General features: G+C 45.6%; 1 protein-coding gene across 1 annotated transcript; it reads left to right on the top strand.

Moving 5' to 3' along the window:
* Positions 1-212: 212 nt before the first annotated feature.
* On the top strand, positions 213-37439 carry LOC311247160 (uncharacterized protein). Its single transcript, XM_084337488.1, has 13 exons — positions 213-378; positions 1914-2104; positions 5744-5908; positions 9255-9393; positions 9576-10602; positions 10980-11124; positions 18885-19028; positions 22652-22710; positions 24517-24704; positions 30094-30488; positions 32420-32516; positions 34148-34328; positions 35843-37439. Exons 1-13 carry the CDS (start codon positions 229-231, stop codon positions 35977-35979), a joined length of 3018 nt encoding a protein of 1005 aa, XP_084193614.1. The 5' UTR covers positions 213-228; the 3' UTR covers positions 35980-37439.
* Positions 37440-60948: the final 23509 nt, after the last annotated feature.

Below are 60948 nucleotides of genomic sequence, written 5' to 3'. Positions count from 1 at the left end.
TCATGGATATCTTGAGAACTCCATGTGAAAACTCTGTGAATATCTGTTACTTATGATCATGAATAACTGCATACTTGCCAGCTGCATGACTTAGTAGAATGCACCTCGGTTTCACTAGTGATGGATGGACTGTATGGTAAATGACGTCATGTTTCCTTGTAGTAGGTTATATAAGGTTGGTGTTTATAAGGGGGCACAGTGCACTCGTACATGTTGCTTCAGAGGATCATGTCTCCTGTCACACTGTCGCTGCTGCTGCTGCTGCTGCTGCTGCTGGTTTCAAGTGTGGCTGGCTGGTCCAGCAGAAACACATACAGGTACTATGGTGGATCCACAACCTTTACCCCTAAAGGCATGAGTTCAGACGGGACATACGAGGTGAGTTTAAGTTTCCATATATAGCTTAAAAAAACGTTAAGCTCATTTTGTTTTGTCTTGTTTTTCTCCCATTGTAGAGATTTGGCACCTCTTTTCAGACAGTTGAACACTGTCATAAGCTTTGAATGAAATACCATGAAATAATAGTTTATTATTGAGAATATATTATTATTATATTTTGATTGGATAAGCTATACTCCAGTATATCAGTATAAATAGGGTATTTATTGGATTTGCTAAATCTTCTGGTATACATAATACAAGATCACCATATAATATACATAATTCAAGATCACCATATAATATACATAATTCAAGATCACCATATAATATACATAATTCAAGATCACCATATAATATAAACACACCCTGCCCTTCCCTGACCCTATGGTCTCTCCTACTCATCCTCCCAGTCCCACTCCCGAGTCCCACCCCAGCAAGCTACAACTGTCCACAGCTGACAGTTATATATATATATATATATATATATATATATATATATATATATATATATATATATATATATATATATATATATATATATATATATATATATTTATTCAAATGATTAATCCTGCACTGCACTGTCTTGGTCCTGTGTCTGTTGTTTTGAGCCACAGACCTTCAAAGACATGGAGCTGGTTTTCTTAACGATGCTAGCAGAACTACTTCACTACTTCAAGAATTGCATTCCAAGTTTAATTTAGAAGCGGAGGTCCATCTACTGGCTCACCTCACCAATGGTTCCATAAATCTGGGAGATTATGCCCTTTTTATCTACGTTATGTCAAGAGATGGCAAAGTATCAACTGGGGTAGTTGGAGGCTTATTGGGAAAGGACTTATTGTTTCTTAACAGGATTCCTCACTTGTAAATATTGAAAGAAGAGGGCACGTTCATTTTAGGCAATCATGGTTAAAGCCATGTGACCTTCCACACAATCACACACACACACACACACACACACACACACACACACACACACACACACACACACACACACACACACACACACACACACACACACACACACACACACACACACACACAGACACGCACACACACACACACACACACACACACACACACACACACACACACACACACACACACACACACACACACACACACACACACACACACAAGGATATACATTCTAAAATATGTATATACAAAGCCCATTCATTGATAATATAGGCCACACACACACACACACACACACACACACACACACACACACACACACACACACACACACACACACACACACACACACACACACACACACACACACACACACACACACACACACACACACACACACACACACACACACACACACACACACACACACACACAGTTGTCATTTCACATGTCATTTGCTCTCAATTACAGGTTGAGTCAATTACCGTGACCGGAAGTGACTTTAGCAAATTCTTCATAAAATTATTATTTGAGAAAAAAATGCATTTTCCTCAAAACAAATCCTAAAATCGGAATACTACATTTTTGTTTTTACGCCGACTTCTTTACAGGTGGAGCTTCGCAGCAAGCGGACACAGTTTTTCTGTCTCACGGAGGGCTTCACTTGTTCCAGTGGAGACTGCGGGACCCAGATCAGCCACACCCGTGTGACTATTTCTGCTAATTCCTATCAACGCATGTGGTGCCATCAGGAGCAGGTCATGAAGAGAAGCCTGAGCAGTAACCTACCCTTCGAGATGAGGTGAGGAAATAGAATAGAATAGATAGAATATAAGTACTTTTAGGTAGATTAAAAATCACAAATAAGAATACAAATACAGTCAAGGATATACATTCTAAAATATGTATGACCATTCATTGATAATATAGGCCACATTTGATTTATGTTATAACGTGAGCCAGCTCTATTTTGTACCTGTACTATTTTAAATGTTAATAAAATCTTGACTACTTTTATCTTGCAGTTCAAGTTCAAGTTTTGTTTTATTTGCCACATATAAGGTATACATGCACATTATAGTGAACTGCTTGGTTCTGTATGAGCCTCCTGAAATTGTACTATTAGGTGTATTGCAATGGCCCGTGGGTGAAGTAGTTCTGCTAGCATCGTTAAGAAAACCAGCTCCATGTCTTTGAAGGTCTGTGGCGTTTCGGGAGGCGCTCTGAACTGCAGGAACATTGGGATCCAAGTCAAAGTGGACCTCCCCCTGGACAGCTGTTCCTTAGTGAGGCCTCCAGGCTGTGCATGTTCCACTTTCAGCACGTCCTCTGGAATTGTGAACTGCATGAGACCTAAACGTTCACAAGTGGAGCCTGACAGTAGAGGGTGCTGGCTAGTCTTCACAATTTCAAATGAGAGTTTGTACATTTGGCCTCTCACTGTGCCTCTCATGTATTAAACTAAAAGTGAATAGTTGACTCTGTAATTTTGTAACAGTAGCTAACGTTAGCTCACGGAGGTCCTAGACTAGACCTGTGTTTACATGGGTGCGGGAGGGGCTGGAGGAGGAGGAGGAGGAGGAGCAGACGCCGCAGTTCCGTGTGTCTGAGACAGAACTCAGCAAGTGAGATCTCCGCTAAGAATTGGATCATGTTTTTTCGATCGGTTTTGACGATCTGCGAAAAGAAAGCATTATCACCGATCACCGATCGCATATTTATACTGATTATCGGCCGATAACGATCGGTGGCCGATCGATCGGGGCATCCCTAATGAAAACTTCAATAAACAACATTTTGGAAAAAAAAACATTGATGAGAAACTGCTTCAAGAATCATTGTGAAATTGTGGGCGGCTGGGTGGCTTGTCAACGCAAGAGACACCGGGTTCGACTCCGGCTGTCTGCGTTGCCTCCGGCTTGGGCCGGCCGTCATACTAACTCAATTGGCAGAGTCAGCGGGTGGAAGTCGATGGGTGGTAATCTGGACGTTGTGGACAGCGACTCCAACAGGTTGGTCTGGAATGCCTGCACAGCAGAGACAGGAAATGGCGGGGGTAGTGTGAGCCTCCCACACGTTACACCTCGCCAATGAGAGTCCACGCTGGCAGGTGAAAAGATGTGACAGGCTGCCTCCTCGTGTATCGGAGGGGACACGTTATGCACGGCTTCTATCCTCCCTACAACCGGCCAGTGGGGGGAATATGCGAGCAACGTTCAAGACAGGGGAGGGGAGAATTGGCACAGTGGAATTGGGATGGGAGAAAAATAGAAAAAGAAGTTAAGAAGGTTTCAAAATCGTTGGGCATTATAAAAAGGGTTAAAAACCATTTAAAAAAGACCACATTACTACAGTTTAATTTATCCTCACATCTCTTACTGCAATATAATTTGGGCCAACACTTACCCTTCTTAATTACAAGCAATTCACAGATCTCAGAAATCCATTGTAAGAATTGCAACCAACTCTTCTTATTTAGCCCCAACCAAACCATTATTTAAACAACTGCAACTACTCACAATTGATGAGGTCAACAAGTTATTATGTATAAAGTAATTGGTTTTCCTTAATCTTTACCTATTTTCTTTCAAAGTTATTTTGAGTATAAAAAATCGAACAGAAACATGTTCCACTTTAAATACATTTAAAAGCAAGCTTAAAAAATAACTACAGATCCTGTAGTCTTTAGTATCCTTGTGTAGGCTATATGTGAATAGTCTTTTTTTAAATGTTCTTCTATTTTTTCAACATTGTAATTGGTAATTGTTGTATAAGGTTTTATTTGAGATGTTCCGATACAATTTTTTCCTTCCCGATCCGATTCCGACCCAGTGATGTGTTGCTCATGGGACGAGATTGCACTCCGTGCAGCCAAAGATTTCAGGAATGCGCTGCACTCGCCAACTCGCTATAAGTACCCACCTGGGCTACTTTGCATATCAATAACGCCGGTCGTCAGGTGTGTTAAATACGTTCTCAGATACATTCACACCTAACTTGTGAATGATATGTGTTACATTCCATTCGTAGAGGCAATTAGGCACGGTCTTTAGTCTGTGCTCAAGCGAGGGGACATTTATGCGCATGCGCGGGAGCGCGCGTGCATGTGGCGTCATTAGCGTGTGCGTGCAATCAGAGTTGATGTCAGGAACGCACCGCTGCCGATACCTAAGCTTTGGGTATCGGCCGATACCAATACTGATCCGATACCAGTGCATACATTTAAATTATTGCTGGATTATGAATAGCCCCAACTTTAGCCAAGGTAACGTTACAGCTAAAACGAGCTTTTCAGCTAGCTATTCAGCGAATGCTAATCACACCAGCAAGCGAACACATCAGAGCTCCCCGTCACACCACTGTCGGGACGATGGCATTTAAAGGGGAACTATCTTATAAATGGCCTTTTTGAGTGTTTAGCATTGTTTCCTAGCTATGTGAACTTATATTAATATGATCTATGTCTCAAAATTCTCATATTGGCGCATTCTTCCAATTCTCCTCTCACAATATTCACCCTCACTGAACTGAGTCATTTGAAAATGTGCCCTATATGTGATGTCATAAAGACACTGCTGCATGTTAATGTTCAGCCGGGGCCGTATAGCGCAGTGGTTTAGGAGCCCAGGCTCAAAACAGCTCGAGATCTTGAGGTAGAAAAATGCTGTTTTTGAGGACTTGATTAGAAATACAAAACAATGAATAAAAAAAAAATATATATTACAGAGGTGTTCCATAGACTCACAGGAATTGTGTAAAAGTGCCCAAATAGTGAAAGAAATAGTAAAATAGTTCCCCTTTAAGAAAGTATCTGCTGTTAAAAAGACAAACAGCATTGACACTTTAATTCACGGTCGATTACAAACACGTTTGTTTTATAATGCTCGCTCTCAGCAGGAGGATACTGCACGTGTTGTTGATAAATTATGTCATATGGTATCGGAGCATAGATTTGACGCATACTCGCTGATACCGATACCAGCATTTTAGGCTGTATCGGAGGCATTTCCGATACTGGTATCGGTATCGGAACAACTCTAGTTTTATTGTATGTATCTGTGTGTATGAGAGAGGGATATGCGCATGTGTGATTGCGCATAATGTGTGGGGGGAGGAGGGGATTTTCTGTGTAGCTATTCTTTAAGAGGGGGGGTCGCGTATAAGCCCTTGGGCTTTATGACCTTTCCTGCACATTTTAACTGTTTACTTCTTTTTATTCCAGAATGTATGTTTGTAAATGCAAATAACAATAATAAACAATAAATAAACTAAATAATACCGAGGATGGAACATAAGAGGAGAGAAACCTGAGATGATGAGAAATACTAATGAGAAATACAACTAATAAAGAAACTTGAACTTGAGATGATGAGAAATATGATAAATTCAAATGCTCTTTCGAATGACCAGATTTTGTGATACAAATAATTTTGTTGAATAGAAATCGCAGATTCCACAATACCTACAATGGCCGAGGATACTGGATTGGAAACATCTATGGTTCATATTCTCCTTGGGGAACAACAACATATGTGGACCTGGGAACCCGATCTGATACTGGTGAATCCAACAGATCGCCCATCATGACTACTGCTCCTATGATCCGGTAATTATACATTTTTTGTTTTGTTAGTGACCATTTGTTTTGGACTATTTTGGTGGCCTGACAGTGAACCAGGTTCACTAAGATTTTATGCAAAATTTTGTTTTTGGGGGCCCTATTTTGTGAAACTATGGTGGGGGGATTCCAAACCCTTTAAGGTGGGCATGCATTTAACATTTAAATGCATCAATCTGGTGCACTTTAAAAGGAAAAGAGGCTAGATCCGTGAAAAAAACGTATATATTTTTCTCACAAATTCAAATCAAACATCTCAAGTTGACCCCAGCAATGACAGAATATGATACTAAATAGGAAACACTGGGGCTCCCCTACATCAAGAAACTCCTGAAAACGTACAGGATTTACCGAATCTGCACTATAACTCCAAATTATATCTCCAAAATGCACATAAATGACAGATACTGCATTTTCCTTAAATTTCGGAATTTAAATGGAACTATTTAAGATAAAGTTAAAGTTAAATAAAGTTTGAAAATGCAACTACAGTAAGCTACTTATGTATTTCATTCAAGAAACGCCCACTTGCGGTCATAAGCAGTAGCCTATTGGTTAAATGTTTTAAGCTGATGATTTGTTACAGCCCTACAGGATATACAGTATACAGTGTATTGAGTGAATAAAACATTTACATTTTTTTTATAATATATTAAAAATATATATGATATGATATGATATGATATGATATTAGCATTTATAATGCGCCCCCCAGCCAATCGGTCCGGAGCGCAGCCCGGGGGAAAAAAAGAATACGAATAAATGGACAGGACAAAGAAACATGAAACCAGGCAGATGGACAGACAGAGAACATAAGAACACCTCAGACACACAACACAACAGCAAAGTAACTAGTGATCATCCAGAGCGAAAAGGTGGGTTTTAAGCAAGGCCTTGAATGTCTGTACGGTGTTGGCAGACTTGATCTTGAGGGGGAGCTTATTCCACAGTGTCGGCGCCATCACTGCAAAGGCCCGGAAACCCTTTGTCACAAGTTTGGCCCGCGGGACCCTCAGACACAGTTGGTCATTTGATCTGAGGGACCTGGAGCTGATGTGTTGGACCAAGAGTTCCTCAATGTAGGCCGGAGCGAGACCATTGAGGGCTTTGTATGTGAAAAGCAGAATTTTTTTTTATTGATTATCTTCCTCACTGGGAGCCAGTGGAGAGAGTCAAGGACTGGGGAGATGTGGTCCCTCATTCTGGTGCCTGAGACCAGCCTGGCAGCAGCATTTTGAATGCGCTGGAGGGGGAGGATGGTTTTGTCTGGGAGACCAGAGTAGAGGGAATTGCAGTAGTCCAGTCGTGAGAAAATGAGCATGGTGATGACTTTATGAAGGTCGCTGGGGGAGAGGAAGGACTTGATTTTTGAGATGATGCACATGTAACTGGTCTAAAGGCCACCCTCTGTGTCGTCGTCGTGTAGTGGAAGTGAAGACTCAGTTGTGGCAATTCAGTGTTTTATTTCCCCTGTTGAAACATCCCACAGGTACATGTCAACACTTGGCCAGCAGATGGCGTCAATAACTTGCATAATGCCCTGTCAGCATTCCAGATAGTCTCTTTGAATGATACATTGAAATATCACAATAATAATAAAATACACAATGAAATAATACAAATTAAATAATAAGACATCTCCAATTACCTGTTGAAACATCCCACAGGTACATGTCAACACTTGGCCAGCAGATGGCGTCAATAACTTGCATAATGCTACAGTGGGGGAGAAATGTCACGCTGTGAGAAACGAGGCCTAACACACATTGCTCAGACCATAACCACAAACTCAGTAAGCATGTGTCGTACAATAGTTCGCCAACACAGCTAAACCACATTACAAAAAGTGCAAAATTGTCCACATTAACACAGTTACCACTATATACAACTCCGGTTCATTGCCCGGCAACTTATTTACAATAGTGCGTTCTTTTAGACCTGATATATTTACAGACACTGAAAGCACGTCTTACCCCTGTCAGCATTCCAGATAGTCTGGCGCGAGAGGGGAAGTGCAAGGGGAAAAACGTCACTTCTGCAGGAAGTGACGACGGCTTCAAAATAAAAGACTATTAGAGTAAAAATAATAATAAACAATTAAAATAAAACGTTAGGGAGGGATCTTTGTGGAATACAACATTAGTATATTTTATATACCTGCTACACACAGTTGGAAGAAACAGGACTGTACTACTGATCTTACTTGTTTATGGAAATTGAGATCTGAGTCAAATAAGACCCCAAGGTTTCTCACATTGGGTTTCACCCAGGAGCAGAGGCTTCCCATGTTTCTGGAGCTCTGAGTGACTGAGGTGGGGGTGCCAAACAGAATGATCTCCCCCTTGCTCTCATTTAACTGCAGGTGGTTTTGTGACATCCACTCCTTTATATTGCCTAGGCAGGTCTTCAGGCGGTCTAGGCCGGTGGAGTCAGCTGTTGAGTCAGCATTATGGCATTTTAGGGGGCCCCCTGGTGACTTCGGGGGCCCTATGCAACCGCATTGTCCGCATATGGGAAGAAACGGGCCTGCGCACCAGTGTAACTACATACAAACATAACAATGCCTTACTGGCACAATCTTGTTGTAACTAAGAGATTAGCTGAAAACAGTGTTTTCGTGCCTTGATTTCTAGACATTACATACAACTTTATCTTGAGCATTTCCTGGTTGTTAAACAAGGTAGTTAAATACTTCACCTACAAACACAATACTGTGCTTTCAGGACAGTATTGTGTTTGTAGGTGAAGTATTTAACTACAATATTGATGTCATTTTCTAGTACTACTATTTTCTTTTTACATTTTATAAAACAGGCAGAGCTAAAACATGGGCTAGGTTTTTGTCAAGAACAAGAACAGACTGGCTGCTGGCAGCACAGGGTTCATTGAGTAGGACACCATGGCTCAATGATTAGCCTTCTGATAACCGGTGGTCATTTAGAAGTTTTAAAAAATACTTCCAGATAATAATTATTGCAGCTAATTGTTTTCACAGCTAATCCTAGTCTGAGACTACAAATCTGTAAGAGAGAGTAAGGCTGTTATTAGATTGGATGCCTTTTTTTTGCACTCAAACACGAGATGCGGCGGTGTACAAAGATAATTTAAAGTGCACGCAATGCGCGATACCACTGATTACCGTTGCTCCCTCAGCTAATGTTACATACTGTAAGTTACAAACATTACTACTCACAGGCACAGCCCTCCAGGTGTGGCTGTTCATATCTCGGTCATGGTAAGATCTGGTCGAAACTGCCAAAATGAGCTTCTCCTTCATTGGTTTGTTTTGCTGTCGATTCCTTTCTACTTGATTCAAATGTTTCCCACTTCACAGAGTAACACGGAACTGCCCAAGGAACTTCAATTTGACAGTTTTCGACCCTGATGGTGATCAGGTTAGATGCAGATTTGGATCCAAATATGGAAAGGAGTGCGGATTGTGCAGACAAACTAATGGTTTCTCTTTAGATAAGGTAAGATTTTGGGGTAGGTTTCCCAAATTCTCAAAGGTATTTAATTGTTTAAATTTTTTTATCACTAGTTGATGAAATTGGCACTGAAGTGCACTGGTAAGCACGCCCTTGTTAAAATGTATTGGTCTATATGATCTCCCTCGAAATCTGCCCAAATGGTGTCCTTCTGTTCTTTCGTTCAGAATTCCTGTTCCTTATCGTATTCCCACTCTCTTCATTATGGATACCATCCGTTTGAGCTGGTGGTGGAGGACTTCCCCAAAAAATACATCACTCTGTCCTACTCTGACGGGTCCTACACCGCAAAGGGTCCTCCTCTCGGGAAAGCAAGGCGCAAGCGCGCTGCCCCCATTCTGCCCCCGTTCTGGATTACTACAACTGCTACTACTGATGGAATCACTGCTATTATAACAACAGCACGCCCTACTACTACAACTGCTGTCCCTACTACACCTGCACAGCCTACTACACTTGCTAGGCTACCTACTACTACAACTGAAGCCCATACTACTACAACTGAAACCCCTACTACTACAACTGAAGCCCCTACTACTACTACAACTGAAGCCCCTACTACTACTACAACTGAAGCCCCTACTACTACTACTACTACTACTACTACAACTGAAGCCCCTACTACTACTACAACTGAAGCCCCTACTACTACTACAACTGAAGCCCCTACTACTACTACAACTGAAGCCCCTACTACTACTACAACTGAAGCCCCTACTACTACTACAACTGAAGCCCCTACTACTACTACAACTGAAGCCCCTACTACTACTACTACTACTACTACAACTGAAGCCCCTACTACTACAACTGAAGCCCCTACTACTACAACTGAAGCCCCTACTACTACAACTGAAGCCCCTACTACTACAACTGAAGCCCCTACTACAACTGAAGCCCCTACTACTACAACTGAAGCCCCTACTACAACTGAAGCCCCTACTACTACAACTGAAGCCCCTACTACAACTGAAGCCCCTACTACTACAACTGAAGCCCCTACTACTACAACTGAAGCCCCTACTACAACTGAAGCCCCTACTACTACAACTGAAGCAACCACTACTACAACTGAAGCCCGTACTACTACAACTGAAGTCCCTACTACTACAACTGAAGTCCCTATTACTACCGCCTTTTACCGTCCATCAATTGCTGCTTTAAGCAAGCTTCCTCTGCAGTTCACCATCTACGGTAAATTATTTACCCCTATTTACATTTCGGTAATGTTGTACAGAATGTCATTATTTGCCATTTGAGTATTGGAACGATATCCAAATTTGGTTTTGTAACATTTCTCACAAAGGCTGACCAAAAAGACTGAAAAGTAGTGACCATCGCTAAGATCCATGAGTTGATGTCATTCATGATTAAGTGCTACGCGGTTACTTTCTGCTTTTTCACATATTTTTTAAATGACTGAAAAGGTTCAGCATAGCAGCCTCGCCTTTTACCTGAAAATTCCAAATTCAAATACATTATATTATGAATACGCGTTTGAATTATTTGGTACAGCCCTACATTTCAGCATTCAGATATTTTTTATTCTCACGTGCTCTCTTGACCTTCAGTTGATTCGCACCACGCCCCATCATGTGTGGATGGCGACTACTTCCCTATCTTCCTGTCTCCGACGCCACTCAACGGAGTACATCTGCCTGCATACAACAATCGCACGCTCGAGATTAAAGTGAGAGGCAACGCACTATACGCCACGTAAGGACATTTTTACATTGAATTGTTTTCAAAGTCTACAATAGATTATTTTGTAGATTAGATTAGATTAGATTAAAATGTATTGCCATTATACAGCACAAGTACAGTACAATAAAAATACATTTGACAATCAACCAGAGTGAAAAGTGCAACAGCAATCTACAATGTGCGTGCAGGTGATTAAACTGGGTACAAAATGTACAAATTAGTACTACTGAGTGTAGTGCTGATCAGAGGTATGTACAGAGTTGTAGTATAATATGTAGAGTGATACAGGTATAAGGACAGTATGGTAGTAGTCATACTGACCAGCAGCGTAACTAGTAAGAGTAGCATATGTACAGATATAGAGCTAGTAAAGGACTATGTTCAGGTAAATACAGACAGATGAGGATAGGTATATATGTGGTGGGAATACATATATATCATATATATAGGTATATACAGCATTATAATACATGCTATCATACAGAGCTAAGGGTTATGTGCAGGTGTACAAGCAAGTATATAAATGGGTTATATTATGCAGGTATATTTAGACAAATATGGGTATATGTGGTAATATAAAGATATAAATTATATACTGTAGGAGAGTACTGGCCCCTGTAAATTCGAAACTGGCCCCTGTAAATGTCCTAACCCAACCCCCTCCAATGTACAGTAAATGTCCTAACCCAAAATACACAAGACCCTCTTCTTGGAACCAAGTAAGGTTTCGTCAATATTCCAATGTACAGTTTTGCTTGTACAGTTGTACAGTTTCCCCCCCCACCCCTCCTACCCAACATCCCGTCCCCCCACTCCACCACCTCCAATGTACACCCCTCACCCCCCCCCCACTCCACCTACCCAACCTCCTCCAATGTACAGTTTCTACGTCAAATGTATATACTCTCTTTTGTAGACTCTTTTTGTATCACAAACAGTACTGTATTTGTAAATCTGGTATGTCATAAATGTATAGATGTAGCAGTACTGTGTCTATCTGTATGTTGTGTATGTCATATATGTTATGATGAATTGAAAATGGGGGACCCTGATGTAAACAAGACGAAAGTCTTTCTCTGGTCTGCATCCCCTTAAAGGCCCACTTGCATGTTGTATTTTTGTTCAATAAACAATGTGACTAGGCCAACGGTTACTTTCATGAAGAGGGCGGAAAAAAGAAATTGACCCAGTTTTAGCGTTTTTATCAAACATTTTGTCAGCCCAACCACAACCACCACGCACGTGGATATTTTAATCCATGGTTCATAACGTGCACGTGTCATCTTAATGATGACGTCACACCAGGTATCAGGGCAGCGAGGGGTGCTGAGAATCACAGGCAGGTAGTGGCAGGAAGCAGAGCCTTCTTGTTACTAGTACTAGGCTAGCCGAGGAGCTAGTATCTGTTTCACCTAACACTATTGCTCCGTGATCATAGCCATTTATCTCTAAAGCTAACCACTATTTGTAAAAGCCACAACCACGTTACCATATTTGTAAATACTCATGTAAATCATTGTGTCGGTGTACATATTGTGTATATAACGTTAGTAGCTAAGTTAGCTAGCTAGCATTCCCGAAACTCCTAACATGCCCTGATTTAAAATGGTTCTCTCCTCTTTGTATACCTTTGTCCTCACAAACAAAGTATTCTGCCAGGGAACTTATGGACACGACAGTAGTAAGTTAGTAGTTATAAGGTGTTTGAGCTTGTAACGTTAACGATAAGTTCTGTTAATAGTGGTGACGCTCGGCGTCACTCATGCACTGTCCCCGCACGTGCACGCGCACTGAATAAAATACCACAATGTACCTTTATATCCCAATATTTGTCTGACCACACCCCTATCAGCTTCCCATATAAGCAGGGGTGGGGCCACCCCCTCGCCTCCTTCCCAAGCTTTCACCACAAGGCGAGATCAAGGGCTGCAGCGGCGTCGTTCTGTATCATAGTGGCTCCGCTCGCCGTCACTCATGCACAAGGGAGGCCGAGCGAGAGCCATAGGCCGACAAATATACCCCGCTGAGGCCCCCCACAACCATCAGATCAGGGAGGACCGAGCCCCCACGACCCCCCCTAATGGAGGGCACCCCCCCTATTGGAGGTCCCCGGGAGGGCGACGGACCCGACCGTGCGAAGAGGCACTCAAGCAACTCAACGCACAGGGTGAGCAGACCGTGGCCTGACCCCACGACTACACACACGCACAACCCGCATGCCACCCGGGAACGAACGGAGGGAACAACCTCGTTACTGCCCCCAGAATCACGGGGTCAAGGGCAAACCCAACCCCGTGGCAAGGCCGTAGCAGCGGAGCGCGAAGGAAGACCCAGACCCACTGAAGGGACTGGATCCCCTGGAAAACGGGGGCCCGGAGAGGTCAATGACGCCAGGCATCAAGACCCCACCAGGCGGTCACTTAGTGACACCGCCCCCCACATCGCCAGCATATTCGGATAAGGCCCCTCTTCTCCAAGAGCGGGCCCTTTCCCCCCAATAGCACACCGCCTGGCACACTGACCCTGCAGAACAGGCAGTCAGCATGGCCGTAAGCACACAAAAAAGGTTAACCAACGGAAGCAGGCAGCGCACCGGGGAAAACCAGGCAACAGGCTGTAACCTGAGCCTGGAGCACTGCGGACGAGACAGGCGCCAAAGGAGTCAGCTGAAAACAGCCGCCCCGGCGGAAGGGGCGTATGCTGGCGTTGTTGCATGACCAAGCCTCCATTTAAAAAAAAACCACCCAGAGGGGTTGAGGCAGAGAAGGCTGACACGATTGGCAGACGTCATGAACGTGCAGGGGCACCCTCAACCGGGTAACCCGGGAGTTGACACTGCTCCAACACACCAGGGAATCAACCACCTTGGTGTTACCCAATGCGGTGGTTGTTCCTATAACCCCTCAAGAAAAGACACCAAAACACACCTGCGGGTATACACCGGCTATACCGCAGTACAAGTGTTTCAGTTTTCAAAAAAGGGTTATTCCAGGCCTACGGGTCGACGAACATCACTTCGGACCGGGCCTGGCGGCACGGGAAGTACACAGGATTACCAGAGGAGGTCCAAGACCACCCCAACAGGCCCCTCTTCGCCACGCGTGAGAGAGGAGCAAAAAGAATGGAGAACCAGCCCTAAGCACACCGCACTTGGTATTCCCAGGCGGTCTCCCAACCAAGTACTAACCAGGACCGAATCTGCGTAACGGCCGAGATCCGACGAGATCGGGCGTGTACAGGTTGGCATGGCCGTAAGCCATTACAATAGTGCAGAGTACAATATGTACCCAACAAGGGTCTCCATAGCGCCTAACCCTGTGACACCCAGACCGACCTGGCATTTTAGCCCCCGAAAAAAGCACAAGTCCCTCAGGGTACCAGAACAGCAGATCTGCATCCCTGGCGGACAACGGGTTAACTGACCTGGACCAGCGTGACCAGACCAGTCCCGTGTCCTAACCACGCCGACATGCCCATTCCAGAAGAGGGGGCAGACATGCGTGTCGATCTAAAACATGAAAAGAGGGCGCCACCCAGACGGTCCCCATTCAGACCGTGCTCAGTGGCCCACCCCAAGGGCGTGAGACCCCTCTACATATGTTCTGATCTATTCCGTTAACATCCCCCAGATATGAACGAGAATTCATCGAGACAACCTAGTAAACTGGCGCTCGGAAGAGACAAAACTCCATCCCAGTTGCCCTACAAAAATGCTGTTTCAACAAGCAACCAAGGCGCACGTAGCCCCTGTGTGATCCTGTAACAGAAACACACCGAGCCAGCACTATGTATGCGTCGAGACCCAAACACATCAATGGATAGTCTATCAAGACACCAAACATTGTTCCTCCAAGTCGCCTGGGAGAACGACACGGAGCCGTCGTGCTTCACGTACCTTCCTCTTTTTATTCAAAAAAGAAAGAACACAGACTGACATGAATCCCTCGCGACGCAGGCTGAGGTTAAAAATTGTGTACATTTAGGGGTGCTCCAGTAGCACACCATGTTACCGCGCTCGCGCGGGACTCCGTGCTGCGTCACGGATCTGGTTGACTCCGAGTTCGATTCCCGGACCCGCCGTCATTTGCCGAATGTCTCCCCCTGCTCTCTCTCCCGTTTCACCCTGCAACTGTCGGTCATGCTTGACCAGGAAAGCGATAAACGCTAAAAAATAAAGTTTAAAAAAAAAAAAAAAAAAAAATTGTGTACATTTTTACATCCCACCACCCTCCCATAGGGAGGAGACGGAATCCCCAGAGAGACTTCCCACGCGAGCTGTATAGATTGAAAAGAATATATTGCCATATTGAGCTACGTAATATTGGGGTTAGGGCTCTCCGAGGAGGAGGCACTGAACCAATACACACTCAATACTCAAAGTGAATCGAATACACACACAATAGAGCAGAACTCCTTTTTGAAGTTCTACTCACCTTGACAATCTCAGGAGGAGGCTCAGAACTCTGAGGAGGCTCCCTCACAGGGAAGGAGAGTCCTAACTCACAGAAGGCCCGAGTAGGAGTTTCGTGAGGAGGAGCCCTGACCACTCCCTGAAACAGATCCATCATATGGACCTGAACAGCACACGGAAGCCTTACCAACAGAGACGCGCACAGTGACGTACTCTGTGGCGGGGGAATTTCTGCGGTGCACACGCCCAATATTCCAGGGCGTGGGACCAGGAAACTCCCTCCACCTCCCCCTCACCCTGTAACGTGCCGAACAGCAACGTGACAGGAACCTTGAAGGACAGGTGGGTTTACCCCTGACCAACAGAAAATAGGGGGAGGAAAGGTTACCAGTTCACCCCTTTACGACCCCACACCCATGATACGATGTAATGACAAAAAGAGTATGACGCAGTCATAGTCAGCCCCATGTAGCGTCTAACAGCTTCACACAGCGCATGTGCCAACCTGCTATCTGATTTTTACTAAGGAAAAAACACAGAATAGAGAGGGCCCTCTCAAGAGCCCCGGTACCAGACTTACACATGTGCTTCTGTGGCCAGCCCAAACCAGTCGTAGGTCACACGACACACACAACCCATTATCACCTACAAAAAATGGCAAAAACACTCTACAGAGGAACGCCGTTTTTCATAATGAGAGAATACACAATTCTCGATTAGTATCGGCCACAGGCCTTGCTAAGCACACACGAAAAAGTGACCAAACAATCTTTTCTGTAGGAAAATAAAGTTTCTCAAGCGGTTAGCACAACCCCAACAACTAAGCTAAGGGTTACATCGTATCCCTACCACACAGTGACACAATATAGTGTAACAACATGTCTGAGAGGAGGATGAAGAAGTCCCCAGGGAACCGGGGGGAAACACAACCCTCCTACTTTACCCTTAATACGGCCAGTTAAACAGGTAAACCTGTTAATATGTGAACACACTGTTCATTGTCATTACAGGCTGAGAAAATAATCATTATTTACTCATATGTCACTAAGCATAGCTTTATAGGTTAGTTTAACCCCCTTAGTTGTGAGTACACGGTACATGAACACACAATGTGTCTCAACACAACAAACCAGATCATTTTCACATCTGTAACAATAACCCGATTTGCATGGAGACCAGTGACAAGACAATTCACACATAACTCGCGTTGTATCCTAAATGTAGTGCAGCAACACTCGTTTTGGAAAACATCGTTATTTACAAAACATTTAGAAGGGAAAGCAAGAAGAAGTGTTCAAGGTCTGGTCAGGACCTTGCCTACCGGGAGCGCAGATCAAGCGAATTGCAGTCTCTAACATGGCACCGAAGTAAACACAGCCTCCTGTGTTTGACGACACGGGCAGCTCGCTGCTCCAACCCGCCGCTACGGTGCTCCTTGTTGACGCAGTCCTCGCCGGCCTGGCTCAGGGCAGGTTCGACGAACATCCTCTGTCAAAGATGACGTCGTAGTCAAGAGTGTTTAAAACATGTTATAGTCACAGAACATTCAACAGTGTAGCATTAAGCTAACGGCCGCTCTCGGCCGATAGCAGCAAGCTAACGTTACCTAGCCTAGTGACACAACAGGCTTGGTAAACACAGCGAGCTAGCGCCGCAGCCAACAGCTGACTGGCTAACACAGTAGGCCACAACTAGCACGCAAGCTAAGCAGCTACCACCTGAACTCGTACACAACGATACAACAAGTCACACTCAGACAGGCCGCCGTTCTGAAACCCTCCTCACCTTTTAAGAGAGAAGAGAAACGAGATGTTAACACAGTTTTACAACGGTGCTTTTACCAACATCCGGCCTAAGGACCCTAATCTGGGGCCGGTTTTTGCAAACATTGTCAGCTAGCCCCCATAGCACTAACAGACAAGTGGAGCTCGCAAGCAAAACATTACTCACCAACCTGGAACCCACCGCTTCTCACAACAGCGGCGCGTCCTACAGTCCAGCTGTGTCGCTGGAAGGTTTTACCGCAACCAGCCACAGCAAGGAGGACTGCAGTTGAGAGGCATGTAGCGGCATAAACTCCCAATACGAAACCCGACGGAGGTGTAGAATGATCATCATCTTCCAGACACTCCAGTACGAAGACAATATCGCCGTATTTTCTCGAATATAGTGAGAGAGAAAATAAAGATATGATGTCAACGTATCTCTTGTTTTCCAACTCTTCTCCTACTATCACATCACGTCAAGTGGGGATCTACCGAGGCACTTCCTTGTGGTGAAAGCGAGAAAGGAGGCGAGGGGGTGGCCCCACCCCTGCTTATATGGGAAGCTGATAGGGGTGTGGTCAGACAAATATTGGGATATAAAGGTACATTGTGGTCTTTTATTCAGTGCGCGTGCACGTGCGGGGACAGTGCATGAGTGACGCCGAGCGGAGCCACTATGATACAGAACGTTAGTTAGCTATCGTGGTAGCCCGTTTCGTGACCGAGTGCATCACAGTCATGAAAGGGGCTACTATCGTATCAACATGCCGTGACGTGTAGCTTGCTAGCCGGCATGATGTGTGCAGTGCTTTGCCCCACAGGTCTGAGAAGAGGACCTGCACATTTTACTCGTTCCCCAAACTCTTTTACATGCCCCGATTTAAAATGGTTCACGACAGTAGACATAATGCTAACGTTAGCGGGGTAACGTTAATGTTAGCCAGAGCCATATAGCCAGCTTGGTACTATGACCCGGACGGGCATAAGGCATAAGGCGACAGCCTAACAGACCAATAGCGCTGCTGTACTGAACATACATACATACGGTACATGTAGTTCTTTTTTTACAACATTAAAAACCTTAATTCAACCAAAAATGCAGTTGTAGCTGGTCCATCAAAGTCTCTCCGACGATTAAACCCATTTGCGTCTTGTAAGGCGTCCATTTGGATCAAGGAAATGGCTTTCTGCACCCGTAAAACTCCATTGTAGTGGATCAGAAGTAGGGGAAAGTTAACCTGCAGTGACGTCATGGCACTGATAGCGTCTGATAAGCTTTTTCATTGGCTCCATACATGTTATTCGTGCGTGGACCTTTTTAACCCTTTCTGAGTGGAATTTCCGGCGTCAAATGGAAAAAAATAAATAATGAAATTAGATACCAATGGTAAACTACCCATAATTGAAGAGTAGGGTTTAACCTGCAAGTGGGCCTTTAACGATTGTGTGTATTGAGCTGTACTGTATTGTACCCATTCTGCAATCTGTTAATAAAGTTTTAAATTAATCAATCAATCAATCAATAATTTTCTCAAAGTATTGTTCGAATTGGTGTTGCTGTTTTTGTTATTTACTTACTACTGTCTCTCTTGTAGTATCCGTGACCTTATTATCAGTGGGCCACAAGGAATCATCAAACAGAGAATGTCCACAGATGCATTTGTCCTCAAATGGACGCCAACTGACAATGAACTGAATGACCACTTCCCCATTTGTTTTGTTTTGGAGGCAAAAGACAGGTGAGTTTTGTAACCATATGACCGTAACGTATAATATAACTGATATGGCATACAGACCCTCATCTGCACCTTTGATTACACAGCTTACTTGCTCATATGCTTATATCCATTAATTAAGTTAATTATATTGTTCATATTGTTAATTATACTGCTTATTTTTATCTTTACTATAATTGTATTGCCTATATTTATGTCCTCTACTATTACCATGCCCATTTACCCCCTCCCCCACGCTGCTATGACGCCTGTATTTCCGCCAAGGGGATCAATAAAGGAATACCTTATCTTGTCTCATCTTATCTTATCTTACCTGGAGTGCTATATCCATCCAGATAGTTTCGGTGTGATCTGCACAGTTCTGGAGATATCTGTCGTAGAGATGTCTGCCGTCACTCCAATACAATGGAGCTGAATGACACTTGGCTTGTGGCACGCAATGCACCATGCTCACGATAATACACTGGCCTTGTCGTGAGCAGTTTCATGCCCATTGGGAATGTGTGCCTATTCGGGAAGCCTGAATACTTTTACCAACGGATTTCCAGTTCCGCGTTCGCGTTCTGCGCTCTGATTGGCCACTGACGTTTCTGGTCGCGCCAATCGTGTGGGGCGGGGCTAGGGGGTGGCTACTTGGGCTCAAGCCCCGAATGTTTTCTGAAAAGCCTCGAATCTATTTAATTTTTTTTTTCTTTTTTTTTATTAATCATTGTTACATGAAAATATGTTTGCACCAGATTTAGCAGAAGCTAATTTCCATCTGTAGTCTATCCAGCTGCTAACTGTATTTGAGTGAGTTAAGTCTTGGTGTTATGGTAGACTCAGACCTAAGCTTTAAATCACAATCAACAAATTGACAAAAACATAATTCTTCCACCTTAGAAAGATAGCTAAAGTACGGCCATTTATAAATCAAAAGGACGCTAAAAACCAGATCCATGCCTTTATCTCAAGCCGACTCGACTACTGTAATGCACTCCTTACCGGCCTCCCGAAAAAATACGATGATAACTATTTTATTGCAATGCACTATTGCATTATTTTATTCTATTTTACTAACTATTTTATTGCACTGCACTATTTTACTTTGTATCAGTGATAATCAAACCGTAAACAAAGACGCATATTAACACTTTCAGCGTTTCAGCCTTTCTCACCCACCCACCCCCTCCTAATGTACAGTCCCCTCCCCATCATATGTATATACTCTGTCAGGATCTAGGGGTAACAGTACTGTATATTTGAATACCGTTTATGTCACAAATGTATCAGTACTAAATACCTATATGTCCCTATGCCATAAATGTCATGTATGTTGTGTATGTCATAAATGTCTATATGAATTGAAAATGGGGGACCCTGATGGAAACAAGACAAACGTCTTTCTCAGGTCTGCATCCCCTTAACAATTGTATGTATTGAGCCGTACTGTATTGTACCCATTCTGCAATCTGTTAAATAAAGTTTTCATTCATTCATTCAACATGGGGATACGTGGCCGTGTTTGCAGGCCTAAAGCTATATTATATATTATAGCTATGGATCTAATAATGTAGTTGATTGTCATTGAGTTTCTTCCGGTCAAGATACAAAAAACAGATCATTTTTCCATCCATACATTTCCGTTTTATACCGTCGTGAATATGAGTGTAGTTTCAGGGTGGTCTGGTGTCATTTCCAAAATGACAGACACCAAGCCACATCGTTTCAAATGGAGTGCAATAGCGGCCGCAAGGTGTTAGGCGGCGGTATTGGACTTTTGAGATCTCAGACCCATCCCCAGTGATAACACAGGCTGCCGGCATGTCTTTATGAATGGAAATATCGAATAAAAGAAACAACGATGCGGTCCTGGCGCTCAACGTTCGGCGAGTTAACCCTAGATCTTAGATCCTAATATGAAAAACGATGTGATTTAATGTTCTATGTCTTACCTTGACTTTGTCTATTTTACTGCTATCTATTTTATGCTTTATGTCTGCACTTTATGCATTGCTCTTGATCTGCCAATGTTGTGCTCATTTTATGCCTGTCTTTTTGTACTGCTGTGAAGCACTTTGAGCTGCAATTCTTGTATGAAAGGTGCTATACAAACACAGTGTATTATTATTATTATTATTATTATGATTATGATTATGATTATTATTATTATTATTATTATTATTATTATTATTATTATTATTATTATTATTATTATTATTATTATTATTATTATTATTATTATTATTATTATTATTATTATTATATAGTTTGCTTCATTAATTAAAGGGTGTGAATTTAAGTGTTCTCTAGTGCATTTTGTCCGCTTTAAAGTGGTGGTATAAGTTAAAGGTTGTGGTGTCGAAGTAAAAAAAATCCGTGCACGCTAATGCGGGCACCTATCTGGGCTAACCCCCGGATCTCCTACAATCCTAAATCCGCCCCTGCGTGTGATGCCTTTTTCTTTCACCGGTTGAGCTTAGGCACTCTTTCGAAGTTGGTTAAGGTTAGAGTTTGTCTTAGAGCAGGGCGATAGAACACCAGCCCTGATTCCATACTCTAACCTTAACAAACTTCGAAAGAGTCGCCTAAGCTTAACCAGTGATAATCTAGGTGTTAGGTAGTTTGCTGCTGTTCGAGGCGGAAATAGGCGCGTCACGCGATTGGGCACACATGTCACATGACCAGAAACGTCAGTGGCCAATCAGATCGCACCAGAAACGTCAGTGGCCAATCAGATCGCAGAACGAGAACAAGGAACTGGAAATCCGTTGGTAAAATAATAGACACATTTGGGAACTGGCCGAATGATTGGCCCCCGGAAGTGCCCGTCTGGAGGGCGTGTCCGTGTGTTAAGCGTAGATGTTTGGACCTGACCGATTGATTGTGCCCTGGAAGGTGCTGCTTGCAGCGTTGCGTTCAGCGCGTACCGGTCTGGAGTGCGTGACGATACACCCACGAGTCAATCAGGTGAACGGTTAGATATATGAAGTATGAAGAAGGAGTGAAGGAGCTTTATTATTATGGCTATTAAAACTCATGGTGCTGCTACAGCGCCACCTATTGGCCAGATGGCACCAACGTTGTCAGGGTCACTCAAAAATCATATCTATGTACTGTATGTCCATCAAATGTGGTTCAGGAGATATGATTTACATTTTTTTATATATATAAGCCATGCCCAGCATTTGAGGTCCCAGCTAGCAAAACTAAGGAATATCATCTGATCAATGGCCAGAGATGGCCTGTACCAAATTTGGTAGGAGGAGTAGCAAAAAAACAAAAACACGGACAAAAATGTGAAATGGCGGAAAATCTATCTAGACGCCGCAGTGGAGCCGATAATAATCAATTATGCACATGATCAGGTCTCGATGGTTGATGCTAATTTATTAGTAAAGCATTAGAAATAAAATTACAATGGAGATCAATGAGCTATGGCAGAGGGGTCTGTTGTCAGGGCCGTGGGAGGGGTGTAAAGACAAAGGAGGGGAGAGGGGGTGCTCTCCCTTAGGTCCTCAGCAATACATGCATGAAGTCGACCGGATGAGCGGTTACACGAGATATGTGTGTGCCAGGGACACACAGACACACACACACACAGACACACAGACACACTGAATACCTGCTCTGATGTGTTGTTTCAGATACAGCAGGATCTATCACTCAGAGATGCGATGTGTGATTGCTGACGTTGGACATTACGGTTAGTCCGTTGATTACACTTGTGTAACTCCTCTTTTTTTATGGACAGAATACAAGAATCATACACACACACACACACACACACACACACACACACAAACAAAATTATCAACAAACAATCAGACAAAGCAGGAAAACAAAAGTACAAGACAACCACAGGTTGGAAGGAAATGGTCAGGACGTAGAGCGGTTGTCTGGTAATCGCTCCCGATGAGCAGGTTGGCACCTTGCATGGTTGCCTGCGCCATCTTGTGTGTGAATGTGTGAGTGAATGGGTGAATGTGAGGAACAAAAATGTAAGTAAGTAAAGCGCTTTGGATAAAAGCTGCTATATAAATGCACCATTTACCATTAATTTACCATTTACCATTTATTTACCATTCGGTAGCACTTTATAATAACACTCAGTTATAAGACCTTTATAAGGTATTTGTAGATAATTAACTAATCATGAACAAATCATTTATATACATTCGTAAATTATTATTAAATCATTTATAACTATATTTGTATAACATTTACAAATTAGTTCTACATTATTTATAACTCATTATCAACATTGTTTGTACTTGATTTGTTCATCATTAAATAATGTTGTTTAATGTGTAGTAACACATTTGTAGATGCTTTGAAAAATGGATATGAAAAAACGACTATACTGTACCTCCATTTATTTGTTCATGTTCAACAAATTATTTGTTAAGACATTCATAAATCATTTGCAGATGCTATTGTGTGCCCTAATCTGAAGTGAAGCCTATTCATCATTAACAAATGTCTAATACCGTTAATTATTTGTTAACTTTTTCATCACCTGTTACAAATGTTGTAGACAGCTTTCGGATACACCCTTCTTTGTGACATCAAACAGTGACAGAATTAGGACTATAGAATGCAATTTTATTAACATATAAAATACATGTGCATGACATATAGTGTAACGTGGGGGCACTAGGACCCAGGAGTACCTTGGCCAGGGATTGAAAGAGTATGTAGACGGAAGTCTCACGCGAGTGAGACTTGACTTCGATGTGTGTTGCCGTCTGTTGAATGGAAGCATGATACATTAGCAGAGCCAAGTTATTCATGCTGCCCCACGCTTTTTATTAAGGTATGAGCAGGCTAAACACCTTTTTTGTTGGTAAATCTATTCCATAATTTCCGAACTACAACTCTTGTTGTGTAGACGTACTTGATGTGGTGGCCGCTCACGTTACATTTTAATTATGTGTTTGTTCCTAATGTGTGCTCAGTATATTGCGATATGTGATGATGACACGACACACAAGGGTAATAATTATTTGTATTTTCAGGCTGTATAGGCGCCGATACAGCCTGAAAATACAAATAATTATTACCCTCGTGCAATATACTATATATATGAACAAATAAATGGAGGTACAGTATAGTTGTTTTTTCATATCCATTTTTCAAAGCATCTACAAATGTGTTACTACACATTAAACAACATTATTTAATGATGAACAAATCAAGTACAAACAATGTTGATAATGAGTTATAAATAATGTAGAACTAATTTGTAAATGTTATACAAATATAGTTATAATTGATTTAATAATAATAATTTATGAATGTATATAAATGATTTGTTCATGGTTAGTTCATTATCTACAAATACCTTATAAAGGTCTTATAACTATGAGTGTTATTATAAAGTGTTACCTACCATGCATTTACCATTTATTTTCCATTTACCATTTATTTACCATTTATTTATCATTTATCATTTATTTACCATTTACCATGTATTTACCATTTACAAATAATATGATCTCTTCCTGCTTAGACACCGTTGTTCACTGCAATGAGACCACGATTATAGTGGAAGTGGAGAAGTCCGATCTCATCAGACGGAATGAGGCCAACTTGCACCTGAAAGGCTTCAGCGAAGCTAACTGCAACCTGTCAACCTACTCCAACAGCACCCACCTGGTCGCTATCATGTCACTGAACACCTGTGGGACCACACTAGAGGTACAGTTTGTAACAGTCACAGATGTGCCTATTATAGTTTTGTGTTATAATTTAGTTGCAGTGCCATGTTTTGGTCACTAAGTGGCGCTCCATTGTTTGTACCTGATGTAGCAACAGGTTTAATTTGATTTAACTTGAGCCAGTGACTCACTTCACTTCCTGTCCACCTGCCGTCCGGCACAGCATTAACCTTTTCACTACCACGCTACAGACGGTTAACCGTCTGTAGCGTGGTAGTGAAAGGGTTAACATTATGTAGTGTGGTAGTGAAAGGGTTAACCTTCTGTATTGTCACAGTGAAAGGGTTAACCATTTGGTAGTGTGGTAGTGAAAGGGTTAACTTGTCTAGTAACGTTCTCCAGTTCAAGTTCATGTTTTGTTTTATTTGTCACATATAATGTACTGGTACATTACAGTGAAATGCTTGGTTCTGTATGAGCCTCCTCCTGAGATTGATTGTGCATACTGTAATTTTTTTTTTTAAATGAATGATGTGGCTGTGAAATCTATTTGTTGTATCTACATGTATGACCTCATAGGCATCATATGGTCATAGGCTTAAAACCACTTATGCATCGGGCAAAAATGGGGCTATTTTATCATTTGTTTTGACAATTGCATACCCAAAGTAATTTGCGATTTATTATACTACTTTATACTTGCATGCTACATGCATGAGTCTGGTCTCTTTTGAAAGGTAACATTCAGAAGTTTCTTACACAATAAAATAAAATCATTTTGAGTGCTAATGAAATAGAGTTACAGAGGTTTGAACACACAGAAGTAAACATTTTGTGTACTTACATTTCTGTTTACTTGTTGCCAGATGCCTGTTTTTAAGTTCCAACTGAGAGGTAGGAGCTGGAAAACATAACCGTTCCATAGCCTGAAGTCTTATAGTCATACAGGTTCAATGTTTATAAAATTCAAAGGTTTTTGTAATGTGTGTAACTCAATAATTCAGTGTGATTATCCAAAATGGCCGTCTGCTCCCTTTCATTCAGAGGCTCTCGTCAAAACAATGGACTTCTTCATCTTCTTGTGTCACCTTCCCCCACTCTCAGCGCTCGTCTGGGATCGCTTTCAGAGCAGACGTTCCTTGGCTACAAAGGCGGTCAATCATTTACACCGTTGGGGGTCATTGGTCCACTCAGGACAGGGGTAAACCGGACGCGGTCACTCTTCAAATGACGCTCGTTGGATGGTTCGTCTTGTAATTCGAGACTAGAAGCACGCAATAGGTTGAGTGTGGTGACGATCGAAAGGCGGCAAATTCAACTTTACAACAATGTATTGGTTGATCGGCAAAAACGCAGCCCGGAGCCGACAGATGACGACAAAGTGCTGCGACGTGCCCACAAGTGCGTGGCAGCCCACCATCGGGCCGTACGATGCTTAACTCATTCTGCGCCATCGCTTAATCCGTAAGAGGGCGATAGAATGCCACCGCTTTAATCATTGGGGGGACTGCGAGATTTGCGAGTGCTTAAAATATATCTTAAATTATAGCTATGGGTCTAATACACCCGTCAATTATCAGTGAGTTGCTTCCAGTCAACACGTACAAAACGGATTTCCGTTTTATACCGTTTTGAATATGAGTATAGTTTTGGTGATTCTTAGTAATTCCAGGAAAAGACGCGATAATAGCCCTTTAGTGGAATACACTAAACACGTTGTCATTTTTCGCCTGATTATCGAATCTTCCTGAAATCAATGCTAGTTCATCATTATTATCCTTCCTCATGCAAGAATGAAAAGAGCCCTGGACCGCGGGGCTCCCCCGCCACCTAACGGCACACAGCCACACACACACACAGAGACAGCTTCGATCGGGGTAGAAAGACATATCAGATCAACGCAAGCTTTTATATATAGTGTTCTTACCTGGTATCTGATGTAATGCAAAAGAAATAATCCAATTATCTGATCGCCATTCCAAATACTGCTCGTGGAGGTCCGTCCCACATTACCGAGCGTTACACACGAACGGGCGGGCGGGGTTACTGTTCCATACTATCGTTGCAAAGGCCTACCTCGCCTGAGCACCTAAACCCTGCCTGCACGGCTCGGATCGTCCCAGAAAAGAAACGACACAATTTATAATGGAGTGCAATACCAGCTGGAAGGCTGTAGGCGGCGGTATTTGCCCTTTTGCAAGCTCAGACCCATTCCCAATGATAACATCATGCTGGATGGATGAAAATGAATGGATATAGCTAATATATATAGCTATATATATAGCTAAGAAATAACGATTGAAACCTGACTATACTCGTGATTGGCGCTCAAGCGATGGCGAGTTAACCTGAATATACTCGTGATTGGCACTGAATGAGTTAATAGGTTCTAACCTTATGTTTTTAATAATAAATGGGTGTGTCCTGAATCCCAAAAGCGACAATGTCTGATTAGCTACTTGCTAAGCTAAGCTATCCTGGTGCCGTTATTTCATGCTGACAAGCTAACGTCACACAGCCAGACACCTTCCATGTTCAGGTTACAGAGGACACTAAACTGGAGCACCTGTAGTGTATGCTGTTTATATTTCCGTCCTGGGCCTCTTCTTGCTTCGTTGCCTGGCATTTTTGACAACCAGCTCGACAGAACTGAAGGTGTCGTATGATGTTCAGCATTCATGCTATGGCTGAGGTGTCTCGACTCCCGGAGTCAGCATTGCCTGTGGCTTCGGCCGATCGTCATACTAACTGTTATGGTTTGTAACCGACCCCAATCGCACAACACAAGACAGGTATGAGAGTAAGCCAAAACAGGGCATTTATTTCTTACATAACAAAAAGCGGCACAGTCCCTTTAAGGGAGAACAAAAAAACACTAGAGTCAAGGAAAATATGAAAAATGCGGCACTGTGCCTTTAAGAGGCGAACAGGCTAAGGGACTAAGGCTAAGGGCCAGGGCTAAGGACCAGGGCTAAGTGTCAGGGCCAGGACCAGGGGCACTGGAGAGGGGGACAGGGACAGAGGCCCGGAGAAGCGGGCTGGAGACAGGGACAGAGAACAGGGTTAAGGCCTTGGACAGGGCGAGGGCCAGAGCTGCTTACAGGGATGAGGACAGGGTTCCGACGGCGGAGGCCTGGCACGGGGACAGGGGCCCGACGGCGGAGGCCTGGCACGGGAACAGGGGCCCGACGGCGGGGGCCTGGCACGGGAACAGGGGCCCGACAGCGGGGCCTGGCACGGAGATCCTCCTCCTCCTCTTCGGATGCTGCAGACGGGCAGCGCAGAACAAAGGGGGTCCCAGGGGACCGGGATGGGAACACGCCGTCCTCCCGTGGAATACTAGGGAGCGACGACGAGCCTGGGTCCAAGGGGAACGGGATGGGCACACGCCGTCCTCCCGTGGAATACTAGGGAGCGACGACGAGCCTCACCCCCAGGAACGAGGATCACGAAGAGACGCCTTCCTCCCGTGGAATCGGGAGCGATGACGGGCCGGCTTGACGTCTGGAGTGGGAACACTGGAAAACCTCCCGTAGAGAATTAGAGAGCGAAGACGGTGTCCCACTCCAGGCAAACGGCGACAGGTTGTGATGGCTGGCACGTCGTCTCACGCCGGAGACGTGGCAGGTGATGGTAACGTACAGGATGGTAACGTACAGAACTCCATGAACACAAACACAGATACAGAGTCCAGAACACAGAGTCCAGAACACAGAGTCCAGAACACAGAACGACCCCACCAGGACTGGAGGGGAGTCTGCAACCTATGTACTCTCCCGAGGTGATTGCAAACTCCCAACAGGTGCGTGAAGGTAGAGGATCAAGGATGTCCAAGGGTGGGGGCTGGTGAAGAGTAGAGGAGAGTAAATCATCGCAAGGGTGGGGGCTGTTGAGGAGAGTAGACAGGGAAAACACAGGAAAAAGGTCCAGGGACAGGCGAATCCTCACACTAACTCGTTTGGCTGAGTTAGCGGGAGGGAAGTCGTGGGTGGTAATCTGGCGTTGTGGACAGCAGCTCAGGTCTGGGCGCATGCTCAGCGAAAGGCAGGAAGTGGTGAAGGCAGCGTGACCTCCAACGCGTTACACTTCACCAATGAGAGTCCTCGCTGCCAGGTGAAAAGAGAGCCGCTGGCTGTCTCTGCATGTGTCGGAGGAAGCATGTGGTAGACTTCAGGGTTCCCTTTTACCGACCAGTAGGGGGAACATGTGCACAACAACCAGGTAGGGGAGGGGGGGAATTGGCATAACGACTAAATTGGGATGGGGAGAAAAGCATAGAAAATCAGGCAAAAAAAATTAAGAAAAAGAAATAAAGTCCAGGGTTTGATTCCTGCTTGGGGACCAGGTTGCCGCATTGCCAGTTACCCAGATGGGGTATCTACCGGGCCTTTTTTTTTCATTTTTTTTTTCACTTTTTCTCCTTATTTTCTATTTTTCTCCCATCCCAATTTCGGGTTTCCAATTCTCCCCTCCCCTGTCTTGAACGTTGCTCGACTATGCCCCCCACTGGTCGGTTGTAGGGAGGATAGAAGCCTTGCATCACGTGTCCCCTCCGGTACACGAGGAGGCAGCCTGTCACATATTTTCACCTGCCAGCACGGACTCTCAGTGGCGAGGTGTAACGTGTGGGAGACTCACACTACCCCCGCTACTTCCTGTCTCTGCTGTGCAGGCGTCCCCCAACCGACCTGTAGGAGTCGCTGTCCACAACGTCCAAATCCCCACCCATCGACTTCCACCCGCTGGCTCTGCCAGTATGACGGCCGGCCCAAGCCGGAGGCAATGCTGACACCCGGATTCGAGACCGGAGTCTCTTGCATTGGTGATGAGCGCAATCTCTGCTGCGCCACCCAGCCGCACTTCTACCGGGCCTTTCTGTGTGGAGTTTGCATGTTCTCCCCCCGTGCTCGCAAGCGTTTCCCCTCCCGATAAGATAAACCCAATGGAAAAACATGCAGAACAGATCGCTAACGCTGTCGCATCCCTGACGAAGATGGACAGGAGCACTTGGATTGGTCCCCGGGCGCGGCCCCACGCTGCAACCCATGTCTGCTCCCGGTTGCCCTTGGGGGGGAAGGACGACGGGATGGGTCAAACGTAGAGAGGAACATTTCATCGACGACCCAAACATTTCAAAAATTGCATGTGTGTGTATCTGTGTGTGCCGCCCATCGCATGTGTGTGTCACTGAAAGGTTAACCTTCTATATTGTGGTAGTGAAAGCTTAACCTTCTTTAGTGTGGTAGTGAAAGGTTAACCTTCTGGAGTGTGGTAGTGAAAGCTTAACCTTCTGTAGTGTGGTAGTGAAAGTGTTAACCCTTTGTACGGTGGTAGTGAAAGGGTTAAAGAGTAGATAATAGATGTGCCCTTATGCCAATAGAAGCATTGTACAGACATCGGGTTAAATTTTTATTTTCTTCCATTTCCAGGAGGATGCCAATAACCTAATTTTCAAGAACGAGATCACGTCTGCCGACACAAGCAAATTAATCTCCAGGCAACATGCCGTTGAGATTGCATTCTCGTGCGTCTATCCCAAACGAGCCAATCTGACCCTGGGATTCATACACAAGAACCCGTACGCGTTCACGGAGAGAGGCTTCGGTGCTTTCAGCTTTCAGTTTGAGTTCTTTGAAAGTCAGCGATTCAGGGAGCGGAAGGACCCCGACACGTACCCAGTGGACGTGTACCTCAAACAGATGATCTTCATGGAGATGGAGGCAACCACCTCCATTCCCAACACCGAGTTGTTTGTGGACTCTTGCCGGGCGACCCCCTATGACAACCAAAACTCTCGTATCACCTACACCATCATCGAAAATGGGTAAGAGAATGATCTGTGATGAAATATTTTAACTCAACGTGTCATTCATGTCAATTCAATAATGTACCTGATACATTGATTACTGACTTTCCCTCTGGATTAATAAAGTACTTCTATTCTATTCTATTCCACCGTGTCCTTTGATCGCCGGGCTTAAATTCATAATTTACCATCCCTCGCCAGCCCTATTTAACATGGAGAAGTTCCCCTTCTTTGCAGGGCTATAACTTTTTAAATTGTATTGCTAAATTGACATTACTATGGCCCATTCAACGTCCTATATCTATTGTTCAGGGTGTAGCAACGTTATACTTTTTCATTCACATATTCATACTAAAATACGGTCTAAAGTATAAGTATGTTTTTATCGTTTTCTGCAGCTTTCTCCAGAACTTGATTTATAGCCCCAAATGCATTATATTGATGATCAAATACAGTTTGATAGGAATCTGTGCGAGATAAAAAATGTCAACTGGACGTGCTTCTAGGAGTTACTAAGTATGATCTGATGTTGACCGGATGGGCGGGGGGTCGTTTATAATTCCGTGGGCAACGTTATATCATTCATCTAGTGTGGGTGATATGATCATTAGAGCAGTTAGTAAAGAACACGTTGAAAAATAGCGCTGGATCTTACCGTATCTTCCTCGCGCCGTTGGACGATGAGCGTGGAACTGAAATATTCCTATTATGGGATGTAGAAATACCCGATCCATTTCCAGGTTGTATAATAGTATATACGTCCAAATCATGTTGTTTATAGAGTTATTTGCAACCGATCGACATCCAGTGTGTCAAGATGGAGTCCTGCTAACGATAGCGAGTGACCGGACGAAATATGGGTGAGCACCACTTCATCCGCATCACTTCCTGTTTGGGCGATCGGCCGATCGGCCACCAGATGGCGCTCTTGAACCGTTGGAGAGTTGAGAGGGGCTCACCAGTACATATAATGTCTCCGGGGGAGAAACATGATTTCGATCACAGATTTTTGAAATATTGATATCAAAGACGCTCTCCAGCGTCTTCGGCAGAATAAGCATGGCGGGGAAAGACGCTGCACAGCGTCTTCGGCGATTAAAGTGTTAATAATGGTAAATGGGCTATATCCAACTTTGCAACTTATGCCTCACATTCACCAATTCACTCACATTCACACAACGGCATGGGGAAACCATGCAACCAGTGCCGACCTGCTCATCGGGAGCAGTTAGGGGCGAGCCAGAATCTTAACCTGACACATCAGACCCCTGGAGCTCTGGTGGATTATGATTTATGAATGATTCCGTAGTCAGATCTTAGGCTGATCAAAATAGATTTAATAGTAAAAACAATTATTACAAAGTACAAGTGCGTTAAATGAGCTTTGGAGTGCTCTCCTCATGGCCAGCTAGGAAACACTGAGAGGAGTGCTCTCATCGTGGCCAGCTAGGAGACACTGAGAGGAGTTCTCTCATCATGGCCAGCTAGGAGACACTGAGAGGAGTGCTCTCATCGTGGCCAGCTAGGAAACACTGAGAGGAGTGCTCTCATCGTGGCCAGCTAGGAGACACTGAGAGGAGTTCTCTCATCGTGGCCAGCTAGGAGACACTGAGAGGAGTGCTCTCATCGTGGCCAGCTAGGAGACACTGAGAGGAGTTCTCTCATCATGACCAGCTAGGAGACACTGAGAGGAGTGCTCTCATCGTGGCCAGCTAGGAGACACTGAGAGGAGTGCTCTCATCGTGGCCAGCTAGGAGACACTGAGAGGAGTGCTCTCATCATGACCAGCTAGGAGACACTGAGGAAGGGAAGGAGACTATGAGCTTAAGTATAGAGAGGGGTGGGGGCTGTAGCCCTTAGCCTCTCACCTAGGTGTGAACTAAACTATTGTTTGGGGCAACCAAAGGGGATTCAACTTTTTAATTATTACTATTTCATTATTATTACAGGTGTGTAATGGACGACACAGTGCAAATCTACCCAAGCTCCAAGTTACAATTCAGGTTTGGAATGGAAGCTTTTGAATTCATCGGCGCCCATGAGAAGGTAAAGTGAAATGTAGAAGCATTTTGTTCAGCAATGTGTAAATAAATACATGTGTAAATAGTAATACACGTGTAAATATATTCTTGTGGTGTGATTACAATGACAGAACATTACCAAAGAGGTCTATAATATATTGTCCGTTAGGGGAGTGTCACAAAAATGGAGATAAAATAAACAGAAGGTATCACTAACCATTTATTTCTTTTGAATTAGAACCTAGCAAACGTAATTGTGCGTTTGCATAAACAACAGCGTTGGTATGGATGGTGGCGTATCTGTCGGTTGCAAGAGTTCATCCTCTCCAAACCTTTCTGTCCGTTAATAAGGATACAAATCTGGTGACTCATCGTCAGCCCTGTCCGACAAACGGATACTCTAATAATAATTACATTTACATTTAGTCATTTAGCTGACACTTTTATCCAAAGCGACTTTCAAGGTCAGCAGGAAGGGTACAACTCTGGGAGCTAAGGGTAAGTAACATTGATCATTGTCGAACTTGAGTGCTACAGTCTACAACGGAAGATTGGCTGTGGTGGGAAGTTTGTTAGGACCGATGGTGGAACAAAGTTCCCACCACAGTCAGGAGGACAGCTGAAACCCACCACAGTCAGGAGGACAGCTGAAACCATCACAGTCAGGACAGCTGAAACCACCACAGTCAGGACAGCTGAAACCATCACAGTCAGGAGGACAGCTGAAACCATCACAGTCAGGAGGACAGCTGAAACCCACCACAGTCAGGAGGACAGCTGAAACCACCACAGTCAGGACAGCTGAAACCATCACAGTCAGGAGGACAGCTGAAACCACCACAGTCAGGAGGACAGCTGAAACCCACCCAATCTTCTGTCATCGACTGTTGCACTCAAGTTCGACGTCGACTAAAAACACACTTCTTTAACCAATACCTGAAGTGAAAAAAATTTATAAAAAATAAAGGAAATACTAACCTTGTAACCTTGTACTAGTATACCTACCTTGCCTATTTTACTACATACTATGCTAATATACACTCAAGCCTGTAGCACTCAAGTTCGACACTGTTTGACGAACCATGTTACTTAGCTGCCAGAGTTGTACAGTACCCTTCATGCTGTTGTAATAATAATAATAATAATAATAATAATAATAATAATAATAATAATTAATAATAATAATAATAATAATAATAATAATAATAATAATAATAATAATAATAATAATAATAATAATAGTAATAATAATAATAATAATAAATAATAAATAATAATTAATAATAATAATAATAGTAATAATAATAATAATAATAATAATAAATAATAAATAATAATTAATAATAAAAATAAAAATAATAATAATAATAATAATAATAATAATAATAATAATAATAATAATAATAATAATAATAATAATAATAATAATAATGATAATAATAATAATGATAATAATAATAATGATAATAATAATAATAATAATAATAATAATAATAATAATAATAATAATAATAATAATAATAATAATAATAATAATAATAATAATAATAATAATAATAATAATAAAAAGCAAACATAGACTGACGGGGTCCTTACAGTGTGACAAGCTCCAAATGATCCAGGGAGGGAGTGACCGTGAGGCCCGTGTGTCTGTAGGTTTACATCATTTGCGGCGTCATCCTGTGTGAGATCGGCGTCCCCGGAACCAGGTGCTCTCAAGGATGCATGAAGTCCGACACAGGGCTCCAGCGCCGCAAGAGAGAAGCCACCATCGAGACAGCCAGGCACTCCATTTCCCAAGGACCTCTGCACCTGACAAGAGCCTCTGACAGCCCAGGTACAATATACTATATATAGACATTACACTCAACAAACAGTTTAACAATTGACTTTCGACACTTTAAATGCTTTTAACACTACACTATATTTATCGATTTATTACAAAAAGATTTGCACTACATCCATACCTAATTTGAGAATTTAACATTTTGTACCTCATTGTTAGCATTTTGTACTTCATTTTGTACTTTAGGTTGTACTTTAGTTTGTATATAGGCTATTGTATATTTTGTATAATGTTTGGACTTTATCCTTTAAAAAATTTTTACTGTATGAAGCACATTCTCAGGGGGCTCATACAGAACCAAGCATTTCACTGTAATGTACATGCACTTTATACGTGACAAATAAAACAAAACTTGTACTTGAACATTAGGGCTGTTAAAATTGGCCTAAAATGACATTAGACTATTCCTTCTTAAAAAAAGAAAAAGCACATGGGTTTGAACCATTATTGTGCATTATGTAAACAAAATAAATTACCTTTGAGATAAACATACCCCCCCTCCTGCCCCCTCTCTGTGCGTGAGGAGAAATTGGTGCTAGATTGAGAAGGGGCTGTCTCTCGGATCGAGATCAAATGGATGAACGTTTTACTGTATATAGAACATTCATACACAGCAACGCCCCTCAGAGCAAGGTGTGATGAACATGAAACGATATGTGTTCCTTGGCATGAAACAAGAAATAGTAATCAAACCATTGCGTGACGCTTCTGTCTCCATTAATTTATTACCCTGAGGGATGATTTACAATAAAGTAAACTAAAAATGTAATTTATTAATTAGAATATTGAATATTTGTTGACAGTCCTAATAGGCATATACATCTCCTTCACTGAAATGTCTTGCTATTTGAAATTCCCTAAGTCTGAGTCCTTTGAAGCCTTCTTCACTGGAGAGGGAATTGCCTTTGTGTGTGTTGAAGAAGATTCATTAAGATATGGTTTGTAGAAATAGTGAGAAAGTAACCTGAGAGTTACGTTTTTCTGTCTCTACCAAGCCAGAATAAGATTAAGGAGGGGAACCTAACCTACACAATGTGTGCAGACACACATAGACACATAACTTATGTCCAGAATCATAATACACACCACACATGGTTTCCCTCTCCTAGAGGTTAACATTTAGTTTCGTTTAGGAGTGACCTTTACCCTCACACACTAAACTGCATGTGCCAGACACACACACAATGTGCAAAGTAGAGTGCACGGCAATACACACCAAAAGCATTCTTAAAAGTTTCTAAGGCGAGGATCGACAATGTAGATTCTCATCTTGTGAGGCTCCCTGGTACCAGTCTGAAGAGAGCTGTAAAGTATGTTGTACCATTGTATTAGTGATATTGCAATCCTTTTCGGTAAAACTTGGAAAAAGCAACATTTTGTTTGTCTTCATCTTCATTGAACTCGACCCATCAGAACCAGTGTTTTTTTAATCAAAGTGAAGTGGTAAATTCCTCCAAAGTGTGTGAGAGATCTTTTTGGTTTTTCATGTTTTGCTTCTTTTCTAGTCTCTCGCCTGAGCCTGAATCTGGGCCTGAACGTCATCTTCATCGTCGGCTGCCTCCTGGTGTCCGGAGCGGTGATCTACCGGTTCAGAGGCTCCAGAGTCAAATACCAACCCCTGGCAACCTCTGACTTCAACTGAGGACACAAGGCCGTCCCGGCACACTCACCAGGAACAATCAGGAGTGACATGATGATGATAATAATATGATGACACTGTCTATTTTTACTGAAATGTTTTTGGTATATAGAGGGTCTTTGTGTACTCGTCTGAATCTTTACTAAGCTAAGGGTGAATTGAATCAAAGTTTGAGAGAAGATTTTATTATTTAGGGCATGTATTATTATGTCAGAATGAGATTTTGTATTGGGAAGGTAGGCTTGTCATATTTACATAATGTACATGTAATCTTATATTGAAAGGTGACAATACCAATTTTGTACAATGGTTTGTACAATTTGTGCCCAAATGCAATTTTTTTTTCAAGTTTCAAGTTTCAAGTTCCTTTAATAGTTGTCATACAGAAGTACAGCATACTTTTATACAAAATGCTTCTTACTGTTAAGCTCCAGAGACTCGGGTCAATCATCTATTCATTAGCAGCGACTATGATTAGGGTGGACATTAAAGTATGTACACATGCCCTGCACTTAAAGGAACACGCCAACTTTTTGGGAAATTAGTTTATTATACTACCCTGGAGTTAGACAAGCAGATTACATACGCTTTTCTTCTCTGTGCCAGTGTAGCCTAGTTCCCAACAGTCACGAAATACACTCCAAAACGTTCCTGTAGGCTAAACATGTTGTGACCTGTGTATTTACCAGAAAAAATATATATATATATTGACATTTTCAGATATTATACTTTTTTTTTTTTTTTTTTATATATTTTTTTTATTATTGCAAAACAAAAATGATTAAAAGTCAGTACTCAACACATAATGCATAATGAAACTAACAGTCAAGGTGGTTAAAATTACATGCAAGTACAGAAACAAGACAAAAAAAAAGTCTATAATAATATTTTAACCGTATACAGTGTATATCCAGCGAAATTAACAATTATACAAATGCTTATATAGGACATACCCCTAATACCTATTTTCTAAAACCCTACACACATATGCTCCAGCTCGAACCCCCCCCTCCCGGACCCCTCCTTGGATAGTACCTCCATTATCCCTCACTCCTAACCAGACACTACCATTATAAGCTAGCTTTTATTCTCTCCACCACTTCTACCCACATTGACATTTTGGATTCGTTGAGACCCAGAATTCTTGCTGTAGATATTTCTTGATATATCACATCGAGATATTATACTCTTATATATATATACTAAAAAAATGTTGCCTGTTAAAGTTAGAGGTTCTATGTAGGATTGTTAGTAACTGTCTAACTGCATATATAACTGTTTCCACTAGAGGGCGCTCTAGGCGGAGCCACTCATGATACCACCAGGTGGCGAGTATAAATAGAGATGTCTCCTCCCCCTCTACCTCTTTCTCCACCAGCCTCTCAGTGAGAGGAGAACTCATGTGCTGCTGCTCATACCATGTGAATGAATAAACCACGCCGTTTAAAGGCTAAAGATAGAAACCATGCCTCTTGACCACATTATTGTCACCCCATAGCCAGATTCTGTCAACACGAACCACTGCTGCCTCGGCGCAATGATTTCATCACCTCAAAATCACTGTGCATTTTATTTCATGTGCTTCCATGTTGTTTCTGTGACATCTTGGCATATCCACTGGATAAACACATACCCCTGCTCTTCTTGGGTTTCTATATTTAGACCGTTGCAATTCAGCCTCACAGGAAAAGAAGTCTGTACAGCTTGATGGCTACCATCACTCTGCCTCTATACTGCACGTCAGGGGCGGATTTAGGATTGTAGGAGATCCGGGGCTTAGCCCAGATAGGTGGCCGCGTTAGCGGGCACGGATTTTTTTTACTTCGACACCACAACCCAGGCACGCGGGAACTATAAAACGGCAGGGGGTGCTGGGGGGTCGCCAGATTAAAAAAAAAAAAAAAAAAAAAAAAAAATTGTGGTCAGGCCACTGAACTTAGAAGCAGGCCAGGCCAGTGTTTCTATTTGCACCAGCGCAATAGTTAGATAACCTAGGTGGGGAACAACCAGGAGATCACTGCAACTCACACAAGTTGGAGAACTATCTCTCTCTATCTCTCTCTTGCTCTCACACACACACACAAAGGGAGCCGCATGTGATTGGTGGAGGCGGGATCCTTACGAAAAACTGCTAATCATTGACACATGCTAGCCTGTAATAATCCCCCCCAGAAAAATGTACTTTGCATTTGATATATTGCAAATATATGCCATCACACACACTGGCATTTAAAGGGTTAGAATTATAAAATGAATATGTGGTGTTATGATCAGGGCTGAAGTTGAATAAAATATTGTATTTATCAATTACAAAAAACTGAAAATCCATAAAAATCTGTGTTGTTGCTAATCATACATATGCTAGCCTGTTTTTTAACAATAAGTTGTGATGCCATCACAAACACTGGCATTTAAAGGGTACAAATAAAAAAAATGCCTGCACCAGAATGCAGGAAATTAAGTTTTTGTAACAAAAAAATTCCTGGTGGGGGACCCCCAGACCCCCTGCTTAAAAAGTGGCCTGACTGGGGCTATATTTCCTGGCCTGAATGATTTCCCCAGTCTGGCCCTGGTTAAAAGCCTCCAATGCTTATTAGTGTGTGTGCGTTTGAACGTTTGCATGTTTCAACCATACATTTCCATTTAAAATAATTTTTTTTACCTCCTATAATAGTGGGGGTCGCGGCTTTCTGACACCGTTTTTTTTGGGTCGCGGCCTGAAAAATTTGGGAACCCCTGGTCTAGCCTGTACCCCCCAGACATGTTGCTGGCCCCGTCAAAACAGTATCCTATCAGCCTCTCCATGGGCAGGTCGAGGCGTAAAAGTATTTTATACACAAAAACAGCGTCTCGGCTGTTGTGTCTGGGCCGGGCATTGTAAAAACCCCAAAAGAAGTTCTGAGCTTCCAAGTTGTCATCGGCTAACTGTATATTACACGAGAATTGTTCTTTTCCAGTGAGTGACATCAGTGGTTCCGTCAGCGCTCAAGCCAAAGATTGGGCTTTTGGATGCTTTGCCTCTAATTTGTCGCTGAATATCATGGGCAAGCAGCTGTAAGATTTCGTTTTGGATGTTGTTGGACATCCAGTTGTCTCTCTTTTGGAGCCAATTCTTCAACTCGGGATCAGACTCGGTGCGCACTCTTTCCATCATGAGCTGCCATAACACCCCATCCCTATTTGCATCACCCCTCAGTGGAAGCCCCTGGCGCCCGAGGGGGGGTATAGGGGAACAGACTCAGTTAACTCTTCAATACCTGATGCTGAGGCTGAACCTGTCGTCTCTGTCTCTCTCTGACGTTTATCAGATTTAGTGGGACTGTCACTGGGACCGGCGGGACGTTTCGAAAATAAATCTGATATTTTTCTTTTCTGCGAGTGAGACATTCTGTGCTAGCAAAGTCTGACTACTAGCTCAAATCGACTGACTGCGCAAGCACTGTATCACAGTAGCTCAGTGGTTCGTGGCGCATGGGAAGGGCGGGAGACGGGAGGTGAATAAAATTTGTTGTTTCACCTGTCATTCAATCAGTCTGTGACAGTCTGTCATCACTTGGAAAAACCTGATGGATCCATGAGGCTAGGATAAGCCTTGTGGACCCAACTTTTTAGATGAAGGAACGGGTACATACGCACACAATACACGACCACTGATGGATCCGTAAGGCTTGGATAAGTCTTATGGACCCAACTCTTTAGATGAGGGAACGGGTACATACGCACACAATACGCGGCCACTGATGGATCCATGGGGCTTGGATAAGTCCTGTGGACCCAACTCTGGCCACTGACCACATGAGGGAACGGGTACATACGCACACAATACGCGGCCACTGATGGATCCATGGGGCTTGGATAAGTCCTATGGACCCAACTCTGACCACTAATACCACTGACCACTAATAAAAACGTAACTACACTAGCGTTATAAGAGCTAACATTGCTACCTACCGTACAAGTGCATTGGTTTAGTGCATTTCCTACTTCCGGTTGCTACTGAGCGGACATGTTTGTGCGGACCTGTTCTCCCAAACTGGTAAGCAAATGACTGTTTTCATGTTTTCATTTTTACGTTATTTTCATTTTTACGTTATTATTATTATTATTATTATTATTATTATTATTATTATTATTATTATTATTATTATTATTATTATTATTATTATTATTATTATTATTATTATTATTATTATTATTATTATTATTATTATTATTATTATTTTTATTTGTATTTTTTTTAAACATTGATCTTAACTGATCACTGTGATTTTATTGCTTTTATCGTTATATATGCATATGTTTGTGTACAGCACTTTGAGCTACATGACATGTATGAAAGGTGCTTTATAAATACTTACTTACTTACTTACTTACTTACTTACTTACTTACTTACTTACTTACTTACTTACTTACTTACTTACTTACTTACTTACTTACTTACTCAAAAATCTACTCGGTTTTACACGTATGATTGTGTACATACAGTAGTGTAATGAATGAATGAAAACTTTATTTAACAGATTGGAGAATGGCTACAATACAGTACGGCTCAATACACACAATATTAAAATGGTGACGTGCTTTGAGCAGGATAAACTTATAATATACAGTGTTACAGTTATACAGTTACAGTATATACAAATATATAAATACTGCCATCATATTAGGATCTAAGATCTAGGGTTAACTCGCCGAACGTTGAGCGCCAGGACCGCATCGTTGTTTCTTTTATTCGATATTTCCATTCATAAAGACATGCCGGCAGCCTGTGTTATCACTGGGGATGGGTCTGAGATCTCAAAAGTCCAATACCGCCGCCTAACACCTTGCGGCCGCTATTGCACTCCATTTGAAACGATGTGGCTTGGTGTCTGTCATTTTGGAAATGACACCAGACCACCCTGAAACTACACTCATATTCACGACGGTATAAAACGGAAATGTATGTATGGAAAAATGATCTGTTTTTTGCATCTTGACCGGAAGAAACTCAATGACAATCAACTATATTATTAGATCCATAGCTATAATATATAATGTAGCTTTAGGCCTGCAAACACAGCCACGTATCCCCATGTTAAAAGGCTGAAACGCTGAAAGTGTTAATATGCGTCTTTGTTTACGGTTTGATTATCACTGATACAAAGTAAAATAGGGCAGTGCAATAAAATAGTTAGTAAAATAGAATAAAATAATGCAATAGTGCATTGCAATAAAATAGTTATCGTATTTTTTCGGGAGGCCGGTAAGGAGTGCATTACAGTAGTCGAGTCGGCTTGAGATAAAGGCATGGATCTGGTTTTTAGCGTCCTTTTGATTTATAAATGGCCGTACTTTAGCTATGTTTCTAAGGTGGAAGAATTATGTTTTTGTCAATTTGTTGATTGTGATTTAAAGCTTAGGTCTGAGTCTACCATAACACCAAGACTTAACTCACTCAAATACAGTTAGCAGCTGGATAGACTACAGATGGAAATTAGCTTCTGCTAAATCTGGTGCAAACATATTTTCATGTAACAATGATTAATTGTAAAAAAAAAAAAAAAAAAATATAATACCTTTTTTTTTTTTTTGGGAAAATAGATTCAGGGCTTTTCAGAAAACATTCGGGGCTTGAGCCCAAGTAGCCACCCCCTAGCCCCGCCCCTGCTGCACGTCATTGTATACCCCGCATTTCATTGTATACTTGTATGCCGTGACATATAAAACTCTTGACTTGAAGTGTCCTGTGAACCTAGTGCCACCTAGTGGGCATACCCTGTAACAACAGTGTAAACAGGGATTTTGAGGTGATGAAATCACTGCGCCCAGTATATCTGCCTAGAAAATTTAAATGTAAATTATTTTTTCCACGATACAGTCAACATATTCTTAAATAATAGCGCTGCCCGAGGCGGGGCATGATACAGTCAACATATAGCAAAAGAGAGAGCGAGAGAGAGCTCCCGTTCTACAGTCAATATACAGTGTACAGAGAGAGAGAGAGAGAGAGAGAGAGAGAGAGACACATTGGAAAGAAATTGAAATGCTATTTGGCCCTAAACAGAGAGTACACAGTGGCAGAATACCTGAGCACTGTGACTGAAGATCCTTGACTATACAGACTCAGCGAGCACAGCCTAGCCATCGAGAAAGGCCGCCATAGGCAGACTGTGTGTGTTAGAAAGAGAGAGAGAGAGAGAGAGAGAGAGAGAGAGAACATGTGTGTTTGTCATGTGTGTGTGTGTTAGAGAGAGAGCATGTATGAGAGATCCAAAAGGACAAAGATCAACACTTAAATCCAAGAGAGAGAGAGAGAGAGAGAGAGAGACACACATTGGAAAGAAATTGAAATGCTATTTGGCCCTAAACAGAGAGTACACAGTGGCAGAATACCTGAGCACTGTGACTGAAGATCCTTGACTATACAGACTCAGCGAGCACAGCCTAGCCATCGAGAAAGGCCGCCATAGGCAGACTGTGTGTGTTAGAAAGAGAGAGAGAGAGAGAGAGCATGTGTGTTAGAGAGAGAGCATGTATGAGAGAGAGAGAGAGAGAGAGAGAGAGAGCATGTGTGTGTGTTAGAGAGAGAGCATGTATGAGAGATCCAAAAGGACAAAGATCAACACTTAAATCCAAAGAGAAGAGGGTCTATACCAGAGAAACCAAAGCAGCAAGGAGCCAATGGCCGACATCAGCTAAATAGGCTAGCCAGGTACTGTGACACCAGGCCACACACAGCTTTGGCCAACGGCCCAACGCTACCCAAGCTACACAAACGACCAAGACATTCACACACAGCACATGTTGTATCTCCAAATGTTGTGAAGTAGCATATGTTTTGCCTGGAAAAAAACATCGTTATTAACAAAACATTCGGGAGGGGAAGGAAGGAAGAGTGGGGTAATGTCATGACATTTTCATTAATCTTACCTGCACCAAGGAACGCAGGGCGCAAGGCCGTAACACAGGTCTCCACGTTGACGAAAGGCCTCTCGCTGTCGGGACAAAAATAAGCTGCTGCCAGAGCCTTGTCATGGTGCAGGCCCGACTACATCTTCTGTCAAAGATGATGTCGTAGTCAGAGTGCCAGAACCCCCTGCTATTCTCACGGCTAATGTCAATGGTCGTAGCACAAGCTAACAGCTAACTCAAGGCTAACTGATAGCATCAAACGAACGTTCCCAGCCGAGCGCAGCCGGCAGTTAACGTCGAAGCTAAACAGCTAACTGGCTAACAGTTAGCTCAACCAGGCTATCGCTAACCATTAGCTAACGCAGAAGCAAGCTATGCGGCTACATACAGCCAGGTGCTGACACCAGGCACACACCGTTAGCTACTAGTAGTACTATTAGCTAGTCGGCCAGTTTGGCTCCAGAGAGAGAGAGAGAGAGATAGGTCCACGGCGGGAATATAATAATAGGTTGACTCACCATAACGCAGTATCAACAATGCCAATGGTAAAGTTGGAAGGAGACTTTCTTGGCCCACGGTGTAATTTCTTCTGATCCATGCTGCTTTTGAAAAGACATCCACTGGCTCCTCTGAATAGCGCTGAATTAGATCATCCCTCTACCTCGTGTGTCTTCTTCTTCTTCTTCTATTTGGTGTATTACGGCGGACGGGAGAAGAGCCCGGAAACACTATCCTAAAATCTGTAGAGCAGCAAAGCCGCAGAAACCGGAAAACTGCAGTCTGCAGAGCCGCAGAGGCAGGAACAAGTCAGACACATTCTACAAACGTGTCTAATGTGAAATATATAAGCATATAAGCAAAACTAGATTTTAGGTCTGTGATGAAAAAGGGCCTCGCGGGAAGGGGGGCCTCGCAAAAAAAAAATATATATTTTGCGAGGCCCCCCTTCCCGCGAGGCCCTGTGCGACCGCACTGCTCGCACACCCCCTGAGGCGGCCCTGTATATATATATTATTCTCACCTGTCTGTACTTACGGTAACCTGCACATTGTCCTTTACTATATCTATAGTGTACATCTCCTACTCTTACTAGTTCCGCTGCTGGCCAGTATGACTACTACTGTAACTGAGGGGTACAATTCCCTGACTGTATTAATCAAGTACTGATATCATTGAATCACTACCGACTTGTACATTGCTGGCCAACACCGTACAAAGGTATTCTAGATGACGACACTCGCACAATAACAGGTTTTCCACTCAAAATACTCGTTTACAATATTTATTACATAAAAAGGGATATTAGGTTACATCACTTGGTCACTTTAGATGCGCTTATAAGGCAAATAGAATGTGCAGGTAAATCAATAATGGATATTAAGGATTATCTAGGGATCTTCTGGGAAAGGGTGTACTACCGGTTGTAAGCCAGCAGAGGGGGCCAAAGCTCTATGCAAGTCAATGGTTCACGGGGGCAATATCACCCCTGGAGCAGTGGGGATAGGCAACCTGGTCCCAGGATGCGCGCCGTGTAGGTGAGAGCCGTCGAGCCTCTGTTACGACAGAGACAGGCTTGAGTGATGGTCTCACGGGCAGGTGTAAATCCCACAGTAGCAGTGGGGTAGGCGGTTCTCTGTTCCAGCAGCTTGGTCAAAGCAATGAAGAAGAATAATCCTTGCCCGGAGAGTGGCACTGCCGGTGGGGTGTAAGTCCTCCGTGGTGCTGCTGCTCCGGTGTAGATATCCTCTCCGGTGCGGTAGTGCACGGCTGAACTTGACGTTACTGTACTATTAGCACACGGCAATAAGTGCTCTATTATAGACACACAATTACCCACTTCACGTGGTCTTTGACTCGTAATGAAGGTTTACTAATATATAGAGAACGATACGACAAACAGACGTATTTAGGATAACACGATTCTATCTTGGGCGATACGAGCCCTGCTATACCTCACGTTACGTAGTGGGTAAGGCTTTACTTGGTAACTGAACCAGACTGAACTGAAGGCGAACTGAAGAGGAACTGCCAGGCGGAACTGCAAGGGGGGTTCTGTATTCTTGCGCCATATTTATATCCACGGTGGACAAATAGTGCCTATCTCGTTTCTGTCGCCTCTCGGTCTCATAGCCATGGGCGAAAGCGGGCATGCTTGGGCAAGTCCCTGGCGGTAGCTTTCAAGTCAGCTCGAGTGGGTAAGGCTTTACTCGGTAGCTGGCGCCAGGGGATCGCTTCCAATAAGGGAATGAATATTATGGTCTGTCCTGCTAGACTAAAGGGATATTCCGTGCATATTGTACAAGGAATATACAGGGGATATCAAACGATATACAGATATTATACATGGGATCTCAGGCAATAAATATATATATTCGGTTTAATCTGACCCTTTGTAACAGCCGCCCCCTAATTAGTCCCACCTAATTAGCTAAGCAGGGGCAGATTAACCGCACTGTCCACTACTCAATGTCTGTGAGGGGTCGGTCAGTTCACAAAGTCAGGGGTCATGGTCGTCATTAGGCAAGTCGGGGAGCCTTGGCGACTCTATCAGCCTCGCCACGGGTCGGTTGTAGATCCGCCCTTGGCCGAGCACTTCTGCCACTCTGACCTTTCCGTCGGTGCCAGTGGTCACTTTGCTTACGCGGCCGGCCGGCCACGCAGCTCGGGGTGGTGACTGGTCTATGGTCATGACGGCTGGACGGGATGAAGGGGGGCTTAGGAGGAAGCGGGCCTGAGACTGCTTTGATCTGGGCTTGGCTGTGCTTTCTCCTCCTCCGTCTGTTTCTCTTGTTCGCTCTGTACCCCGTGTGAGGAGGGGCCGGTCCCGGCCGCCCCGTCAAGGAGTCGCTTGGGGTGCTGGGTTCGAGGTCAGCTACGTCTGAAGCGCAGCTGAGGGGGGTGGAGTTCCGAACTCCCTCTGGTACCCACGGTTCTCTCACGGGCCTTTCGCTTAATGTCAGTAGCCTCTGCTGTATGGGGGAGAGGCCGGTGTCTTCTTCTGTCTCTCTGGAGTGGAGGCAACTAGTGGCTGCTGTTCGGTTGAGAGATTTAGCGAGGGGGCCTTGCAATGTCCATCCTAGGCGGGTCTCGACTGCTGCAGGACAACCTCTGGGTCCTGTATGGACCCGGTCTATCGGGACTATGAGTTCTGCATGGTCGGAGCCTATCAACAGGGTCGGGGTAGCGCCGTCCATGAGCGGGATAGGTAATTGGCGCAGGTGCACATATTTATCCATCAACTTGGTGACAGGGTAGGTGTACTGCGAGAGTCCTATTTCTTGGCTGGTGAAAGCATTTGTGATCTTGTACCGTCGCTCTGGCTGCCCGCTTGCTGCGATAGTGAAGGAGACATTCTCGCCCTTTATCGTCTTTAAATCTCTCCTTATTGTCCGAATCGTCATTTGGTTCTCGCTCCCCCGCAGTCCCAGCTGGGCCGCAGCGGACGCGAGCAGAAGGGTCTTCTCTGACCCGTCATCAAGGACGGCGTAAGTGTCCATGACTTTGTCCCCGTGGCTCAGGAGCACTCTGACCACTTTGAGGAGCACTCGGGGGGTCTCGCTGTGCTGGTCAATGTGGAGCACTCCTGCTGGTTGGTTGTCTTGGACCTTCTGGTGGGCTCCGCACCGTGCTGCGCGGTAAACGGCGCCCGCCTGGGCCGCCTGGCGCCACTGGTTCACTTGGACGGGGTTCAGTGTCTTATATTCGGCGCACTGTGCCAGCCAGTGTCCGCCGTCGCAGTAGGTACAGTAGGGAGCGGTCTGGTGGAACTTTGGTTCTGGTGCCACCGCCTCGGCGTGGTACATGACCGCGGCGGGCCCACTCTGTTGTCCTGGGTGACGCTTGTTGATGTCGTGCAGGACCTCCAGGTGGGTGCCACCGCACCTGCTGCACTTTTTCTTCAGGTGGCACTCAGCTGCTAGGTGGCTGCGCGCGCAGCGGAAGCAGCGGCGGTGGTCCTTGACCCACTGGCTCACATCATCCGTGGTCAGCTTCTTGAAATCTTCGCACTGATGGAGCCGATGTTCTCCCGCACAGTACTGGCACTCAATCTTCCACTGGTCCTCTTTCGTCGAGGGGGTGTTGTGGTTGGAGTGCTGCGGTACTGACTCTGATTGGTGCATGACAGTCACCGATCTTCTTCCATCATTTATTCTCCTGGGTCCTTCTCTGGAGCCAGGGGTGCTCCGTCCGAATGTATCTAGCCGTAAGCTGCTGACTTCCCTCGCCAGGAAGTCGGCTAGATCGAGGAGGTTCGGTTCAGGGCCATTAGGGTCTCGGTGGTCTCTCTGCCGCCTAAAGCGCTCCTGTCGGGCGGGTGGCAGCTTCTCCAAGATCCTCTCTACATTTGAGTTGGCGTATAGTTCATGCCTACCCTTTTCCCTCTGCGCTCCCAGCATCCCTACCAGGGACTGCACTCTGATGGACAGGTCGTCCAGTGCTCGATTGTCTGTGGCTGGGGGTAGGCGGTCAATATGCCTTATCTCTTCTATCACGTAATCCCATATACGTCCATATCTCTGGTCCAGCGCTGCAAGGGCCGCTGTGTATGGTGTCGAAGAGGAGGCGTAGGCCAGCGCTATATTGTGCGCTCGCGGTACTTTCAGGTGCTTCAGTAATATTGCATACTTGTGGCGTTCATCAGCGACATCCACCATCATTGTCTCTAGGCACATCCGGAGCTCCGTGTACTGTGCTCGATTCTCATAGACGAAGTCTGGGATTGACGGCGTGGCGATGTATGACGCCGTGGGTGACTGATACATCGGCGAGCGTTGGGGGAGAGGCCTCCTAGGCGAGTCTCCTCTGGCGTGTCGTCTTGGGCTGGTACTTGGTGGGTACCGAAGGTCGGGTACCCAGGTGCTGTTCCTCGGGGCTGGCGGTGCGTCAAACTCACCCGTGAGTTGAGTCGGGGGTTTGTAGCGCAGGGCCTCGGGGCTGACTTCTGGGCTGTACTGGACCTCCTGGTCCTGAGTACGTCACTGCGGGTCGGGGCTGTACTGGGCCTCCTGGGCCAGAGCACGTTGCTGCTGGTCGGCTTGACACTCCTCTTCCTCCTCATCTCCCTCTGCTAGGACCTGGAGTCGTCTGTTCAGTCTCTCGGCGTGGTCCGGTTCCGTTACCCGGTTGCTGGGTCTCGTATGGACCGGCTGGGGAGGGGGTTCGGAGACGTGGACAGGATCCTCCTGTAGGCGGGGTCCCGGGTCGCTTCGTCGGGTAGGGGAATGTGTCCTAGACCCATGTCTGGACGACCTCTGAGAGCTCCGTGCGGAGTGAGGGGGTGTCGCCATGGCAACCAGTTTGTCCATCAGCTCCGCCTGCAGCCGGTCGCGCTCTTCCTCGCGCCGGGCATGGGCTGCGTCGCGCGCTGCTTCGCGCTGGGCATTGGCGATGTCGCGCTGCGCGTTGGCACTGGCCTGGGCAGCGTCGCGCTGTGCGTTGGCGACGTCGCGCTGGGCATTGGCGCTGACATGGGCGGCGTGGAGCTGTGCATTTGCGGCGTCGGCGCGGCTTCTCTCGACGTCGCGCTGGGCATTGGCGCTGGCATGGGCGGCGTCGGCGCGGCTTCTCTCGATGTTCTCTTCTGTCTGGAGGCGTCTGGTCTCCAGTCTTATTCGGTCGTCCTCGCTCCTTTGTTGCGCCTGGAAGCGCTCTCGCTCGCCTGCATAATGTTCGCGCTCGCACGTCTGTTGCGCTTGAAGTCGATCGCGTTCGGTGGAGGCTGCCAGGGTGGCGATGAGTGCTTGCGCCAGCATCTTGTCCGCCTCGCTGGGGGAAGACGCCGTTCGGGGCGATCGGCTCCCGGCAGTACTGGTTGGAGATCCATTCTCCGGTTGCGTACCGAGGAGATCCGTCTCCTGGGTGCGCGTCTCTCTAGGGTTGTCTTCCTCCCGGGGGTGATCGGGGGCTACTTCTTGGGTAGTGTCTGGGGGTAAAGTCGTGTCAGTTCCCTCCTGGTCCCCACCGTGAGCTTGGTCAGTTACATTAGCACCCACTAGGGCCTCTGTGGTCGGGGTAACCTGGTTGTTAGGGTCAGACATAATTTTACTTTCTACTTTTTCCGCGTTTAACTTCCCTTTAAAGCTGGGTATTGGACTGACAGAGTATGCCTCTAGGTAGGGAGGTGGCTGTCGTCTGCGCTGCGGGCGATCTAGCTTAGGAGAACCGTTTGTGGAGTGTTCGTCATCGGCCAATTCCATATTAATATTATATTAATATTACGCTAATTATTATCCGGCTCGAAGGACCAATTGTAACTGAGGGGTACAATTCCCTGACTGTATTAATCAAGTACTGATATCATTGAATCACTACCGACTTGTACATTGCTGGCCAACACCGTACAAAGGTATTCTAGATGACGACACTCGCACAATAACAGGTTTTCCACTCAAAATACTCGTTTACAATATTTATTACATAAAAGGGATATTAGGTTACATCACTTGGTCACTTTAGATGCGCTTATAAGGCAAATAGAATGTGCAGGTAAATCAATAATGGATATTAAGGATTATCTAGGGATCTTCTGGGAAAGGGTGTACTACCGGTTGTAAGCCAGCAGAGGGGGCCAAAGCTCTATGCAAGTCAATGGTTCACGGGGGCAATATCACCCCTGGAGCAGTGGGGATAGGCAACCTGGTCCCAGGATGCGCGCCGTGTAGGTGAGAGCCGTCGAGCCTCTGTTACGACAGAGACAGGCTTGAGTGATGGTCTCACGGGCAGGTGTAAATCCCACAGTAGCAGTGGGGTAGGCGGTTCTCTGTTCCAGCAGCTTGGTCAAAGCAATGAAGAAGAATAATCCTTGCCCGGAGAGTGGCACTGCCGGTGGGGTGTAAGTCCTCTGTGGTGCTGCTGCTCCGGTGTAGATATCCTCTCCGGTGCGGTAGTGCACGGCTGAACTTGACGTTACTGTACTATTAGCACGCGGCAATAAGTGCTCTATTATAGACACACAATTACCCACTTCACGTGGTCTTTGACTCGTAATGAAGGTTTACTAATGAATAGAAAACGATACGACAAACAGACGTATTTAGGATAACACGATTCTATCTTGGGCGATACGAGCCCTGCTATACCTCACGTTACGTAGTGGGTAAGGCTTTACTTGGTAACTGAACCAGACTGAACTGAAGGCGAACTGAAGAGGAACTGCAAGGGGGGTTCTGTATTCTTGCGCCATATTTATATCCACGGTGGACAAATAGTGCCTATCTCATTTCTGTCGCCTCTAGGTCTCGTAGCCGTGGGCGAAAAGCGGGCATGTTCAGACAAGTCCCGTCGGTACCTTTCAAGTCAGCTCGAGTGGGCAAGGCTTTACTCTGTGCCTGGCGCCAGGGGTCGCTTCCAATAGAGGAATGAATATTATGGTCTGTCCTGCTAGACTAAAGGGATATTCCGTGCATATTGTACAAAGAATATACAAGGGATATCAAACGATATACAGATATTATACATGGGATCTCAGGCAATAAATATATATATTCGGTTTAATCTGACCCTTTGTAACAAACGTTATAGTCCAAAACACATAATCCAAGCTGCCCCCCTGACTCGACCAAGCTGCAATAGTATCCAGCTGCATGCCCGAGAAGGGAAACCCGGACCGGAGTTTTTTTTCTGATGCACATACCCAGCCAATCCAATCCAATGATGTGCAATACCATCCGGGAGACGATAGGCGGCGGTATTTGCTCTTTTGCGAGCTCAGACCCATTCCCAACGATAACATCTGGTTGGATGGATGAAAATGAATGGATATCGCTAGTAAAAGAAATAACGATTAAAACCCGACTATACTCGTGATTGGCACGGAAGTGATGGCGAGTTAACCCGAGTATACTCGTGGTTGGCACTGAATGGGTTAATGCCTAAGGAAAGATGTGGGTCCTGAGGCTAGACCAGTTGAGATTGAGTTGCATTAGACCATCAAAGACTTTTCATTTTGTACAAGATGCTATGTTTATGAAAATAAACATCCTACTGAGAAAGACTGTTGTGTCTTCTGTTACGGTTGCATCAATGGGGTGAGACAGTGTGACAGCCAGTAAGATTGCCATAAACAAACAAACAACAAACACAAGGCAGAGACTTCACGGAACGGCAGATGATGGGTTGATAAGGCTTTGTCTGTGTGGCAGCGGTTGCCTGGGATATGTGATCTGGATACACTGATTGCTCCAGCATGCAATAGTTTACCAGATCCTGGATGTGTTTCCTCAATGGGTTCAATAAAGTATCGCAAGTATGTGAGGAATCTAGCATAGTTCTGCTGGTCTGAGCAAAAGAAGAGGTCTGGCATGTTGTTTAGGATGGCTTTGCATCATTCGTAGTCATTCATTTTGATTGCCTTATTCATTGACAGGACGAGCCAGGTGCAGTCCATGTATTCCATCCAAAACTGTACAGTCTCTCCCAGCTCCCCATTTCTCACTGCTTCTCTGAATGCATGATATTCTGCCATGTGGTGAGATACATCTTCTGATGAGAGTAAAATCATTAGGATAAGTGTTCCCTTGATAAAGATGAACGAAAAGGCTGTTTAATATACAACACCTGTAGCTCAACTGCAACTGCTCAACTTATTTTCAGGCAGGATTATGATATATATGGTATGGATTACTTACTGTTATTACTATCTGTGGTAGCTCTCCACCTACTCTTTTTCGTGCTGCTGCTGTGTCCATTGAGCAATGAGCATGCACCTTCACATGATAGGCACATTAACTGTAACAGTCAAACTCCCCAAACAAACAAGCACACCATTGATTTAATTGCCATATAAATCACATACAAATATCTAACTATTACTCCTCTCTCAACATGAATATATAACAAAAAGGTGATCTATTAACTGTGTAAACCTTATTGTGCGGGAGCTTAGAGGACTGTATATAATTATCACCTTAGGGGGGTGTGGTAGGATGCCTTAACTCTTAAACTAATTGTACCAAATACACAACTGAGTGAATAACTTAAAATGGAGTCACCTAAACTAGAAAGAGCGAGGAAACTGTTTGAAACATAATGCTTTTATATAAGCAAAAAAGGGGAAAAAGATACATACAAAATATTGTTATCACATTACACAAAGCCTGATTAAATACTATTACTAAATTTAGATGGGCGCCCAAATAGTTATAATAAAGTGTTCTGGCCAAACGTTGCCGCGGTTACCACTGTGACAGAGGAACAATTCCCTCTGCAGGATGAGAGAGATGGAGGTGATGAGGAGTAGTAGACCGCTGCGTGTTGATGAGGGCGGGAAGACGCTGCCCGGTCCAATAGGCGCCACTAGTCTGCTCCTGCAGACCAGATGCTCCGCTGTGGTGGTCCGAGTGTCTCGCTCCGCTCCGTGGTGCTGCACGGCGCACGCCGACAGCTGCTGCAGACACGCTGGTCCCCTCTGTACCACAGGTTACTGCTATGGCTACTTCGTAGGACTAGTTGTGTCCCTTTACAGCGACACAGACCTTATCTAAATGTTCTCTGGTCTGTGTTATATATCGACTGATATGTCCAGTACAGAGCAGCTATCGAAGCATGAGCCGAAGCTACTTTAGGTATTAGAGCCGAGCTAGCTAGCTTCGGCTAACTGGTAACGATAGATGGGGAATACTATAGTCTGCTGTAATATGCTAATCCCAGACGTTTACTAAACATCAAATTAGCTGGGTACTAAAACTCACTCTCTCTTGGTGGTATAATGTCCGCTTGGTAAGCCACTTTACATACTTGGTCACCGTCAAACTATAACGTTAACGAGAGCAACGCCGTGTGTACGTCCGCTCTCTTCCGTTGGTCCGGTCAAGTTCAACGTCAATAAGCTCATAGAGAGGAAGTGACGCAGATACGAGGGGACACTAAACCACCTCTGGCCCACTAGATGGCAGCACCGTCATATAACCTGAGATGCAATCAATAGGCAGCAGTGTAACATTATGTGGTAAATAATAACTTAACTCCCACATATTAACTTAAAGGGGGATTATTTTAGGTCTAATTTTACCTAATTGCAGACCCTTCAGCACAGCCGCCCCCTGATTTGCGGCGCTAATCAGTACTGAGGTCTGCTGAATGTCTAGTAGTCACTCAGGCTGGTCAGAGTCAGAGTACGGGGGTAGTCGGATCAGTCGAGCCACTGGTCTGTGGTATGTTCTTCCTCCGACCTCCACGATAGCAGAGCGGACTCTTCCGTCTTGCCCTTTTACCACACTCTTCACCCCTCCGGTGAGCCAGCGGGCTCGGGGAAGCGCCTGATCCACGATCATGACTGGGGTTCCTGGTTCTAGGTTGCCTCTTTCAGTGATCCACTTGCGGCGGCCTTGCAGCGATGGGAGATATTCGGTGGTGAACCTCTTCCAGAATTGGTCGGCTAAAGCCTGACTATACCTCCATTGTCTTCTGCCGATGATCTCGGTGGAGGCGTAGACCGCAAAGGGAAGGGCCGCGTCTCGCCGCCCCATCAAAAGGCTGTTGGGTGTTATGGGGTCGAGATCGGCCGCGTCGCTACTGACGTACCCCAGTGGCTTGGAATTCAGAATGGCTTCAATCTCCACCAGCACGGTGTTGAAGACCTCTGCCTTCGGAACCTGTCCTCTGAGCGCGGCTGCTAGAGCAGCCTTTACTGACTTGACCTCTCTCTCCCACGTTCCACCGAAGTGGGGTGCATTTGGAGGGTTGTAGGAGAAGGTGACCTGTTGGGAGGCCAGCTCGTCCCTCAACTCCTCACTCATCTGGTGGTAACTCTTGATGAGTTCAGCTTCTCCTCCCTTGAAATTCGTCCCGTGATCAGACCATAAGGTATGGGGTCGCCCTCTCCTTCCAGTAAATCGACGGAATGACTGGAGGAAGCTGTCTGTTGTCATTTCAGCCAGCACCTCGAGATGGACGGCTCTCGTGGTGAGGCACTTGAAGATGATTCCCCATCTCTTAGCAGTTGCTCTCCCGATCTCCGCCTTGATGGTGAAGGGCCCGAAGCAGTCCATGCCCGTGTTGTGGAAGGGCGCTTCTTGGAGACGGAGGCGGCAGGATGGGAGGTCAGCCATTCGTGGCATGATGGGTTGGGCTCTGAGCTTCTGGCAGTCTGTGCATGACCGTTGGTAACGCCGCACAGCCTCCCGGCCGCGAAGTATCCAGAACCTTCTCCTGAGCTCCGCGAAGAGCCGCTCCGCTCCAGGGTGATACAATTTGGTGTCATAGTGACGAATCACCAAGTTAGTCACCGGATGCTTCGAGGGGAGTAGGATGGGGTGTTTGCTGTCCTCAGTGAGGCCCTGAGCCCGTCGTAGGCGGCCTCCGACACGTATGAGGTCTTTCTCGTCCAGTTCGGGGGCCAGTAGCCTCAGCTTGCTGTCTCTTGGTAGCTCCATCTTCCGTCCCAAGCACGCCATCTCGATCTGGAAGACCTCCCGCTGCACCCTCTGCAGCAACATGATCTCAGCTGCGGCGTAGTCGTCGGCGCTGAGAGGGGTCGGGTCTCCGGGACCGGGGTTCCGGTGGTGGAAGGTACGTACTTGGAGCTCTTCTAGGGTCTGGCAATCCTCAACCTTGGGACCGTCAGTATTTGAAGGGTCTTGGAGTCCAGTGAGGCCGCAGAAGATGGACTTCTTAAGTTCCACCTCCACCTCTGCGTTCTCCAAGTTCGGAGGAGAAGGCCAGTCTTCTTCTGGCTTGCGTAGGTAGTCGGGTCCACGGTGGTAGAGGTTGGGACGTGCCAATTCCTCGAGGGTCGCACCTCTGGTGATCACGTCCGCCGGGTTAACATCTGTCGAAACGTATCGCCAGCAGCTGATCCCCACAAGCTCTTGGATCTCTGTCACCCTTGTTCCTACGAATACTTTATATCTGCACGAAGTCGACTGGATCCACTGGATGACTGTTGTGGAGTCAGACCACATCGACACCGCGTGAAGGGGGAGGTGCAGCTCTTCCTTCAGCATCTTTCCCAACTGGGCTCCACTTAGAGCTGCGCAGAGCTCCAGCCGGGGAATGGATTGCTGCTTCTTGGGTGCAACTCTTGAGCGTGCAAGAATGAAGGAGACGTGGACTGTGTCGTCGGGCTCCACCGCGCGCAGGTACGCTACTGCACCATATGCCTTCTCAGACGCGTCACAGAATACATGAAGGGAGAGCTGGCTGCCGGTCAGACTGACGCTCGAGGGAAAGTAGCTCCTGGGAAACTCGATCTGTTGGAGGGTGGGGAGCTCTTCTTCCCACTTCTTCCACTTCGCCCAGAGTGTCTCTGGTAGGGGGTCATCCCATCCCTTCGCCTCAGTCCACAGCTCGCTGACCAGAGCCTTGGCACGAGTCGTGTAGGGGTTGATGTAACCCAACGGGTCATATTGACTCGCCAGAGTACTGTAGATCGACCTCCTGGTTACGTAATGGCGAGTCTCGATTTTCTTTTGCCGGTAACACAGGGTGTCAGACTTGAAACGCCAGAGGAGACCCAGAGTCATTTCATGGGCATCCTCACTTGACTGGGAGAGCCAGGTCTCGCTGCTGTCAGCCTTCGCTTCGTCTGGGAGGTCTCGGACGACCTCAGGGTTGTTGGTGGCCCACTGGCGGACCTCAAAGCCAGCGGTGGCCAGGAAGGTGCGTATGTCATGCACCAGCTTGTAGGCCTCTTCCGCGGTCTCCACGCTGTGGAGGCAGTTGTCCACATAGAAACTGTGGTGGACAGCATCGGAGACTCCGGGGGGTGCGGCGCCGTCGTCGACATGAAGCTGCAGGGCGTAGGTGGCGCAACACGGGCTGCAGGTCGTCCCGAAGGGCAGCACCTCCCACTGATAGATGGACGGTTCCGGGTCGTCTGGGTTTTCTCTCCACAAGAACCTCATGAGTGGCTTATCTTCGTCGAGCAAACACACCTGATGGAACATGCGTTTGATGTCGCCACTGATGGCGGTCTTCTGTCGTCGGAAGCGCACCATGACTCCGAGGAGAGGAGGGGTCAGAGTCGGACCGGGCAGGAGATAGCGGTTGAGGTTCTGCTGGCGCACTTGAAAGCTGCAATTAAAGACCACTCTGTTCTTTCCGTTGTGCTTAACGTTATGGTGTGGAAGGTACCATGACTCGGTACTCCTTTCCGCCTCCTCAGGCTTCAGCCTCCTGACTAGTCCAGACTCTATGAGCTTGCTCATTTCTGTGGCGTAGGCGGCAGCCGTCTCGGGGTCTCTGCTGAGTCTTCTTTCAGTGCTAAGCAGACACGGCTTCGCTACTCCTGGGGGAACCTTGAAGGTCGGCATGGGCTCTCTTCTCAAGAGCGGTGTGGCGTATCTGAGGACACCGCGCACGCAGACACGCTTGGTCTTGGCTTGGAGAAGATCCATCGCCGCCTTATCTTCTTTGGAGCGAGTGTGTATCTTCTCGTTTTTGTATGGAGCAATGTCCAGCTGCCATAACCTCTGAACATTCTCCAGCAATGCCTCGTCTTCATGCCCCGCTCCAATGAAGAGGCAGTGGGTCTGACGGGCGTTCAGATTTCTTAGACTGATGGGGCCCTGCAGGGTCCAGCCTAGCGGAGTCTCCAGGGCGACGGGACATCCGGGTGGACCCGGGATGATGTGCTTGGGTAAAGTGAGGTTCACATTATCGGAGCCGAGCAGGAGGGTGGGCTTCACCTCCATTGCAGCGTTGATCCCCAGATTACGGAGATGTGGGTACCTCTTCATGAGGGACTCCATCGGGTAGCCGTAACTGGAGAGGCACAACCCGGCAGCTGTGAATACGCGGCTCACTTTGAAGACTTCCTTCGGCCGTCCGGCCGGTGTGAGGGTGAGGGCCACACTTTCTCCTCGAATAGTGGTGCGCCCTGGTTGGATGGTGAGGAGATCCAGCTCCTCTGCGTCGCCCACGAGTCCAAGGGCGATGGCAGCCTCACGCATCAGCAGCGTGCGCTCCGAGCCATCGTCAATAACCGCGTAGGTCTCCAGAGTCTTGTCGCGGTTCCGCAGGACCACCGGCACAATCTTCAACAGCACGCGGGGAGTGCTGCCTCTCACGGGGCCCACGTAGTAGTTGCGTAGCTCTCTAGAGGGCTCATCACGGACTTCCGCCACATAAGGCTTAGCCTTGTCGTCTCTATTGTTGAGGTCGTGGAGGGCCGTGAGGTGGATCTTCCCGCACCCGCTCTGTCTGCAGGGTCCCTTGAGGGTGCAGTCCTTTGCTCTGTGCTCACGGGCGCACTTCCAGCACCGCTTATTCTCTATTATCCACTGTTTCTTTTCCTCTGTAGTTTTCTCCTTGAACACGGGACAGTTGTCTAGCCAGTGGACCTCTGTGCAGCACTGGCATGGCGGCGGAGTCTTCTTCTCTCCTTTCTTCTGGGAGGAGAAGCCTCGTTGGCCTTTCGGGGGCCCTTGGTGCTCCTTTGATCTGGTTTCATGTACGGTGGTCAGCACCCTAACGGGCCGCCCCGTTCGGTCTGACTTGTCTCGTCCACTGCGTCCATTGCCTCTCGGCTCTTCCCGCTTGGGGAGGCGGATGTGCCTCATCTCCGACTTCAGGAACTCTGAGAGCTCCATCAGGGTAGACAGTGGCTGTTGGGGGTGGAGACGCTCGTGTTCCCGTCGGAACCTCTCTTCCCTTTCCTTTGGAAGCTTCCTGACGAAGCGTTCTACGTTGGAGCCTGCATAGAGCTCAGTGCGGCCGGCGGCTCCTTGGAACGTCAGGAGGCTCACCAGAGCCTGTACCTTCAAGGAGTATGCGTCCAGGGCGTGGTCGTCCTTTATGTCTGCCATTTCTCCCAGCTCGTGGATCTCCTCCACTATGTGGTCCCACGGGCGTCCCCAGCGCTCGTCCAGGGCCTGGAGAGACGAAGTATAGGGGGTGGGGGAGTATGCGTTGGCAGTGCATATGAGCTTGGCCGCAGGCAGCGTACAGTGCATAGACAGCTCGAGGAACTTCTGTTGCTCGCTGTGGTTGGCGGCGCCCAGGAGGAACTCCAGACACATCCTCATGTCATGGTACTGACTTCTAGAATTGTCTTTGAAGAATGGGATGGCGCTCCCTGGTGGGCGCTGTGGGAGCGGGTCGTACCTAGGGGCCGGTGCAGTTACGGGCCAATGTTGATGGGATCTGGAGGTTGCTCTGTGTGTGGCGGGTAGCCGCTCACATTGAGAGCGGGGTGGCACCTCTCCTGGTGCCGTATATTCCTCCTGCAGACGAGCCAGTCGCCTTTCCAGGTCTTCGGAGTCGGCCTTGTCCCTTCTTCGGGGTCGGGGATACGTAGCCGGGTGCTCCTCCCTTTCAGGCTGGCGGCGCTGGGGTGAGTTATTCCTAGTGGATGCTCTTGATGATTGCCTGGAGGCAGAGGCCGATTGCAGTTGGGCGGTAGCGAGCCGGGTGTACTCCAAGGCCTGGGCTGCCGCTCTATCGCGCTCCCGCTCCAGTGCTTCCGCGGCTCTTCTCTCTCTGTCGAGCGCATCTTGGCGTCGTTGAGCCTCTCTTGCGAGCGCATCTTCGCGTTGTTGTTGCATGCATTGGAACATGAATTCTGTTTGGCTTGTAACGCTCCCTCTGCTTTGTGCTCTGCTGGGGGGCCTACTAGTTCTGCGAGTGTCTAGGAAGAACTCTCCCGGTTGGAAGTGATTGAAGTCCTGCCTGCCGCGTAGCTCCACTCTGTCTGGGGGATTGATATCCTCTCCAGGTTGCGAGTCGTTTTCAGCTGAGTCACTCTCCTCTTCTTCTTCAGACTCATCTTGCTCATCATACTCATCTTGGTTGGCGGTATCCAGTGGCGAGAAGGTAGTTATGTCTTTACTACACGAGACTGCCACCTGGTGTCTCTTCTTCTCTTCAGGCCGCTGGGGGGTGTCAGTCGGGTCTGACTCTGTTCTCAGAGTCTGATCTAACTGCGGTGTGGCAGCAGCACCCTCTACTAGCTGGGGTGTGCCTGCCGTCTGATCTAACTGTGGTGTGGCAGCAGCACCCTCTACTAACTGGGGTGTGCCTGCCGTCTGGGTTGTAAAGTCCCCTACTGTCCGGTCAGCTGATGTGTTTAGCATATGCTGATTGCTCTCCGAACTAGGGCTACTGGGTGTACCCAGGACACAGTCATCTAGTCGGGAGGGTAATCTACGCTCCCTAGGAGCACGTGTCTTCCCTTCAGGGAAGGGGGGGGGGGGGCCCTTTGAACCTACCTCGCTCTTTTGTGACATCCTATCTGGTTTAAATCCGGCTCGAAGGACCAAATTGTGCGGGAGCTTAGAGGACTGTATATAATTATCACCTTAGGGGGGTGTGGTAGGATGCCTTAACTCTTAAACTAATTGTACCAAATACACAACTGAGTGAATAACTTAAAATGGAGTCACCTAAACTAGAAAGAGCGAGGAAACTGTTTGAAACATAATGCTTTTATATAAGCAAAAAAGGGGAAAAAGATACATACAAAATATTGTTATCACATTACACAAAGCCTGATTAAATACTATTACTAAATTTAGATGGGCGCCCAAATAGTTATAATAAAGTGTTCTGGCCAAACGTTGCCGCGGTTACCACTGTGACAGAGGAACAATTCCCTCTGCAGGATGAGAGAGATGGAGGTGATGAGGAGTAGTAGACCGCTGCGTGTTGATGAGGGCGGGAAGACGCTGCCCGGTCCAATAGGCGCCACTAGTCTGCTCCTGCAGACCAGATGCTCCGCTGTGGTGGTCCGAGTGTCTCGCTCCGCTCCGTGGTGCTGCACGGCGCACGCCGACAGCTGCTGCAGACACGCTGGTCCCCTCTGTACCACAGGTTACTGCTATGGCTACTTCGTAGGACTAGTTGTGTCCCTTTACAGCGACACAGACCTTATCTAAATGTTCTCTGGTCTGTGTTATATATCGACTGATATGTCCAGTACAGAGCAGCTATCGAAGCATGAGCCGAAGCTACTTTAGGTATTAGAGCCGAGCTAGCTAGCTTCGGCTAACTGGTAACGATAGATGGGGAATACTATAGTCTGCTGTAATATGCTAATCCCAGACGTTTACTAAACATCAAATTAGCTGGGTACTAAAACTCACTCTCTCTTGGTGGTATAATGTCCGCTTGGTAAGCCACTTTACATACTTGGTCACCGTCAAACTATAACGTTAACGAGAGCAACGCCGTGTGTACGTCCGCTCTCTTCCGTTGGTCCGGTCAAGTTCAACGTCAATAAGCTCATAGAGAGGAAGTGACGCAGATACGAGGGGACACTAAACCACCTCTGGCCCACTAGATGGCAGCACCGTCATATAACCTGAGATGCAATCAATAGGCAGCAGTGTAACATTATGTGGTAAATAATAACTTAACTCCCACATATTAACTTAAAGGGGGATTATTTTAGGTCTAATTTTACCTAATTGCAGACCCTTCAGCACACTTATGCAATATTCATCATTGATATTGGATACTTGAAATCTATGAGTACTTAGTATCAAATTAAATATGATGGAACATGCATTAATTGAATAAACAACTATTGTACAGCTTTTTGCACATCTTTGTCAGGGAATTCCAACAATTCTGGACCTGAATGTACCAGTTAATTGTAACCATCTCTCTCTCCTTATGTCTAGTCAAGTCAGGTTGTGGAGGAGAGAGACATACTTTGCCCGTCCTGAGCCTGCTATAATGCAGGTGTTTTTACATCACCACCCAAAACAAGATTCAGCCAAGAGTGAGTGAGTACACTGGCCCACTTGCACTGGTACACTTGTCCATGGCACTTATTAGTTACTACCCATATTTGTAGCAGTTTGGGGGGATAGTACAGTATACGCATATTTAAGGGGATCGCACGGATGGTGTACTGGTGGGACCGATTTTGGTGGGCCGGTCTGGGCCAAAAATGTCAGGGCAGATTTTTTGTCCCAGTCCAGCCCTGCTGCCGGGACCTGTGCTAGAACTTAGAAGCACTCACTGGACGGGTTGGTTTCACAATAGCCCGGTCCAGGTATTTTGTGTTATTATTAGACCTTTGTTTGTGACACATGCCATGACGCCTCAACCTTTGACGAGCATGAGACAAATGTCTTTGCACGAAATGTTGCTTGGTGGTTTCGTTTTTCATTTCATTGTTATCATTTCCAGTAACT

The sequence above is a fragment of the Notolepis coatsorum genome (assembly GCF_963971535.1).
Source record: "Notolepis coatsorum genome assembly, chromosome: 20".
NCBI classification, from domain to species: Eukaryota; Metazoa; Chordata; class Actinopteri; order Aulopiformes; family Paralepididae; genus Notolepis; species Notolepis coatsorum.
This window is presented reverse-complemented; position numbering and strand designations above follow the sequence as displayed.

Excerpts from the sequence above, each read along its gene's own strand:
- LOC311247160 (XM_084337488.1), top strand. The coding sequence starts at position 229 with ATGTCTCCTGTCACACTGTCGCTGCTGCTGCTGCTGCTGCTGCTGCTG. Across the intron at positions 5,909-9,254 it reads ACTACTGCTCCTATGATCCG|AGTAACACGGAACTGCCCAA; the intron begins GTAATTATACAT and ends CCCACTTCACAG. Across the intron at positions 11,125-18,884 it reads GGCAACGCACTATACGCCAC|TATCCGTGACCTTATTATCA; the intron begins GTAAGGACATTT and ends TCTCTCTTGTAG.